The sequence below is a fragment of the Struthio camelus genome, chromosome 5, assembly GCF_040807025.1.
Source record: "Struthio camelus isolate bStrCam1 chromosome 5, bStrCam1.hap1, whole genome shotgun sequence".
Lineage (NCBI taxonomy): Eukaryota > Metazoa > Chordata > Aves > Struthioniformes > Struthionidae > Struthio > Struthio camelus.
The window spans coordinates 72,480,378-72,541,325 of NC_090946.1; the positions used below are offsets into that span (position 1 = coordinate 72,480,378).

Genomic DNA, 60,948 nt, shown 5'->3' on the forward strand with positions numbered 1-60,948 from the left:
TGTTTTGCGTTTGCCATGTTAAGCTTCCACTATCACTAAACAAGGATGGTCTCCAATCAGGTATAACCATACAGGGCAATCAGATTTAGTCTAAACAAAAACTTAATTTACATCCTGAACAGAGCCCAAGGGCTACTCTTTTGCGTAAAGACTGGGAGATTGAAATGCTTGCAGGAAGAAATAACATGTCTCTGGATCTGTAATAGGCATGAATAACATTTTCATATGAAAAATGATATCCACTGATTGCTGTTATCTGGACAGTAACCCCTTAAATGAATATTCAGCTTCATTCCTCAAAAAAATTTAATAACAGAAATACAAGTTATTTCCTTCATTAGTTTATCTCTTAAACAGAGTTTTAAGTACATGGAATGTAATGATATTGAAATGCAGTCATTAATATTCATTATTGTATAAATCACTTTTGTGTCTTAACTTTGCATTCATTAATGAGTTGTAACCTTTACTGATGTATTGTGAGACTTACATGATTGATATTTTCAAATAGCAGATGCTATGGAAGTGCAAAAGCAGTACTTTTGGCTAGAAATAGTAAAGGTTAAAATTGAAATGATTCCTTTTTAAGTATTATTTTATTCAAGAGAAATATTATTTTATACTATTACCCAGAGTCAAAAGCAGATAAAGAGTTGCAGAAGCCATGTAAACGCTCTGTAAGAAGTGGTTCCTGCTCCAGACAGCTTGTTATTTTGTCTTGCTGGTTCAAACAAGATAGCAGTTGCTTGCTCTCTGGTACATGCAGTTTCTCATTGTTAGGGCTGGCCTGGGTGTGTTCAGAACAGGGCCTGCTATGGGCAAGGTTTGCAAGAATGACTGTATGCGTTGTGTGGTTGCTCAGGCTGCCAAGAGGCAATTAGCGCTCAGTATAAACTGGACTGGCCTGAAGCTACTTAGATGGACCATGACTGGCAAGATTTTCAGACAGCCCCCACGCCAGTCAAGAACTGCTGGCAGTCAGTAGCGCTCTGTTCACACCACTGCCTCCAAAGAATCCACTCAGACAATTCAGCTGCAGAATTGGCTATGATAACTTTCATTAACTGAGCCAATGCACATTAACTGGCAAAATGCAAGTTTCAGAATCATGAGAAATTCAGATCACTGTTCATACCTCATTGTTAAAGAACTTCCTGTTGACAGATTCTAGCTTTGTCTTTGTAATAAATCCCTGCCCTGGAAAATTTTTCACATGAAGATCAATGTGTAGCATACACTGGCTGTTTTTAAAAGGCTTCCTAAAAGTTACAGATTTTCATTCCAGAATGAATTGAATAATTAGAAGTCTGGATTCTTCTTTTTGTTGGTTATGTTTTGCAAAACAGATTGTGTAGTTAAGGCTGTATTAGTAGGTAAAATCCATGAAGTGAATTGCAGATGTCCAAAGAGATTAATCTACTGCCTTGTTTGCTTTCCAACTGATTTATCATTATTCTGGAGTTTATATAGAAAATAGATGATAGGACGCTGCATAAATACTCTGTAACAAACCCAGTCAAGACAGTTCTGACTTCAGTAGCTGTAGATACTATAAATATTTAAGTAGGAAAAAACCCCTCCAAAAATGGTGAGACTGAAAGACAAAATAGAAAGCAAGTTTCAATGAATATGTAAGAAAATACCATTCGGCTGTCTCTTACATTTAGCAATATAATATTTCATTCTTAATATCATCACTGGAACACCTCCAATTTCCTCAGCCCTTATAAAAATTTTCACCAGAAAAAAAATAGAACAAATTACTAAGCTGACTATGATATGAGTAAACAGCCCCAGGCGCCAGTTTATGTCAGATGAGATGTCAGCTCACTTCACAGAAAAAACAGCTCGGCCATAGGAGATTTTAGAGCAGTTTTAACTGACCTGACTCAAAATTAATTCATTTGCTATGCTCCTCTCTGCTGCTTCCTTCCTGATGTTCTTTTTTCTATATTGGGAAAAGAGGGGAATATTCAGCATGGCACCTGGAGACTTGCTGAGCGTGCCTAACAGTTACCACAGTATCGCAGCCATAAATCTAATTGAACTATTCTATGTTCATAGGACTGGGTAAAACACAGGCTGATGCTGAGAGAATCTGGCTGTAGAGCAGCCACTGAAGAAAGCATATCTCCGTCCTAGGAAGATTTTCCTAAGGTTTTTGAGGCACAGAAGGTTCACATTGTTTCTCTAAAATTAGCAAGGCAGCTTATTATTTCCTGTCTTGAGTCTATAACGTTATAAGTACTATCTAATGCTCAATTTAACATGTAATTAATTAACAATGTCATTTCAATTTTTAGTTCTATTATACATTTGTATGGAAATTAGAAAAGCAGTCTCACTTATTTACAGTGTGAACTTTGTTATTATCAACTACTACTACCCATATAGTTCACAATCAAAAAGTTAAAAAGGTAAGTCAAATTAATGGGGATGCCTGTAACACAGCATTCCAGTCTTCTTTGGTTGCAAAACAAGTGGGATGGGAAATGAATGACAAATGTGTGAACCTTCCTTTAAAGAAATATAGAGTGCCTCCTGCACCAATGCATTATAAACATAGCATGTTTATACACATAGCAGTGTGCGTAAACACGCTGTTATGTAGGAAATTAAAAGGGTATAGGGGATGTTAAATTGCTCCCCACAATGGAATCCTTTTCTGGGTAGATTTCTGGTCAGCATTGTACGTTGATGAACGAGAGTACTATTGTTCATCAGCCTGTTCTGTGAGTCATGAGAGTTTTCAAACATACGGTCATGGTGTACTTTGTGGCCCTTCAGCACGTAATAACAAGTGTAGCTCTGTGTAGGCAGTCCATTTCACTTTCATGGCTAATTTATCTCTCTCATTTGTTTCCAGCTTTCTCCTAGGGTTTATTGAGGCATGTTGCTGTTTACAGTTACATTACTTTCAATACCTAGGTTTTGATAAACTATTTAAAACTGTGTTCTTTCTCTCTCTATATATATATCCCTCAAACATTTGCAATGTATTTCAGCTTTCATTTAAACGTAAGTATTTGAAATAGTAAGGCATCATTTTATGGTAGAATACACCAGAAATTCAAAATCTAAAATACTGCATCTGGCATGTTCCAGCAATTCCCCAGAACTTACCCAGGGCACTGTTTTTAACTGATGTGATTGAGTGAAATGATCTATGTAACCCAAATTCCTCAAGCACTCCAGGTGTTTTAGGGGATGCTGGTGTTTTAGGGGACCCTGGTGGCACAGACCTCTTCCTTGAAAGAAATTATTACAGCCGTACTTTCTGTGGAGTGTACCAATGCCTAGTGGACAACCAAAGTCAAAGGTCAGTTTTGCTAACAAAGGTCAACATTGCGATCCTTAATATTTTATTATCCCCTGAAGCCAAATTATAGCCTCAGAATATCTATAAAGACCTACATGCTGATGAGGTAACTGCCTTTTCTGTAGCCAGTTTCTACATAAATTACAACTTACCTAAATTGGTAAATTGGTCTAGCCTTTTTGGCTCAAGGAAAACTTTCAGGACATGGCCTGATGCAGCATCTGTCAAACTTGGCAAATGAGTATCATCCCCTCACTGGCTCTTTTATACTGGTCTCTAAAATGCCTATACACAGATGTATGAGAAATTCCTCTCTTCAGAGGCAGAAATAAACAGCTACAAGGCTGATTTCTAAGGCCTCCTTTCCTATGTTCTGATGTAAGGGGTATACTAAGAATGGACGAGTTAGGTTACACGTGGACCTTGTGGAGGTACTGGGCAGAGTTACAGCATGTGGAAGCCAGGTCTCTGGGGTTGTCTAAATCATGCAGGGAGCATGGAATAGTGTAGGACTGGGAAGGCGCAAGGATTTAAAAGCATTTTCTTCCCCTTTTCTGGAATATCAGATCCTGTGCTAGAACTTATAGAGATTGCCCACAGTTTGAGTTATTCAAGAATATTTGTTCTCAGGTAACTGCAATAGGCAAGCCCTTAGAAACAAAATACACAATCCATCCTGTAAAAGCCATGAATTATGCAATCATCTCACCAGTGTTTTAAGACTTAATGGCAGTCATGCACATATCCTGATTTCTTCTGTATCATTGTGAAGATACAGGAGAGAAGAGCGTGCACAAAACTTGTCTAGATGGGGCAGCAAATTCATGGGAGAGCTTCCTCCTCCCAGAAGCCTGACTATCTTTTCTTTCTCTGTGAGTATTCTCTCTTCCATGTAGGAAGATGCTAAGAGAGGGAAATGTGTTATCATGAGGTTTGGATGATCTTTTATGGAGCATTCTGAGGCCGTACTGCACACTACAATGCGTGAATCTTGTGTTCCTAAGCCTCATAGTTTTGTATGCCATAAAAAAGCTCAAAGTGTTACCAGCTGTTCCTCACAAGTTGTCCAAAAGCTGTCTATCGACATTGATTTCAGACACCTTTAGGTTCCCAAGGCCTAGCCGCTCCCAGATAGACATACTCTATGAAGCCAGCATGCCCTTCTGTTCAAGAAAGGAGCCAAAATCCTTCTCTAAGAGGAGTCGATAGCCTCAGAACTGAGAGAGTCATGAAATTCTGATCAGAGTCTCTAATTCTTTTTAGCTTCTGCATCTGAGACCTGTCATATCCTCAAATTGAGGCTGTTCTGCAGCCTGTAAATGTACTTTTTCATGTCAATTTTCACTGAGCTCTGCTGACTGTTTCACTCTACGTGCCCGAAAGTACAATGTGAACACTGGTCATGATGAGGCTTCAAGAAAGATAGTAGTGAAAATGGAAAACTTGAATAGGAGAAAGAGAAGGGAAGCAATGTGGGAAGGGAGGACAGAGAGAGGGACATGGAAATTTCAGAAAAGTAGAAGTACAAGAAAGGGGAAAAATACACTCTGTAGAGTGGAACCTGGCTTACCGTTGTCTCCAAAAACATCACAATGGCATAAGACTTTCCGTCCTCGCTTAAAACAGGAAGTAGGGAGAATCAGGAACTGCTACTAGGAAAACAAGAAAAAACTTTATTTACAATGCTTAAAGTAGTTGAGTTAGACTTTGTGAAGGAAGTTAAAGTGCCCAGTAAAAGATTACTTGACAGCACACAAGAAAAGGGGGAAGTGCTATGTTCTAACACTGAAGCAGAGGTTGAAGAAAACTAAAAATCCTTACTTCCTTCAGTTTTCCACAGAGATGATGATATAGATTGACCTGCAACTTTCAGCTGTTCCTGAACAGTTCAAATGCAGCTCTCATAATCTGGCTACATTGTATGGCTGGCAGTGGAGCTGTGGCCCAGGAGGATGCTGGATAACCCAAATTCTTGTTGTCAAAGGAGACAACACAGCAGGAGCAGCTGAGATTGCCTTGGAAGGCAGCTGAATGTTCAGCCCAATGCTACTCCACAGTGAAGTAGTGAGAGCTCCTGGAAGCTGCTGCCATCTCCTGCCCATGACTTTCTCTAAGAGTTCTGAAAGATGTGCCTGTTGGGACATGGCCACAGGAAGATTTTGGTCTGTAGCTTACAAAGTGAAGAAGGTCAGCCACCAAAGAACATAAGAATAGCTGCACTGAGTCAGACCGAAGATTCGTCACCCATATGTCTTTGGCAGTGACCAAAAGTAGAGGCCTACAGAAAAGAATGAGAATAGGCAACCCTATAGTGATACTTCTCTAAAGTACTTTCTCATCCTCTAGTGATTTGATTTTCAGCATAAGGAGTTCCTGAGCCAGAGGACATGTCTTTGAACTTAAGAGCCTTCAATGCATTTCTCCTGTGAACCGGCAAGAAAATGTTACAGTAAAGTAGATAAAAATATAGAAGTAGGAATTGCGACATCTGGAATAGAAGCAACATTCACAGAACTTAATCTCCTCAGCTCTGGCTAAGGATGAATGTCCATCCCAAAATATAGAGACAGATATAAGAGATTGTAAATACAGTAGCAAAGAGATCAGAAATCAGGAGTGATTTTGTGTGCCTTGAGAACAGTAAATACAGTGTGTGGATGGAGAGGAGTTTGGGAAGTAGTGTTCTAGGCAACTGCAGGATGATTAGCTAAATTTAAGGATTTTAGGAGGCTTCAGAGCATGTTTGGAAGGAAACCATTAAGAACACGGAAAGAACTGGAAAATGAGACAGTCGGCAACATAAGCTCACCAATGGTCACTCATGCCAGAGTAAACACATAATTCTCTCTGATAAAGTAACTCATTGTTTTAGACAAAGAAATACAGTTGATCTAATCCAAGGCTACTCAGATAGGAGACTAATTCAGATCTGGACCAAGAATAAATGTTGTCCAGAACTTAGAAAGGAAGAACAAAAGCTATCTTCCAGGATGATCTCTTCACACTACAAACTTGCTGTGAGAGGAGGGAGGCATGAAGGAGGGAGAATTCATACCCAAACCCTTGGGAATAAGGTAGTTTCTCCTGATCCTGCCCCTGCTCTTTTTCTCAGGAGACAGGATGAGGAACAAAATACCTAGCACATGCAGTGCTGTCTCCTATTGATTCTTAGAGTGACTCTGCCCTTCTCAGCCCCATGCAAGGTGTACCATCCATTTAGCCACAGCCATATACACAGAACATTTTTTCTGTAGAGGTATAATGGGCCATTGGCACAGACGCCAAAGAAACAGTTGTCAGCAGAAACATTTCCTTTTCTGAAGGGACAAACTGTATTACCACGAATTCCCCAATGCAGTGCAACTCAGTACTTACTTGGCTTGAATACCCTCTCAACCGAGGCAAACTCCAATAATGGAAGGTGGATGTCAAATGATCCTCCATAAGAACTGAGAAATTCTGTCTTCTCGCTCTGGGAGAGTGAAACTTCTGGGCAGAAAGGGCAAGAATCCTTAGTGTTTTTCAGTAGAGTGTGGTGATTTCATAAAAAAAGACCAAACGAGGGGGTTATCTGCAATGCCGTCTGTACTTAGTTCCCTCTTGTCAGTATGTGCAAATTTCTACTTAGACAAGGTCTCATACAGGCATCTTCTGGGATTAGCATTGTTTGTGATTAGCATATGCATGAGCTTTAATAAAAAGCAGCTTCTGGAAAGTCACATCTTCCTTCTTTTACAAATGTATTAAGGAATCTCAGTGAGAATCAAGTGAATAAATCTTCCATATCTCTGTGAGGAGGCATCAGTTACCCTCATGCTGAGACAAGTTTATGTCTCAGTCTGCGCCTCTGTCTGGTGTCAGTAGGGAAAAGGAATACCATTCTTACACTTTCAGAAATTAGCTTCTGAAAAAAAGAAAAATCTTATACTGGTCAATGAAATTACCCAAGTTTTACACTGCTGTGTAACTAAAATTAAAATCTAGCGTGGCATTTTTGAAAGACTAGGGGAAAGCAATTTTTGTAGTGAAACTCAGGAGAATTTCATCAGAACTGGCACCTAATATAAAGCCACCTTCCTCATGCAGAAATCCCTACAATTGCTACCAGTATTATCAAATAAGAGCCTTACCTGATCTTATTGCATGTAATCTGGCAGCCAAACCTGATGAGTTAGCAAACCTCCATAGAAGAATGCTGACAAGCCGTATAGGTAACAAACACCTGGTGTTCAGAGGAAGAGAAAGGAAGGGGAGAACATATGTAGTAATAATGCAGGCACTTAGAACTACTGTATCATACACTGAATGTTCTTACTCTAGTAGTGGCTAAGATTAACACGGTATTGCACCAATAGGGTGTTAACGTTGATTTCATCTAAAGGCTTTAATACAGTGTCTGCAATGGTTCAGTGACGGAGTAAGTGGAAAAGGGAGAGTACAGAGAAGGAACGGAGGAGAGTACACAGTGGTATGTTTCCGGATGTATAAGCACTAAAAGTCATACAGAATGAATGTGGAGAAGAGATCCTTTCCAAGATAGGAAGGTGTTGGTGGTTAATATAGTAAAAGTGGTACTGACTACAGACCATGGAAGCAGACAAGGAAGAAAGTTTCTTCATCTTTGAATGAAATGAAAGGTATGGCAGAAGCAAAAAAAGAACAGAAATTGCTAGTGGGGTGAAATAAGTATGAACAGGTGTGAGCGGTCCCTCAGAGGTGGGAACCTACTCCTTGGATGCAGGGAGTGAAGATACAAGTCAAGGGGTTTGTAGAGGAGAGCTTCTGACGATAACTAAACTGTTAGACGTTCTACCGTTTGAAGTATCTTGGGAAATACTGACAGTGTCTGTAAATTCATATAGCACAGAATATTATGGGTTGTCCAACGGCACAATTCTCAGGAAATCCTTGATCATTTAATACTTTGCACATCATAGAGGAAACGAGGATATAGAAACGTAGCTGTGTTGCTGAAATTGTCTACTATTTTTCTTTATGTTCATACAGTAATATTGACATGCAAGTTGTCTAACAGTTTCTAGCATTCATCTGGTTACTTTAACTGAATTAGTTGAGGATTTTTAGTCTGTTTTTTATGATAGAAATGTTTTAGAGCTAACTGAAAGGCTTTCCAAAACATTCCAGTGTCCTTTGAACTTTAATAATGCTGCTATGTAATAGCTATGAAATGAAGGGAATTTGGGGTAGCAAAATGTTAATGTCCACAGCAAGCATCCTGCTCTGCTTAAAAGAGTAACAGAAATTAACTAATGAAATGACCTTGTGAACTTTAATTACATTGCATGATCTTCTTGTTATTTAACAATAGGGCAGGGGAAATAGAAGAGAGGGTAGAAAAGGGCAGGGAGAAGCACACTACCTTTCATTTCTTGCAGCTTTTTAGACATCCTTGTGGCTAAGGAAAATTAACTTGCATGTAAATGAAGCATATTGTCTTGGGGAGTAGGATCGTGAGCAGTGTTTATTTTACTTAGTACTTTAATGCTATGTCCAACAGTGGGTTCCCTATGGTAAGTTCAGGCACCTGGAGTATAATAATGAATCATGTCAAAATACAGTCCTTTTACTCCAAAGTGCTCGAGCTCCATAATAACAAGGTAGTTCTGCGTGCATTAATTGCACATAAGCACAAAGGAGTTAGACTAAAACTGTGTGGAACCACGTACTTGACGCTTTTGACTCTTAAACAGTGATTTTTGTTTGCTGTTTTCCGTATGGGAAATTCTTTTATGAAATATGAATTCTTTGTAAAGAATATAAATTAGCTTATGCAACTGTCAAGTGATCATGATGAAAAACCAGACAGGTTCCTGAATCTGGCCTTTCGGTATTTATTGTTGCCAGGATGCTTTTACATAGCATTTTAGCAGTGGTTGAATTTATTCCAATTTAGTGCTTTATGGCAGCCCATATTTATAAAATGAAATCATGGATTTTATAGACGGTAGGATTAGATTTAAAAAAAAAAAAACTTTTGTCTCCTTCTTCTAGGAGGGAAGATGCTCTAAATCTAAAATTATTTTTTTGAATGACAATGGTAAAATAAAACATCGCATGCTTCCTAAATGAAGTGAACATGAATTTCTTTGTAGAAGCTTCCTCTGACTGGATGTCAGTCAAACTGAACTTGGGAGTTTGCTGTGTGTATTTCTCACATTGTTACGTTACCTCAAAACGTAAGAGTTTTGTGTTGTATTAGCTTTACTGCTTGCTTTTTTCCTCCCACTGTGAATTACAAACCTTCTTTTGGGAGAGGAGAGAAATGGGTATATTGAGGGAAAAAGAATCTGGCAGTGTAAATAACATGTTTTGGGGTTTTAATATCCACTGAGATGTCTGCAGAAAACCACAGTGACTTTGTGGCAGATAAAGACTATTCTAGAGACAGCAAGTCTAGATCACTTCATCCTAAAAGCAGGGCAAATAGGATAACTAACTCCTTAAGAGAAGATGCAAATGTGGGGCAATATTACAGTTTTACTGCTGGAAGAACTTAGATAATTCTTACGTAGATTGGACAGGAAAAACAAGATCCAACTGAAGAGAAACTCTTATGGTACTTGCAGTCAGGCAGAAGCTTGAGGAAGAAGCAGGCTGACGAAGTCTCTTTTGCCTCTGCTCTTCTACTGCGTGCCATAAACAGAGGGGAGTAATACCACGCTTTAGTTCCATTGAACTGATCAACCTTCCTGCACCGGGGAGCTTATAGCGTGTGCTACTTATGCAAGAAATTGCAAGCATACTTCATTAGCCTGCATATTATGAATCAGGGTCATCGCTGGAGTAGTTGCTTTGTTCAGAGATGCTCAGAGATCCCTGGGGTAAGCAACTAATTACAGAAAATCTTGTAAAGTATATGTGTGATAGGAAGAAAGTAATGAATATTGTTTATTTAAAAGATAGGCGTGGTTCCTTTGAATCAGTTCTCTTGCATAATTATGTAATTAGGACGTTCTATTTTTAATTAAATCTCTTGCATATTCATGAAAACGCTGAACTTGTGGACCCACAGGCATGATTCTTATTTTTAAAATGTAGTTTGTATAAAGGAATGCCTTTCAATTCCTTTTTTTTCCCCTTTTCACATTACTGTCCAAACACCTATTTCACAGTATTATACATAGTTAGGCTGGCCTATCCCCTGACTTTCCTGTCCAAGCTGCCCTGTGATGATAAACCACACAAAATTATCAGAGGAATGTTATTTTAAATGGAGATGAGAAACACAAAAAGCTGCTGCTCTGAAGTACATGTATCACAACTGTTTTTGCTAGAAAGCTCGATCTCTGTAAGATGTGAATCAGCAGTATTCTGGAAGTATACTTCAGTTCCCTCAGCTTTTCAGATCCAACAGTAATTCTCTGTCCTTGCAGTCTGTAGACAATCCACTTCCCCCCAAACTTTATGTTGTTCCTCATAGGCTTCTGTGAACTGTCTTTTCCTGTTCTACTTCTTTGACGACAGCATTAGCTTTGATTCCTTTTCCGTCTTCCTGCTTCTTCTTAGTCTTGCTTTCTCACCTCATTCTTGTTCTCACATCTGCCATCTTCTAGATGTGTTCAGTGTTACATGTGAAGGCAAATAACACGTAAGCAGAGCTTTCCTTTTATATTGTAAGGTATACCACTTAGATGACACATTTTGATTTAGCACTATACCTCCGCATGGTTCCATAAGTTAATGATTCATACCTGTATCTCCTGTAGGAGTTACATGTATGGTGCTCAGGCAGGCAATACGCCCCATAATAGTCTGTCTAGACTCTAATAACTCTTTCATAAAGTTGGGCTGTCACTGTTCCCTGATGATTCCTAATGTACATTTTACTGTTGTGTCATATCTTTAATCCCAAACCCCGGCTCCTTCCATCTTCCTTCATTTCTGGGATGGACTTCTACTGAACAGAATATAAAGCAATATGGAGAAAATCTTGTGACCAGTCTCTCCTCTTTTGAGAGAATGGGAGTGAAATGAGACACTGCAAGGAAATGCAGTTCTTGGTGTCACTAAAAGTTATGATGAAACTCTTGTTTTTCCTTTTATGAATAAACCTATAGAACAATAGGGATCTTTTATTATGTTCAATGCGCACCTAAGACAAGGGTGTGGAAACGTATTAGCAGCCCGTGAATCCTGGGAGGGGACCCAGCCTCCATAGCATTTGTACTTCAGCCTCGGCTGTCCTTTGTGTGACCTGTACATCGACTGCAAGCTGCCTGCGTGCTGCAGCTCCTTTAATGCGCCTTTGTTCCAGAGGTGCTTGAGAAGGGACCACGGGCTTTTTATGTCCTATTGTCAGCCTTATAGCAAAACAAAATTCCAGAACGTCTTTCCAGGGCATACAAAACCATAAACATGGGAAATACCCGCACCCTACCTAGGGACAACACCAAGGCTGGGTCACCTGAGCGTGCGCTTAGCAAACGTCGGGTTTTGCTCGTGACAGCAGCACCTTTCACGCACACGCGCCCTTCCCCCCCGTCCGGCGAGGGGGCACGGCCTAGGCCCGTCTGCCCCGACACGGCCTCGCACCTGAGCCCTTGAAGGCCTTGGCTCAGCATCTTCCCTGCGCGGCGCCGGGCAGGGAGGGGCGCCGGGCGCGGCTGCCCAAGGCGGCCGGGGCCGGGGCGGCCGTTGGACTCGCACTCGCCTCGCGGGCGGCCGTTACCCGCCGCGCGCGGGGGGGGGGGCGGGGGGGCGGATGACATCATAGACCGTGTCGGGGGGAGGTTCTAGAAAGAAGGGCGCGCGGGGGACTGTGGGAGAAGGAGTGGGGGCGCCGCCATGTTGCGCGGGGCGGGGCGACGGGCTGCGGAGGCGGCGGGGCGGGCAGAGGGGCGGCGGGGGCGGCGGCGGCGGGGGCTGCCTGCAGCTGTCAGCGCCCGCGCCTCGGAGGCAGGGCCCCGCGCCGACCTCCGCGGCCGTCGGGTCGGGCCGGGCCGGGCCTGTCAGTGCCTCTCAGGCCTTCGGAGCGGCCGCGGTGCCGACCCGCTTCCTTCGCTTCTCTCTCTCGTTCTCTCTCTTTTCTCCCGCCCCCCCCCCCAAAAAAAAAAAAAAAACACCCTTTTCCTTCCTCCCTTCCGCCCGCCCATCGCTGACATCCTCCTCCGGCCGCCTCTTCTCCGCCCCCGCGGGCTGCGCGGCCCCCGCCGCCTCTGCGAGCGCTGCGCACATCGCCCGAGCCTGCAGCACCGAGCGGTGAGTGAGGGGCGCGCCAGCCTCTGACAGCGAGCGGCGGGGCGGGGGGCAGCCGGGGGCTTCGGGGCTTTTTATCTGCGCCTTCCTGTCTGCCGTTAGGCAGAAACAACAAAAGGTTGGGCTGGCCGGCTGGTCGCCTGCAGCTCCGGCTGACAGCCGGCCCGTTTCGTGTGCGGTGGGTTGGGTTTTTTGGGTAGGTGGGTGGGGGGGAGGCGAAGGGGAGGATGTTTCCCCGTGTTTTATCTAAAGCTCTGTTAGTTGTAATCACCCGTGGGGAGCGCAGCGCTGGGGGGGAGGAGGAGGCGCCCCCACCCCCACGGCAGGGATGTGATCGGCTTCGCTTTGTCCCCTTGCTGGCGTCGGTCCGCGCTGCAGCCCGGGCCGGGCGCCGCCCAGGGAGGGGACCGCGGGCAGGGCGGGGCGGCGGGAGGGGGCGCCGCTTCGCCCGGCTTCCCGGCTGGCGGGCCAGCGGCCGCGCGCCGGTTTTACTTTATTGTGCCTAGTAAGCTAGTCGTTGCTAATTCTGAAATGGTGAAAGAGGAGTTCGGGAAGACAGCTTGGGTTTCGCAGTGACCAGATTTATAACGTTATAGGGCACCAACCCATGCTACGGTCTCAGACGATTCTCAGACTTTGATCTTGACCCAGGAGATATCTACAGTTCCAAAATAATGAAGGAAAACGTAGATTATGAATGCTTAATTTTAGCGAAATAACATTAATACATTACTGACTTTATTGATGTCTATCGTTTGCCTAGACGTTAATTAGAAAGACTTCTAAAAATCTTTCTCTTTTTGGCTTTTTGTTTTTAATATTGTTAGATAACAAAACGTCTGATCTGTAAATCTGCACAGCAGTTGTGTACAGTCACAAGAAAGGACTTCTTGATTCTTTAATGAATGCTTTGTTCTAAGGGTATTGGAGTATGTTTTAATGATCAAAGCAGCATCACCTAAATTAATGCTGCTAACTGGCTTTTTGAAGGCTAAGTCAATTATGATGCTTTTTTTTTTTTTTTCTTGTTAATCATTTCCTACAGTGTTTATTACTTAAATGTAACAATGGTAGTCAAATACTGAATATGGAACCAGAATACAGAATCAGAAAGTAAGGCCAACTAGCAAAAAGTGAAAGGTTGTTTTCATGGCTTACTTTGAACAGCAAAAATGTGAGCAAATGTCGCTCCTGATATTATTTTATATCACAGTTAAACATAAAATTGTATTAAATGAGAACTTATTTTAAAATATAATTTCGGAGTTCTTGCTGTTGGCCGAAGGCACAGTAACAATTACCCTAGGAAGTAATTGTCTCTTTCTCTTCCCCTTTTGTATTTGCACTGCACTTAAATAGGAAACTTATGCTCAGAGGGTGTGCATTGGAAAGCTAAAAAGGAACCTTCAAGATTTAGATGGTTAAGCATTTTAACTGAACAGATCTTTTTAAATTCAGCATTGAATTTTGATTTCTTTTGGAAAATAGCTTTATTTTAATTGATTATGAATTCCAAAGCTTCACTGAAACATAGTAGAGGATAATATAACCCTCGGATTATAGCTATAATTGAAAGTAACACATTCAGCATTTACTGGCAGCAGTGAGAAAACTGATCCATTTGGTGATTCTAAGCAAAAGGCCTTGTATTTTGTAAGCCAATTAAACAATTTTTTTTTTTTTTCGGTGAGCACATGGTTTAATAACGCATTTCTATGAAATCATTAAAAATGTGGAAATCTCTAGCTGTTCTCTTTGGATATGCTTTTTGTATTATGCAGAACCATGTGAGGAAATGCAGAGAATAGATATTGTCAGTTCTCAGAGTCACACAAGAATGCAGTATCACTTCTGCATCATGTTGCAGTTAAAGTTTGGCAACCTTTCTCCTTCCAAAGGATGATGATTGGGCTAAACAAATCCATTAATGAGAAATTTGAACAGCAGTTGGGTTTAAATTCCATTCATTTTATCATAAAAGTGCCATCGTATGTAATTAAAAAAGAGAATGAAAGAGTTATGTCTACCTCCCTAAAACTGTCTTGAAATTGTCTCATTTACTGTTCATCACGTTACTGTGAGATGGTAAAAGTGGCCTAATAATGGAAAATGATTTAAAAAAAAAAAAAGTAAGTCTTTTTTGGCAAAAGAGGAATTGCACACTAAACTGCAAATGGAGTTTGCAGGAGTCCAGAATAGGATCTACTGAATGCTTTCTGACATAAAAGAATCGAGAATAACGCTCAAGAATGCTGTATGTGATATAAGAGCAGTTGCTGCTTGCCCTGCTTATGAGGAACTTTCTTTGATGATACCGGAAAACCCTCACTTGTGTGCTATTTTTATGCCCTACACCTCTCTCTCTCTCTATATGTCTTTGTACGTGTATCTGTATACATATACACACATATTTATGTCTGTTATTTCGCTGGGAGTGTAGGGAAGTACTGTATCTCCATATTGAGTTCTGAGTCCATTTAATGCAGCTTCTGTTTCTCTTGAGACTTGTGGACTTGTGCAGTTACTCTTCCATCTCTTCCTCTGCTTGGCTTCTGTGGCAGACAAATGCAACTGAGTTTATTGTAGGGTTAACAGCATATCTGCAGATGCATAGTTTATGATTGTTTTAAAACTTAATTCGCTGTACAAATAATTACAAAAATAGTATTTCTTTAAGAGGAGTGGAAAGCAAGCAAGTTCAGGCAAATAAGCATAATATATTCTTTATTTTAAAGAGTCATGGTAGCAGACAGTGATGAGCACAAGCGTGCTAAGCCAATTTAAATAGACGCTTTATAGTCTGTCTGCCTCAAGGTAATGTTCAGTATGACGCATCTCAAAAAATGGGATGTGACCGATTCCATTGTCGCTGCAATAGAAGCAGCTAGTCACAGGCTTATCAGTAGCTTAGTACAACCTGAAGAATTATTTTTCATTGTTTGATGAGAGCGTTGTACTTATCTTGATCAGATTTTAGAAAGCTGTTTCTTTATAGTGTGTTATCTCTCATTTTACTTAATAAAAGAGTCTTGAGCATAAAATGTCCAAAAGATGGCTTTATGGTACTGAGTACCAGTCAAAGACAGATTTTTAATTTTCAGAACAAACTTTTTTGTCTTCAGCCTAGAACCTAGTAGTAGTCATATCCTGAGTCACACACAGCTTTAAGTATTTTTGAGGCAGTAAGGCTTTCCCAGTAACTTCTTGGGCGAGATATTGTTCCTTTCTGATAGCAGGCTGTAGAAATAAGTGTTGTTTCTTTGAAAAATTATTTATCAGCCACCAAAATCCATAAATGCCTGAGTAAAAAAAGGTGCACTTATGACAGCTTACATTTGCTGAGATGCTTTTATTGCCATCACTCATGGGGATTGGAGTGGGGCACTTTGTTAGAGGGTAAAACCAGAATTATGGATCCTCTTGGCGATGGATGAATTATTGCCACAAGGTCTTGTGTGAGGTACTTTTCGGACGTAAGATGATGTTGTACTTGTTTCGGATTTTTGTGGATGTGCTAGACAGTTAATAAAATTAATGATGATAGTTCATAGCAGATAGGCGAGCACGAGAACTGAGGATGTGTGCTTCCAGGAGCCAAAATATATCTGGGACTGTGAAAAAAACTCCCTTTTCAGAGGGCAAATGCTAAAGCATAGTTTACACTAGATATTTTAAAATTTTTTTTTGTAACTAATGAGGAAAATTAATGTCAGATACTTGATACAGTTTCTTTGGATTCAATCAACTGTGAAAATAGATGCAAGCAATAGTATCTGTGTGTTGTCTTAGTCATTATGTTGTTTCTTTGAATGCAGCTTGTCTCCCATGGACTCTGCTATTTAACTCTATCAGTGCAGCATGAAATAAGCTTTACCCTGGAAGCTGTGCTTTGACATGCAAGTGGAGTTGAATTGAATTGATTTTGTCGATTTTTATTGGCCTGCCTTCTTGCTCGAAGTTAGGAAGACCTAATAATGTGCATTGACCAATAATAGTGCTTGATCATCTGATCTTCTGTTCCAAATAGGCTTTCCCCCTGTTGTCCACTTAAACATACAGACTTTTTCTCGTGTTTCTCAATGCAGTGCCCCTTACTGGTAAAAGAGGTAAAACATATTTTGTAGGTAGACTTAACAGGTGAGCCGTTTCCTATTTTGGTTCCTTTGTAAATACCTGCTATAAAGCCCATTTGTTGTATTAAGATATTGTTCCTGAATTTACGTCAGAACTGTAACTGATTTAATACAATTGTAAAGTTAGTGTAGCGAAGGATGTAACCAGCCTAGTCATTAATACCAGCTTCTGTGCACGTTGCTTGGGTTAGGGTGATGGCAAACTACGCTCTGTGTGCTTTTTAACCTTATTTTCTGGGGTACATGCAAATATACATTTTAAAAGTTAATGCTGCACTAACTAGCACTTGGAAAGTAAAGATGTGTCCGATGTAAAGTTGAACTTTTTTCTAATGGTTTGTATCTGCTTTTTTCATACAAAGTGTTTTTTATATATATTTCAGAAAACCATTATAATTGTATCCAAAACTCAGTCATCTTAATCCAGAGAATGACAACTCACCTTTTTTGGAGTTCTGGAATAACTTGTGTTTTTGCATTATATACAGATACTGATTGTGTGTTTGTAAACTATTTCTTACATCCTGCGTAAGATGTACATCTCTTTAACAGTATTTTATTACTGCTATTTTAGAGGACTGTAATATTGTTCTTTGAGTGGAAACAGCACAAGTTGTTTAATGTTAGCAGAACGTTAAGGTTACTTACAGTCTACCGTTATCTATGTGTGTGCGCCATTCCACAGCATAGAGGGTGGTGGTTTTAAACATCTGAGGGCTTTCAGTACCTACATCTCTGCAATGTATCTTTAAGTTTGCTCCTTTGCAGCTGACAGTAGGTAGTAGTAGTAGACTGGCAAAGCATGTCGTACTAGTTTATGGACTAGCAGGAGAAAAGGTGGGATCTCTGTTGAGGGTGACTCTTTTTTTTTGTTTTATTTGTTCATTTGTTTTCCCCTGAATAGAGTATTGTACTTAAGATTGAGAGGATGTTTATGAATGTTCCTTTATCAAACAATATCAGGCTGAATGGTGTAGAAAAGTGAAAGCTATGTCTTTCTTTTCCAACTTGAGTAGCTTCCATTTCAGACAGACTGTAGTTACTCTGTCATCCCTCTTCTTTTCTTCACCATGAGTGGATTTTAGCATACTCTCAGCTGTACCGTTTTGTTCATGTGATTAAACGGAGCCCCTCCCCTCCCCCCAGTTTATATTTAGTGTGTGTTTTGAGGGAGAAGGAATTGCTTAAAAACATGAAGTCCCCCCCCCCCCCCCCAAAATCAGTGTAGAGAGTGGCCACGTATAGCCAGAGTAATGCAAGTAGTGGAATGGTAATATGTGAGGATATAGGGGAGATTAGTAGTTTGAGATAGGAGGAGGACAGCAACCTCCTAAATTGTTCCTGCTGGCAGAGTAGTAATATATACCCAATGTCTAAGCGTATTGTTTGAATGTTTCTTTAGTCTCGGTGCTGGTTTATGTAGTTCCTCACTCCTGCCACTTGTTCCATGTCCTCATTGTGTTAGCACAGGTGTCTGCCTGGCCACGTGGTGAAATAATATATTTTGACTGGGTTTGTACCTGGTCCTTTTCTCTTTCTGTGCCCTCACCTCTGACTGAAGAATAATCCAGTAAAAAGGGTCAGTTCTTTGATTTAATTTATTATAGGTATCGTCAGTGCTTGTGCTGCTATGATGGAGGATGTGACTGAAACTTAGGGCTGCATGAGGAGCGCTACCAGCTTCTCTCTAGCCATAGGCTGAGTGAGTGACTGTTTGTGGTTTTGTGTTTGCAGGAAGCCAGATCAGATGATCTGATGGCCATTTCTGGCTCTGAATTTCTCTGCCTATGTAAGACAATGTGTGGAAAATCCAAGAATGCGCTATTCTTTGTATTTAGCTTTTTTTTTTGGAGGTGCAAATTCAGTGCACATCCAGTGCAAAATCCAAATCCGTTTTTGGATTGCATTCAGTGTAATGGGTCTAGCTGTATTGAAACATGGAGGGGCACAGGAGTCGTGACATGTATAGCAATATTCTAGCGTACTGATGGTGACCTAAAGGTCTTGCTAGATGTGTGAATGAATGAATCATCAGGAAGATATGTTAATTTTGAGGAGTGGTGTGTATTGGGTAGGTTTGGTGTGCAGATCTGATTGCTTTGTCTACCGTAAGGCAAAATTAGGTTTAACAAAGAGAATGTGATAAAACTCTTCTGTAGTGTTCTGCTCTCAGAGCATTCAGGAGCACTGGATGCTGGTGCTTAGTAGAGGTTCCTGGTGACTTAAGAAATTATGCAGAGAAGACGGATAAGATTTTGTTGTGGTACTGATGCATGTTTTAGCCATACGTCCTCATTTTTTCAAAGATTTGTTATGTCCCCTGTCTTTTGAAAGGACAAGAGGCATCACAGGGTGACTTTGACTAAGTGTCCCAGTAACTTGCTGTTACTTAATTACGTCTCCTTCCTATTGTTCAGAAAAGAGATAAAGGTTGATTCATGATTAAATTACTCTGCTTTTTGGTCTGTCTTATTCAGTTATTACCAATTTCTCTGACAATATTTTAAGTTAAAATTATATGCTCCATGTAAATCTTAGAGCATGTATAAAATATCGCTGTTAGAATAAAATTAACTTTAAATTTTTGTCTGGAAAGAGTCCATGCAGAATGCAGACAGAGAGCAAAGATACACAACATATGTTTGAAAACAACAGTCAGTGGGGTTTGAATTACAGAGTCTGGTTGTACCTTGTGTGGCCATTGACTCAGTTTCTTGATCCTCACCCAGTTGTTGTGACAACAAATGGCCTGGAAATATGCAGACTGATTTGAGGCGGAAGGGGGGGATGTCCAGCTGCACATGCAGCAATACTAGAATGTGCATGATATGTTGCTTTTGGTAGCAAAGGTGTTTTAGGAAATAAGTTTATTCTGCCCTCCTCAGATGAACCACTAAAGAGATGCTTTAAAATCAGATTTATCCAAACAATATGGGTTAAAATACAGTAGTCAAACTGTTGCTGTTTACCTCTGTTTTGTCCATTATTCATTTTATAGTGTGTCCTTGTTCTTCTGTGCCAGTACACCAGAAAAGCAATGTACTGTGGCAGGATGGTGGGAACTGTTAAGCTAGTGCTGTTTCCAAAGCCAGTATTTCAGGAGTTGCAAAGGAGCCCACCCAATGCCCTGGTAGTAGCCTGAATTGTGAATGCGCAAGATCATTGTAGAGAGGGCTACAACTGTGACTTGAGCCTCAGGTGTGAGTACACAGAATGTTAAGGAGACTTCATAGGATGCTAGGCTAGGACCTGTTGCACTTCCTGGCCTGATAGACTTTTAAGACCATCTGTGTAAGTGTTGCAGGTTGCGGATTGCTTAACAAGGAAATGATTCTGAACCTTATGATAAAATGAGCTCTCTATTGTCATATATAAAATACACAGTGAATGATGCGAGGCTTTTTTAGATGATTGCCTCATTTGCTACGCTTCCTGTGAAAAGAAATCTGCAAGGTGTAAAAGGTATTCTGTTTGAAAAATGGTGACTTGTGTTGAAAGTATCAATTTTGGTGCAATATTTAATGGAGTAGAAATAATTAATGCTCAATATTAATGACAACATCTGAACTATTTAGTTGTGCAGCACTTTTCCTGTAGTCATCTTGGAAGGATTTGATTAGGGTTTTTGAATTTCCTTTTATTTTATTTTATTTTAATGAAAGGATGGGGGGAAAAGTCTATTTTCTCGAAAGCTTGAAGGATGAGGCACAGTTTTGTGCATCTTACTAAGGTAAACTGTTAGGTAGCTTCAAAGGCAGATTTAAGGATTTGTTAAACTTAAAGGTTGGTCTCTCTTGAAGCCCTATTAGTGGATGTTCCTCTTATGCTTGCAGAAGGAATTGCTGATTTTCTTATTTTGGTACAATGCTCCGAAGCGCCTAAGAGTAATATAATTTGTACTCACAGTAGATGGGGCCTATGTGGGAAGCTTTGCTGACAGTGATAGGAGGCAAGATATGTCCCTCTCCACCCTCCCTGTATGCATTCTTTTAATGGTTATAGGTATGCCATAAAAAGTAGATTTGGTTATGGTTTATAGGTCTGATGTTAGTAAGTGGAAGCTGATGTGGTTTTTAATGTGATATGGAAATCTGATTTGATGGGAACACTCCTGTGCTTTTACGTAAGCACTGTTTAGAATTAAGCTAAATAGATGACATAAATAGGTCCTTTGAATTGTCGATAAAGTAACTCACATCTCAAAAATAACAATAAAATGAAAAAAGAACTAGAGTCAAGCTGAAAAAAGCAGATGTTTTGTCTGCACTATTGACTACTTAAAATTGCACAGTATGTGTCTTTAAAAACACTTGGTCATAACTCTACCTCCCTATTCCAGTCCTGAAGAGAGTCTTTCACCAGCTAGAATTCCTCTACTGGAAAAGGTCTTATCGAGACTAAAGATTCACTAAAAGCATCTGTGCAGACGTGAAGTGCATGAAGAGCCAAGTCCACTTAAAGAAATAGATACCTAGAGCCATGAGAGTAAAAAGTGCGGGATTTGATAATGAAGATGGATTTGTAGCTCCAACTGTCTTGACTGTATTTATTTAAAGATGCAGTCCTTTCAATCCACCTAAAATAGATAACTTATGGAGCATGTCTTTATAACTACAAAATACTAAACGACAATACAAAACTTTTCTTAAAATAATTATCATTGATTTTTTTCTGATGTATCTTGATTCCTGTGACAGCTATTTCAATTTTTAATAACTAACTGTAAATATGATGACTTTTAAAATCATTCAGCTTCTGCTTTCTGATGCATTTAAGAATATTTACTCTACTTTTATGTAACTGTTCTTAAAACTGTCATGATCATTCCATTGAAATGTATTTTTTAATCTCCAGTTGTCACAGCGAGGTGGGCTTTGTGGCTATAAGCACAAGGCAAATTCTGTGTGGCCTAGCCTGGTATGTTGTGCCAGTTTTTTAGTGAACAGGCAAAATGCTCTGCTTTCTCAAGGGCAGCTTGTGGCTGCTTTAGACCTCTTACTAGTGCTCATAAGAAAGGAAAGAAGTACTAGTTTTGGAGAGGGGTGACAGCATTTACTGTTGACACATAGTAGTACAAAAAAAAAAAGAGGGCGCTCCCTTGCTCCAAGGGGTAGGAGACTGAACTTTGCAATCCTGAGAGTCTGCCTGTCTTTGGAAACCATGGACATAACTAAAACTAAAAAACAGGCATTGGAGCTCATTGCCCCACACTACCAAACAGTGGACGAGATTTGTGTTCTGTTTTGTTATTCTAGGATAAAGAATGGGGGTTTGATCCTGCCGCAGGCTTGCAGATACTAAATCTGAAACAAAAAATTTCTTAAGGATAAGGAAGGTGCATACCACTAGCCTGTAGCAGGCAGTAGTCATAGGGGCCTCAGTTAACAAAGAGTTGGTAAGCATGTACCTTCTGGAAAGAACTCCTTTTGGTGTAGGTCCTCTAGACTCCTGGTTCAGTCTCCTAAACCCCTTTGGAATGTGCACCTGTTCAGACAGCTCTGTCACCTGCTTCAGCTCTGGTAAAGAGTAATCTCAGATGTGATCACAAATGGATAGAAAGGTCATATTTTCATTCAGCTTCATTTGAAACCTGAGATGGTAGAAGGTCTTGGGAATGTATACAGAGAATACTTTTTTCCCCCTCCCTCTCCTTGCATGCTTGTGGTACATGTGAACCGATTGTACGATCCTAACAGATGCCACTTTTCAAAGGTCCTCTGTGATTTCACAATATGTTGCTACTCGATGTTCTAGTCACTATGTATTTTTAGTACTCCAGTAAGGTAAAACATAGTGGGTGAGATACCCTGGAAAGAGGATTCTTTCCTCTTACACCGTTCTTGCATAACTGATGGCAGAATTACTAGCGTTTAGGGGAATGACTGTATCATCCAAAGATCTTTTTGTCTGATGTAGTATGTAAGCAAGAATGACAAGACGGGATTTGGCCGCAGTCTGCATCTTTATAGAATCCCAGATATGGTTTAATCTAAAAGAGGTCTTGGAAATTCTTATGTTTGCAGGTCATCTGAATTGTCTGCAGGTCAAAGATACAGCTATAACTACATTAGGGCGGTGAAATGGTAGTTAAAAATGTGTCTGTTCAGTTGAGTATGAAGGGATTAACACCAGAATAAGTTCTCCTTTAAGAGGAGCGATCTTTATAGTCATATGGCACTTTTATGCCCCTCTAAATTCTTCTGTGTTAGGGGGTTTTACTGAATTAACTGTTTCAGCAGGAAATCGTAAATCTAATCAAAGTAGTTTACTTGCTACAGATGCTGAAGTACCGACTGAAATAACTCTTTGAAGTTTTGGGGTTTTTTTTTGTTCGTTACCATTAAAATGTGAAAGCATTTATTTCAAAATAGTGTTAAGGCTGTTACTTACTGGAAAACAAATATGATTGCTAAGAAATGGTGCATTTGTGGAGTTTGACATAGTGTTCTATAAAAATGGACTCCACAACAACGCAAATCTTCATAGCGTGTGATTTCTTGAAGAGAAATGTCAGTGTTGCCCCTGCTACAGGCTTGGTAGGAGTTATTTTTTGCTATCAACTCTTGTATTTGCAGATACATTTTACTAACCTACTTGTCTCTCTCTCTCTTTTTTTTTTTTTAAATGTAATATCTTCCTAAGAATCTGAAGAGTTCCCTGAAAAGTATTGTTTTTACAGCAGGCCAGGTGGTTAAAAGGTTCCAAACACGGATCAAACGAAATGTATGGCAATTGTGTTCTTCAGCTAAACTAGTACATATCCTCTTCACTTAAACTTAGTTTAATACAGCGGATAAGCTTAATAAAAGCCGTTGGGGTTTCCTAGAATACATGATAAGTGTTCTTCAGAGCTGGATGCTGTTGTGAGGCGGGTGCAGAACATGTAACAATGCAGTCTGTTTCCACTGATGGGATGTGGAGAGTGAGCTACGCTGGGCAGTGTTAATAGAAAAACAACAGCCGTGTTAGTCCAATTGAACAGTTCAAAACAAGTTGAAATCTCTGCCAGTATCCAAGTCGTCGGGTATTTTGCACCTTTTAATGACGTTGTCCTTTTGAGTGTTAGGTATACGTTGTACATCTGTTCAGAAATTAGTGTTTACCCTTGTAAAGGATGAACCTTTAAAAAATGTGAGTTTTTGTCCTGCTTGCTTACCAACACACATGTCTTGAAGTGGTAAAGTTGTAGGTCAGCTTAGGAACTTCATTCGGAGCTTTTCTTAGGATATGCACCATTGACGTTAAAGGATGACAAATACCTTTTCTGCACTATTTACCTTGCATACCTTTATTTTGCACCAGATTGTGGGGCAGACTTCTGTATTCAGGGTTAACTCCGAGTTGAAGGTAGGCAGAAGGAGCGCCATAGGGTTTTTTAATTCAGATGCATACTAGCAGGAAGTTGATCAAAGTAGTGAGTCCGGGGGTTAATTCTTTTTCAAATACTTTGTATTCTAAAGGACTTCTCTTTGCATAAAGTTGTTTGCTAGTCATATGCAACTCCATCATCTTTTTATCTACTTCTGATCAGTGATATGGGGCCTCTGATATGTGCTGCCATTTGTTCTCATTAACTGAGTTATTTTTAAGGTAGCTTGTGTGTATCTGTGCTACGTTGTGAAGACGTTTGGTAAGATGACATATTTGGAAATTTCAGACAGTGCAAAGATGCAGCAGTTTTCTGTTTATAGAAGTGGGTCAGCGAGAGTACCTTACATCTGACCGCCACTGGTACGCTTCTTCCAGATGCACTTCAGGATTTCTGTTCTGTAGGTGCTCACATGTGAATTCAAAAATCTTACGAGGAAGAGTGATTAAATAGCATGACAGTTCAGCTACAGTGCTGGATTTGCCAAGGAAGGACAGAGAATTGGCTCTTGAATACCTCTTTAATAGATATGTAGCCACTGTGTTCCAAGCGTGCTTTTATTGTGGTGTCAGAGATAACTATATTGGAATAAAATTCCTGAACCGTTAGAACTAAAACAAGGGCAAACCAAATTAAAAGACTGAGGTTATAAATTTTATTATGTGTGGGAATATGGTTTGTGGTGGTAGAAAAAGCCTAATAGTGAAGTGAATGTCTTAGAATTCTTACTTATATTTTTTTAATCTTATTTGGAACGTGGACGTTTCTGACTGTAAACCGTAACAGCAGTATGTTCAGACTGGAGTGTTTCTTATCGGAGTCCTTTTACAAATATCTTTATAATTATATGAAAGGAATCCTTGGGTGATTCATTCTCACCATTTCTGACTAGCATGTGTCATTGTGAACTGCTGTGTTAGGAAGAGGTGTGGTTTAGTGTTTGACATACTACTCATGTCCCTCAACAGTGTGGGAAATGTTAGTGTAGTAATAATTCTCCTAATGAACCTTTCTTTGTTGGCGATTCAGTTTTTGTGCCTGGAAGCTTGTGAAGTTTTCAGGATGGTCTGAGAAGGCAGTCTTCTACTTTATGAAGAATAGCAGTTGAAAGCCAATGGTAGTGTTTCAAGACTGTGCGTTCCATGATGTAATGAACGGTGTTTGGGTTTGAGCAGTGAATTAATGACTTGTAAGTTGCAACTAATACAAACTAAAACATGTACATGTAAGTTTTAGGGTGCTAAACATTCTCATTTAACTAAGGAGAAATGAAGAGTCAAATTAGAGTAAAAAGCCTTGGATAGACTGATCCCTGTTACAAAGCGGTGAACACTTATTGGAGATAGAAAAAGGTCTAGTCAATATATAATGTATTTGTGTGGAGTTTGCAAGTGCTTGTAGATGACAGGGCCGGAAGGTGTGGCTTGAACAAGTCTTTTAATAATTTTTACTGTTAGGAAAATGATTTACTTTTTCTTGTATGGTGACACTTTATTATTCTGTGGCATTCAGCTGCCCGGTCTGCTGTCTATGTGTTCAGAGAGAAAAGTTTGGCAATCATTTGATTTGACAGAGCACTTTACAGATTTTTTATTTTTAATTGTATTTTAAAACAGGAATGATCAGACCTTAAATATGTGAAAAAAATATCTTCCAAGTTTTTTTGTACTTGAAATGACTACTAAATAATTAAAATATAAATGGCATTTTTCAAGATATGTAGTAAAGACATAAAAACAACCTCTAAAAATTAGAACTGTTTTACTGTTTTCCATCTATGTCTAGGACCTGCGCAAATCTTGACTCAAGGAAAAAAAATTTATGGGTTTCTTAGTAAAGAGAAACGTTCTTTCTTGATAAGGAATTTTCCTACGCGAAGTAGCATTGATGTTGCATGCATATTTTAATTCTGAGAAATCAGTGTATTTTGAAGAATTTCTTATTCTTTTAATTTAAAAAAAAAGTTTACCCTAAGCGTGAATCCTCTTATTGTTGGAGGTGATCTGCAACAAAATGACATTTTTATTTTTTTAGAAAGTAGATAAATACAAAAAGATACTTATGCTTACCAGTTCTTTTAAAAATGACTTCAGGAACTTAAGTAGTTAGTTCAGTGTGTTGTGCGTATGTCCACAGAAAAACTTGGGAATAAATTGTAATGTCAGAAGTACTAGTGAAATTATTGTTGAAGTTTCACGAATAACAAAATACTTAAGTGGCTGTATCTTTAATCAGTTTTAGTTTGGGTGACGGGATTATTGCTGCAGTTACATGACTGAAAGATTGTAGGTTTGGCTCTGTTTTCTTTATGCTTCCTTTGATTCAGAGTTGTTTTACGCTCAGTCCATTTCTTTGTTTAGTAGTTGTCCCTGTAGAGCTTATTACCTTGACCTATCCAAGTTCATTATTTTGTGTATGTTTGAAGAAAATTGCTTTATTTTTAAATGTCAGAAAACTGTTAAGTGACTATACTTCATAATACTTTACACTGTAGTAAATACAACAGAGATGTCCTGCTTACAATCTACACAGGTACGTACCTAATACGATATGTAAACTGCTTAAGCCAGCTGGCTAGTCTGTTGTAACTTGGGTCATGTTGCATGTTTGTTAACCCGATCTCAGCTATTTTTCCTTACACTAAAACTTTGTGCATCTTGATTTTTTTTTTTTTAATTGTACTTTGAATTAAAAAATTAGCATTTAGATCTAGAATTCCTGCCTTATAGCAAGTAAAATTTGCAGTTGACGATAAGCTGATGTCAGGATAGAAGCAACAGGACTTGCCAAGCCTTTGACTGTATCTTGTTTTCTGTGGGGGTAAACAGAGGAAGAAAGAACTAACTTTGAAAAGTAACAACAGAAAAGCACAGTAGTGGGGGTTGTTTTTGTCTCCTTTCCTCTGTATAGATGCATCCCCACTTTCTGCATATAAACTTAACTTTTTTTTTTCCCTTCTTCCTCCTCCCCACCCCATAGGGTTTGCAGCCTCAGGCTACACAAAGTGAATCATATGATAATATATTCAAATGTGATCTTATTTGGTAAATTGGTATGCCTTTTTGTAAAACATTTTAAAAAATCATGGAAATGGCACCACGCCCTCATGCTACTCTTAAAAGATATTATAGACATTTATTAATCTTATTCCTGTAAAGAATCGGATCTGATAGCATAATGAATTAGTATGTACGTTTGTCTTCCATTCTATAAATTACTCCACCGGTCACAGTCTTAACAGAAGTCTGAACAAAATTGTTAAAATTTTCTGTAAGTATTTTAAGAGATCATTTGAACGGACATCCGAGGAAACCGATGTAGAAAGTTTATTCCTTTCCTGCCAATGGGAAGATTAGGATTCCTTGATTTTTCACTATAGGAGACTTGTATCTTTTCAAGTTATCTGTATCTCTTTATAACTTTTGAACTGACACCACCTCAAGTACAGTTCCTCGTATTGGTTATTCTGAGGCAATGGAAGCTCATGGTTACTCTCTTAATATTTGATTCAAAATGTGATGGCTTAAAAATGAAGCACACAGAACTGAGACAGAGAAGAATGTGTATGTAGAACACGTCTACAAGTTGTAATGGGTTTAAAGTCTGTTTCTGTCCTTTTTGGGTTTAAATTGAATTCTTAAACCTGCTTTTCCTTTTTTTAAAAGCTCATGTGATGTGCAGGTCTGGTTACAAGCTGCTCTGTTAGAACAGGCCCTTCTGCTGGGTTAGCCTTCCTTAGTTGCAACTTTTCACGTATTCAGCCAGAACCGCTAGAACTGCGTGCAAGATTCTGTCTGACCGCCCTTTTCCCCCACAGTAACAAAATTAGTGTCCGTTTCACACCTAAGATTTCATTGCGCACGCAGTTGTCTTCTGCTGGGTTTGTGTGTGGAATATCTACTTCACAGGCTACTTTGTCCCTCTTTTATGGAGAGATGACCATTGCAATGCCTGATGTAGTATTTTTCCTGTTACTCTTGGTTTGTGGGCTGTGGGTTATTTTTTTGGTTTTGTTTGGTTTTTGGTACCGGTGAATGGCTGTTAGTTTATTTGTGTTCATCATCTATAATTCATTTAATTTCTGCTTTGATAGATAAATTGTACTTTCTTTTTTCTTTTAATAAACATCCCCCTCCCCCCACACACCTGCCTACTCTGTTTTCCATCATTAATGATGTTCCAGAAAGACTATAAAACATTGAAACAAGCCAAAAAAAAGATCACCACCCCTGTTCGCATAAGACAGAAACAAATGATCACCTACTTTGGAAAGCTTCAGAAATGCAGAAAAATTCTGGGTATTTAAAAGTCAGATTTCATATTAGAGAAGTTCTGAGAAATGAAAGCATCTATTCATTAGATGTCCTCTGCTGTTTTAATTTTCTTTTGATCAAAGGTTCAGTGCTTTGCATTCAGAATGGAAATTGTTAATTTAATGACATGAAAGCACGCCAGATTATAATTAGGGGTGAGCTATATGCTGAAGTTAGCATAGCCCATAGCAATTTCCTCTATGACTGTGCTTGTCAGAAGCATTTATATACAAATTTGGTTTATCTACAAATTTGATTTATATTAAATTGGCACAGTTGTTTTTTTTTAAGAACAGCTTTAGAGAGTACATTTAAAAAAAAAAGTATTTAAAACACTCTAGATAATATTTCTCAGATTATAAATGGGCAATGTGTAATTACCATGTTTTGCTAATCAGCGTTTGAGTTGTTTTCTTATGCCGTGCTAGATTAGGTGGCTTGTTCACTCCAGGAGTTATTCCAGATTAACCGTGGATCTGAGTATGAATTGCTTGTATTAAAATGTGGTAAGACCAAATTTATTATTTACCCAGGTTTCCTATGCTTTCAGACAATAGGTTATTGCAAGATAAACTAATGTAGTATACAGCTCCTCTGTGGCAAATGGGTATGCCTTTTTCACTTAACAGAAGATAATTTGAGTGTATATAAAGCGAGTGAGCTGCCTCTTCTTATAGATGGATAGATGTGTGTGTGTGTGTGTGTGTGTGTGTATATATTTCACACTAGAGTAAGAGTGCATCCTTAGGCTGTTGTCATGAAGTAGTGCATGTGTGGATGCTTGTCTGTGTGACAAAATCCCAAAGCGCTCTTATTCAGGATTTAAGTGGTTAAAATCCCTTTTGGTTGTCGTCAAAAATTAGACTTGTTTCTGTGCAAAGGTCTAATACAGTTTAGCTAATTCATTTTAAATGTTAGTTTATCAAAGCTTCCCCAAGTGTCTTCCTCTAGATAAGTTGTAGCTTACGGCTTTTGAAAAATCTTGGCTACTTCATAGTCTCTTCATTCTAATTTATAATTCCTGGTACACTTCAAGATATAAATATCTTAAGTATAAAGGAGTAATTCCTCAATTCTTTATTCTTGTTATAGAGCTTTTTTTTTGGTAACGTTTTAAGAAGAAGCAAGCGATTTCTGTGTCTTATGCCTGTGTTTCCTCATTGTTAGACTTGTTTGTCACTTCAGTAACAGGACATGTAATGATAATTGCCTGAGGTCTTAAACATTTTTGGTCTTTATTTGTATTTTGTAGAGGTGTTTACAAACATTCAGAAATTTATTAGCCTTGACATAGTGCATGACCTACTGACAAAATAGCACAGTGAAATGTTTCTTGCAAGTATTATGTCAGATGCTGGGAAAAATTACTTGTGTAACAGTTCTTGCAACTTCATTAAAACAGCCACATCTAGACCTGTAGACAATTGAACATCGTATGTAACTTGATTTACATACTAGGGGGTAGTTGTTATTTTTAAAATATATATGTATAATACCTTTTCTAGCTCCTGGAAAAAGGTGAAGATGGTGTTTTCTTCTTACTGTATAAAGGACTAAGGTTTTTCTTGTTGTTGATGGATCTATCTTTACCCTTTTCAGAGGGTTGGATAATATTTCTTCAAGTTGGGCTCCTATTTGGTGGATGTTTGTGAAGATAGCTGTAAATCAGTGGCATCTGCAAATAGTTTCTTACATACACCCACTACTATATTAGCTTCGGCAGCGAGCCAGAATCCTGAAGATGCAGCACTTAATTTGCCTGATTCTTCAATTCTCCTTAGAAATTCTTCTGTCGTTTTGTAATGCACATTTTTATTTTCATTTGTGGTTTGGCTTATGAATGAATATTTATATTAATCTTGGAAATAGAAACTGAAAAACTTGAAACGTTGTCAAAGCCAGGACTTAAAATATTGCAGAAGTCGTGCAAAAATGCCATTATGTTCTCAGTTTAAATTTCAAAATCACATGACATCTTAAAGAAAAGTTTTATTACGCTATTGAAAATTGTTTATTTTATTTTTACTTTTGAATTAACTAGTCTAATCTTTCATTTCAGAATGTATGAAAACATGTCCACAATGGTGTATCTAAAGGAAGAAAAGTTGGAGAAGCTTACTCAAGATGAAATCATTGCCAAAACTAAGCAAGTTATTAATGGACTAGAGGCACTGAAGAATGAGCACAATTCAATTTTACAGAGCTTACTTGAAACACTGAAGTGTTTGAAGAAAGATGATGAATCTAATCTGGTTGAAGAAAAATCAAACATGATTCGAAAGTCACTGGAGATGTTGGAACTTGGACTTAGTGAAGCACAGGTAAAACTGGAGTAGAAATAGCGCGTTTCAGGCTTTGACTGCTCTTTTGATATAAAAAATAAATTGAAGTTCATTATTTGGCCTCTAATTGGAACCTTTAAGCAGAGATCAGTGTTTAAGGACTTGCACTTATATTACTAAATAGTAGAAGTGAGGAGAGACATTTAAATTATTACCATGTGTTAAGGAAGAAGACTGCTGTAGCTAAACAGAAGTAGATACTAGCTGTCTTACTATGTTACAAAACTAATTATGCGTTCCGTATTAAAGCATTGCAGTCCATAGTAGAGCTCCTCTTGACTTCAGTGGGACAATTACTGCTTTCTGGCTAGACTTTTCCGTGGCGTAGTCAGGTAACGCTTGAGCAGTTCAAGAATTAGGCATTATCAGCGTTCTAACTGTAGGTCACACGCAAATACAAGAATTTGCTCAAGGTTAGGAGGTACAGTATAAAACGGCAGGGTGTTTGCAACTGAGTTAAAAATGCCAGTGGATTAACTTTGTATTAATAGGCTTTATATTGTCTATAGAGCAATTTGTGCTCGGTCTTCTCATCTGGATCGAGCTAGCATCATGCGGTGATCTGGAAATTGAGTGCATTGAATCTTGATGAGTTATGACCCGAGAGAAAGAATTAATATGTTCTACCTGTCATGGAAATGTGAAATTAAAACAACCCATTCTCTGGTCATCAGGGTATGGGCTGTCAGACTTCAGTGTATACAAGCCTTGATCCCTTGTGTAGGAAGGAAAAACTTAAAAGATAAATGGAATAAAATTGGAACAGTTGGATTTTCTTTTATTTGTAGAAGATCTACGAGTGAATGAGCATCTTTTCTCTCCTAACTCTGACATGGTATTGGGACTCTGAAAAGCTAGTTTTGATTCCTGGCTCTATCAGACCGAGTAGCCTCAGTTTCAAATGTTACTGCCTTGTCTGCCCATCAGGGGTCTTGTGAACTGTGGTGGCTGAGGATTTAAAAAATCTGCATGTATTGCCTTTGTTAGAAGAGAAATTACACTTCAGACGACTGTTGTCAGACCTGATAAGCCCCCAGTGCTCCTGTGTGCTTTGGGATGTCGCAATGTGATCTCTCATTTCATTTGCTGTATTTAAATTAGCATATGGAAATATTTTTCATGGATATTTGTACGGTATATAGATCTGATGAAGTAAGTGTTACTACCATGAAGATGAAAGTGACTTTGCTGAACAAGTGATTGAACTTTGCTTTCAGTTAACTAGAGAGTAAGTTTACAAAAGATTTTAGTCCGCTGTTGTAGTTTATACATTGATATTTGAGTATATTGACCTATATACGATCACATCTTTCCTGAACATATTTTCTGATGTTAAAAATGTAAATGTTTGGATAGGCCAAGTAATTTAATTTTTTAAGTTTTGCCTATGTAAAAAGATAGATGTTGAAATCTGGAAATTTGGACTGATATTACAAAACTATCCCTGGAGTTTTATCTTACCTTTATAGAAAAAGTAGTTTATAAAGACCATATGTACTTTTTGGAAATATGAAATTTCAGTTAAAAATGAAATGCTTTATATAAAATATTCAGTTTTAAAAAGGTAATTATGTTTAAAAGAAACATGAAATTGAGGGATGACATTCTAGTAACTCAGGGATGTCAAACTCTTTTTCTAGATATTATCTTTGGTGATTTTTATTGTCTCCAGTGACCCACGCTTACAGGGTGTGCTTTCTGGGTTTGCTATCAGATGTTCTGCAGGTATCAGTGGGAGATTAACTTCAACAGTGAAAGCAGAATATCTTCTGTGTGTAGTATTTGGTTTTCACTTAATAAGCTCCTCTTTCATGTAACATTATTTAACATTAAAAAAAAAAAAAATCCAAGGCGATTGCTTTTATGGCCATTCTATTTTTGTCCTTAATATGGCTGCTGTCCAGACGCATCAGCTGTCTGCACACTTGAAATCATGGTATGTATATGTAAAGTGCTTATATAAATTGAGTTCAGTTCCACATTTAGACTTAAGTAGTATAACTGTCTCTTTAAAGTATTATTGTTATGCTGAGGAGTTGATCCTTATGAGCTGCAAACGCGCGTGTGAATCCTTCTCTGTCTGAAAACTGCTGAACTAGGACTGGGGTTTAGTTCTTACAGGGAAGGTTATCTTTGTAATCTTCTGAGTTATAAGTATGATTATTTAGTTTTATATTAATAGGACAAAAGGTTTCCACTTCAGTAGTCTGAATTCTAGTTCAACTTTTTAATACAACTTAACGTGGCATGTAACATTTGAGGCATTCTAAAACAATTTGACTTCAAAAAGTAGTTGCATCACGAGAAGCAGTTATTAATGAAGAATTCTTCCAGGCTAGTTTGGACTGAACAAATGATCAAAATTTTTGAGTAGAGGGAAAGTGAGCACCAAATAGATATATATAAAAAGGCAGACTGTAAACCTACTAGATTTCACAGCTGACATAGGTTCTAAGTATAAAAGGCCTTTTGTGTTTAGTACAGGACTGCATTTAGAGGACAAGTCATGTGATATCTTCCACTTTTTAGGTAATGATGGCATTGTCAAATCACTTAAATGCAGTGGAGTCAGAGAAGCAGAAATTGCGTGCTCAGGTTCGCCGGTTATGCCAGGAAAATCAGTGGCTGCGGGATGAACTAGCCAACACGCAACAGAAACTACAGAAAAGCGAGCAATCTGTGGCTCAACTGGAAGAAGAAAAAAAACATCTAGAATTCATGAATCAGTTAAAAAAATACGATGATGATATTTCACCATCAGTAAGTAGCTGTACAGTAAAAAGCAGCTTGTATTTAAATACTTGTGTTGTTGTAAGATTCCTAGTTACCAAGAAATGGGAAGCGCAAGTTTTTTATTTGTATGTGTATATGCATACAGAAATTTCTCCGACATAAAATAACTGTGTTGTTAAAATGCTTACCTTGTAACAGTGTCACATAGTTCACAGAAAGAACCTGACAGATTAGTTTCTATTTATTTGTTTACATTTTACTGCATGTATATTGTGAACTAAAATCGCTAAATATTTATTTAGCGTCATATTAGCTTAAAAATGTGAAGAACTGAACTTGAAGCCGAAAATTTCCTTTTATACACACAACTGTTCAGTGGCAGCGTAAACTATAACAGCTTGTAAGTGTATACAGGACCTGGCTTATTTTGACTCCAGGAAAAATATTTAATTTTGGTCTAGTGAAAGCAGTGTCTAGCCTCGGTATCTGTTGAGAATGTGTACTAGGGTAAGAAGTCTCTGAATCCACTTTCTTGACCCTGTGCCAAACATTGTGCATGTTTTTTGTCCCTACTTACCATTGTGTTAATAACACATTCTTAACTCACTACTAAAAAGTACTTCTAACTTGTTTACTTTTCACGTTATCTTTTTATTTTGTTTTCTTAAATTAGATGGTATTGCAGAGAAAGATCTCATTTGGTATGTTCTGACCTTCTCAGTCATGTCTTGGAAAGGACAGTTTTTCGTAACCAATTATCTCAGTAACCTAATGAGGGAAAACACATGCGTTTTAGTCATGCTTAACCAACTACCGGACCAAATCCTTTCTAACATAGCGTGAGTTTTTTTAGTCAGCTGCATGCAGAACTTTTCAGTGTTGTTTCGCGAGTTGGTACTTGAAGCTGAAAACTTTTCCAGCATAGAGCATGAGTGCCAGCAGCAGCGGCTGCCTTTCTTTCATCTGTGGAAAAAGGTGTTGGATGGACATAATAGGAATGAAAAGGATACGTTCTGGTCTTGAGTTTTCTACTTAACTGAGATTAACATTTCTGACAGCTTTAACTGTTTATATTGTATAGGCTCCGACTATAGGAAACAGGACTGACATTTCCTTTGTTTCTTTACTTCACGTGATTGTGGAATTTGGAATGATCTTGGAATGTTTAAAATTTATATATATTAATGAATTGTCCTGAGATTAATATGATGTGAGAAGGTGAATATTGGAGATGATCTTCCTTCCAAGTGTTTTTACTTTTATAACCTTATGAATCACAATTGCAAAATTTATTTTTTGTGCAGAAATTGAGTACTCAGAAATTGAAATGAAGGAATTAAAGTTGCTGGTGCAACTTTATTCTCCGTTGGGAGATGAATCTCCTTATTCCTTTCCCCCTTGCATCAGTAACTGCATATATGACCTCCGAAGTACTGTGGACAATTGTGTGTTCAGTAGAGCTCACTCTTCACTGGGTACGTTCTGTAGGTATAACGTCTTTGTAAGAATAGTAAGCGTGTTAAACTGAGACTGAAATCTAGGAGACCTGATTTCTATTCTTGGCTCTGCTGAAGGTGTCCTGTATTTTGTTGGGACAGAATATGTAAATATACATTTGAACGTGAGACCCTCATTAAACTTCTATGAGAGGTGTTGCTCTTGGCACTTCCTACGTTCTGACTGTGGGGTTTTCCTTTAACATTGCCAGCTGAAGAAACTGTCCCTTGTCTATGTCACTGATGTAGAACTCTATTGAAATATTGTTTAAGCCTCAGATTTAATAGTGTAACAATTTGCTTGGGTTTGGGGGTGTTTTATAGGAAGATAAAGATACAGATTCCACCAAAGAGCCTTTGGATGATTTGTTTCCCAATGAAGAAGATGACCAAGGACAAGGAAGTAAGCACACTTTGAATTATATTGTTAATGTATTTCTGCAACACAGAAGCTAAAAATGCTCTTTAGAAAAATGAATAATCCATGTGTAATGTGCTGTGGACTAGAGCAGCGTGGTGATTGTCTCTCGGCCTGCTGGAAGAGGGAAATGGGAAAACCAGTCATGATGGTTGATACAGGACTTGGGACCAGATTTTTGAAGAAAGATTTCTAGCTCTTGCAAAGTTCTTGGAACTCTTTTCAGTGCAAAACTTGTTCCATGGTCTTTCCTGTGGGTCCCAGAATGGGAAAGGCTTATTTCAAGTGACTGAGGCAGGTTCTGAAACGCTGAAGCTGCTTGATGGTCTGCCCAGATGGTGTATTCTATTAAAGACCTTTCTGACTTAACGTTTTTGGGCAGGTTTCAATGGAAGTCTTTCTCATATAATCCTTTGCCTTGCGAAGATTGTCTTCCTTAGTTTGCTACTTATTCTAGAAGCGTTGTCTTCAAATCAGAAGGATTGATGAGTATGGATACAGTAAAGTTTGAGCTAGCGATCTTGTAGCATGGTTGAAGGAGGCCTTGTTTAATGCGCTTTTCTTAAGAGTGCAAAGCTGATACTGTACAGTGTATTGATGTTGTAGCGTATATGCAATATGCTGGGAGTATAATGGTTCTTAGTTGATAAATGGCTAAGCAAAAATGTCTGAAGGGCCCCTCCTTGGTCATCAGCAGTCTTGAATTTCCTTTTTGGGCACATATAAGATATAGCCTTGATAGGTTGGTAGTGAAGGCCGAAAATGGAAGGAAGGCTTAAAGGGGTTAGAATAGGTTAATGTTGATCATGAACTCCATCCTGAGCTCATCCTGGCTTGCACAGTATTTTGCGGTGGGAAATGAGAAGGGCAGAGCTGTCTCTAGGGCTACACAGTCTATATACCTAACTTTGCTCCACAAAAGAGAAGCGTGTCACTTCAGTAATTTCTTCAATCTCCAGGAAGAATGCTCAAATACTTAAGTGCTTTGGGAGGCAGAGATTGTGGACATAGGTTTGGAATTGTATGATTCCACTGACATAGGGCTCCCACTTGCTGTGAGAGTGTTTTTTGCTTAGTAGAGAGGAGAGAAGAAAGTCAGGCTCACCACTGGAGCTCTTGTCCTGTATGTTGGCTGGAATTTAATGAAAGTGAACAGTTTAGGTGCTGCAGGAAAAAAAGTGTGGCTAACCCTGAGGATGAGGAAGTACAATCAACAGGTTGACACTGGCTTTGACTCGCTGCCTCTTCTCTTCTAACTGTTGCTCATGGCGCCAAAGTGTTTTAATCCTTTATGTGACAACCCAGAGCATTTCTTGGAAGGTATGGCAAACAAAAGAATACAAAAAAAATTTTGTACTTTTAGAGAAGGAGAATAAAGGAAAAAGAGCAGATCATTTCAACTTTTCTGCAGGTGTTTGGTTTCTCTGTCTCAGTATTCCTTTCCATAGGCAATCTTGAATATTTCCGAATGTAGAGTTAGGAGATTTGTTAATAGCTTTGCCGAGCTGGAATAGATTCCTACTTTCTTCATTTGTTTTTTACATTTGGCCCTGTAAGCTAATAGAAGTGTGAAATATTAATAGTACCTTTATTATTTCAGCAAGGATAGAGTATGAAGAATAAAACTGTCATCTTCTCACTGTTACTGTTCAAGAAAGCGTAAATGCTGTGAAGTGTATTCTGATATTAATGCCTGGTATTGAGGAAATCTAGCGATTCTCTTTCTGTGTCATTGAGCAGTAACGTTAGATGTTTTACAATTATGGTAATCTTTTTAAACAACTTTAAAATCTCATGGATTTCTTCCAGTTCAGCAACAGCATAGCAGTGCAGCTGCTGCTGCCCAGCAAGGTGGCTATGAAATTCCAGCAAGATTAAGGACCCTCCATAATCTTGTTATCCAGTATGCTTCCCAAGGTAGATACGAGGTTGCTGTACCGCTTTGTAAGCAAGCTCTTGAAGATCTGGAGAAGACTTCAGGTCATGATCATCCTGATGTTGCCACCATGTTAAACATACTTGCTTTGGTGTACAGGTTTGTATTCTGACGTAGGTGTATACCAGTTAAATAAACAGTTAATATTTGACTGTAACCTGTTAATGTTCAGGCTAATATTTTTTGACTGTTTTATTATTTTGTCACATTTTTTTTTAAAGCCTTGAGAGGATCCAGTGATACTTGAATTTTAGTGTAAGGAGACATACAAATAAGTTGTTGAATTTTTGCCTATGCTTTTGTTTTGAGAATGACACTGCTTTTGAAACTGCTTCTCTACTTTGTGTCTACTGAGGGGGCAAGCAGGTTATCCGCTTGCAGATAATCTAGAGCTATGAACTGGAGAGCAGTGTAGAAGTAGAACAGTTCCAGTCTTCCAGCAAACTGCTTTCCATGTTCATGAACCAGAAAGAGAAAAGCTGAAGCCCGTAACTGTATTCTGAGGGATCTTTTTCCTATGTAATGGAATGTTCAGGCCAGTACTGAAGCCAACCCTTATTTTTATTACTTTCTGAATCCCCATTATTAATTATAACTTTTCAAAATTTAGGGACCAGAACAAATACAAAGATGCCGCAAATCTCCTGAATGATGCCTTGGCTATCCGCGAGAAGACTTTGGGCAAAGATCATCCAGCGGTTTGTATACATGCAATGTCATATTTTTAGTAATTTTCTGCTGAAATTTTTTCAACTCATTCTAATATTAAACTCAACAGGGAAGTTTTTAAGACCTGGCTATAATCTCTAAACAGTACAGGTAGGAGGCCACAATATAACATATTTTATTTTCTCTTAAATATTTAACATACTTTTTGAGCATTGTATTCGATTCTGTTTCACCACAAATGACTCGCACTTGATTTTGGATCAGATTGCATGGATTTTCTATGGGAAATTAATATATGAAGAAATATTTTAATTTGCTCGCTCAAATCAGTTTATTAAACGCAGATTAAAGGTGTATTTCTGATTTGTTTCACTCTTGCTTTTAAACGAAGCGTAATTCAAATCAAGCTTTTGTACTCAATGTTTGAAATTAATGTGATGTCTCACTTCGTGTGGGTTGAAGTGGGACAACACTGGGTATAGATTTGAGAAGTAACTTGGAGAGAAGAAAGTAAAAAGAACATGTATGCGCTTTATGACATTTGAACAAATGAGGTAAAAGTATTTCATGCCTTTTTCATGCTTTGTTTACATATATGCATTCAGTAACTTTTTTTTTTTTTCCCTTCACTTGCTTTCTCCAAGAGATCTGTCCTGCGCATGGAAGATTTAAAAACATGAGTGCATTCTAGATGTATTAATTTGTCAGGTTTCTGTATCAGCAAATTTCAGTGTAATTAGTATTTCTCTACTGTTGGCAGGTGGCAGCAACTCTAAACAATCTTGCAGTGCTTTATGGTAAACGCGGAAAGTACAAGGAAGCTGAACCTTTGTGTAAGCGAGCTCTGGAAATCAGAGAAAAGGTATAAGCTAAAATGCAGCACCTCTGGATAATTTTCTTTTTTTGGTGAAGGGAGGACATTGTGTGTGGTGGGTGGGTGGGTGTGGTGAGTTTTGGTAGGGTAGATCTACCAGAGCAACCGCAGAGTTAGCAATGCCGTAGTAGTTAGTAATGTCTGAAGTGCGAAGTAATATTAAATGCCCATACTCCTACAGAGATTTTTGAGAACTCTGGGTATATTCTAAATTCTGAAACTTGTAATAAATCTACTTCTCTGCCTTTTTTTTTTTTTTTTTTCCTTCTTCATTGACAGTTAAGTAATCTTTGTTTTGGCAAGATCATTGGAATAAAAAAGAAACATCTTTAAACATTTTGAAGTTGATTAGCTATGTGGGTATTTGTTCTAGTCTATGTGATTGAATGTTTGTATCTTTGAGCTTTTTTAAAAATCTTCTTTATAATTATATTGCTTAAATTATTCTTGTTATGAATTGCTCTGCAATATTGTCAGTTTATAATTGATCTGAATAATTTGCATAATTCTTATATGCAGGTTTTGCTTTCATCGTCCTCATGTTGAAATTGAAGAGAAATAAAAACTTGAAGGGTATAACGTGATGCATTTTTAAACCCTGATATGATGACTGGAGGATCTTTTAATATGAGGTATTTCATTTTCAGGTCTTGGGGAAAGATCACCCTGATGTTGCCAAACAGTTAAATAACCTGGCTTTACTGTGCCAGAACCAGGGTAAATATGAAGAGGTAGAATACTACTATCAGAGGGCACTGGAGATTTACCAAACTAAGCTGGGACCAGATGATCCGAATGTTGCGAAAACAAAGAATAACCTGGTAAAGTATTTTTAAAGTAAATCTAAGAAAAAGTAAACTCTTTTTCTGATGGATTGAAACGTATGTACCTTTATTCAGCATTTATTGTATTGATTGCTTATCAAGCTAAGTAAAACAGTGTGCTGATATGTTTTTTGGGGGGGGGTATCTTGTTTTTAGGCATCCTGCTATCTAAAACAGGGCAAATTTAAGCAAGCAGAAACTTTATACAAAGAGATTCTTACTCGTGCTCACGAACGGGAATTTGGCTCTGTAGATGGTAAGAAACTTAGTCGCTAGCATGAATATATGTTTCATTTTTTTTTAATAATTCTGAAAATCTGTAGGATATTAATTGTTTCCTGATTAAAATTGTCTGTTTGAGGCAGATCTAAAAGGTGAAATTACAGAATTGAAGTGCTGCAAAGCTTACCATAGGAAAGCATTTAGATACAGCAATAACTTTTAAATCAAAATGAGGAATTTTCTTACATGTAGGACACTTAGTAAGTTTGTTTTATGGATTGCGTTTCTGGCTCATTTATTTTTATACCTAAGAGAAATTTTGTAGAGGCAGAAAAACGTTCATCTTTTTTCCAGTCACAGGAATAAATCAGTACAGGATTCTTGGTGACAGAATAACTACACTGTTGAAATGATCAAGTGAGTCGTCCATTAATACAACTAAAGAATGGGGAAAAGCCCTTAAACTGTAAATTACAAAGTATATTGAAGTCAAATGCATTTCATCAACTGTGAATCACAGTGAAGAATTTTCAGTGAACTGTATGACAGTAGTGTGTGCACCATTTAGTAAATGTCGAAACAGTTTGTTTTGATAAAAGAAATAAACGTATGCTTTCTAGCAAATAACTAGGGACGTGGCAAACTGATGGCAGTATATACTGCCATCAAAGCTTCTTGGAAGTAACTCTATTTCTAACGTCAGATAAGAAAAGACAGTATTGTAAAACTACAAGGGATGAAGTGTATGTTTTATTTATCTGCTGCTTCTTTCTGTCGTATGAACTGTAACTTTTTTTGGTGGTAGTAGCTTTATAAGTCTGTGGTTCTCAGCTGTATTTTAGAAGGGTGAAAATTAAAAGTGACTATTCTGCAGTTTTATACTATAAAAAAAATTTTCTTCTGTGTTTCATCAGATGAAAATAAACCTATTTGGATGCATGCTGAAGAGAGGGAAGAGTGCAAAGTAAGGCCATTGTAGTAAAACTTTGGGGGGGGGCTTTTACTATTTAGGTCACAGATTAGTTATTTTTCTTCATTACTTTTGTTTTAGGGAAAGCAAAAAGATGGCACATCTTTTGGAGAGTATGGTGGCTGGTACAAAGCTTGCAAAGTTGATAGGTGGGTATTTTCTTTACAGTATCTTATCCACGTGGCAACCACAATATCCAGAAATGCCAGGTTAAAGCATATTTAAAAGTTAAACCAAACCATCAAGGGGCTTATGGCTACAAAAACTACAGTATTAGAAGTTCAGGCTCAAGCTGGCTTTCAGGAAGCCAATAGCAGTTTCTAAGCCCTAAGGCTGCTTTTAGTTTAGGCCAGTTAGATCTAGTGGGTGACGTAAGAATTCACTACATCTTTCCTGTTTTTGGCAATTCTTCACGTGGAGGCGTAGGTCGCTCCTTTTTTTTTTTTTTTTTAATATATGTATATATATATATATATATATATACATATATATATATATATTGTTGGTTGGCATATGCCCTCTTCCCCACCCTGCTCTAGCAAAACCTCTAGATAAGGCCCGAAGCTGAAAGAAGTTGAAAGGAGACTGTGCAAATAGCTTAGCCTCGAGTTTCTATTTGGCACGAGAAAACAAAGTTAAACTGGCACGCTTCTGCGTTATTAGAGTTTTGAGAGCTCAAAGAATGTGATTTTGTTTGAGTGAAAATGCGTACCTTGAAATGAGCGCTTCAGTTTGCATCATGCTTGGTGAAACATCTTTTGTATATTTTAATTTTGTTCCTTAACTGCCTTTCTTTGTGCACATGGTGCGATGTTAGAAAAAACCCTGCACCTAGTACTGACCCTGTTTAATGAGTTGTTTTTCTTTAGTGTTTGTATTCTTGTTTAACAAGCAACAGAAGCTTTGTATTTTTGAAACCTGCCCCCCCCCCCCCCCCCCCCCATTCCTGAGCTCTGGGTACTGTACCTTCTTTTGGTTTGCTTCTTATGTTACCAGATCATTCTATCGCATGAGGAAATCTTTTCTCTGTTGTTGCTGGAGAAAGACTTCAAGCAACAATATTGTGACTAAGCTAATTCTCAGTGTGTCATTGAATCAAAAACATCTTGTTGGACTGTGAGACTTGTTAATGAAATGTGCCATTTTTTTCCTTTATTTCCTTGTTCAAATCTGTTTCGAATGCATAGAAACTGAGAATAGTTGCTAAGTGAAAGCTGCTGAAAGGAATTGTTAATCTGTTTTGTGACTAACGCTACAGTAACAGCCACTGTTTGAACTGATAGGCTTGTTTTCTGGAAGCTTCACAATTATGCGGCTTGACACAGTCAGATTGAGCTAAATTTTCACCTCTGGAGATTGTGGTTTTCAGATGCAAGGATATAGCACTCCACTTTTCTGTTGAATGGCTCTAGAGGCTAGTTACTAACATTTCATTTCCAGGCTGAAGGCTAATCATAGTGTGAGCTGTTAATGCGCTTCAGAAAAGGTTAACGGGTTTTTCATGTATCTTGTGCTACTACAGTGGACTTCAGAAGAGAGTTACATAAATGAATATAATATTCATCATCATCTTTATTATTAAGTTGTTATTAGTTTATAAGTTGAAAATAATTTAACGTATCAGTATATATACGTTATATATATTTGTATATATTTTTTTGATAGTCCAACAGTAACAACTACCTTAAAGAACCTCGGGGCACTTTATAGACGGCAAGGCAAATTTGAAGCTGCGGAAACGTTAGAAGAGGCAGCAATGCGATCTCGTAAACAGGCAAGTATGAAAATTCCCCTTAATGATATTTCTGCTTGTGGTCATTCAGATTTTCAACTTAATTTTGTATATTTTGCTTGCATGATGCTCTTAGCTGTACAGTATCGGGTACTTTTTTTTTTAAGTGTGTGTTCTGAGTTACACAGAACCAGGTTATTACCTTTGTTACCAAAAAACACCCTTAAATTTCAGTCTGAATTGTTCATAAAGTGGTACCGTCCTTACCCTTGCAAACTGGTTAATTGCTAGGGCAATGGCACCAGTTGCTAGGGCACGATTCAAAGCGGGAGTGAAATTATGTGCAAAATAGAAGAGCAGAAAATGCTGTCTCGGCCGCAAGTCCTCGTTTGAGTAAGTGTCCTGGGAGAGCTACTGTAGCTAAGGGAAAATGGAGAGCTTCTGTTGATTAAACCCCTTTTGCCAGTAATGCTGCCGGTAGTGTCTGAGACGTAAGACTGACGGCTCCTTATTAATAGTACAAATGTTCTGGTTTTGCATGCGACAGATTGGGACTGCTTGCTTCTAACCCTCAGAAGAACATGAGAAATTTATCAGTTGCTGTTTGTGTTTTGCAAACTGATGTGATACATGTTACTATTTGAGGGGCTTTTTAATGTGGCCAAGTCCTGTGCTGTGTCTGCGCTCTCAAATCTATTTTTTCAGGTAACCCTCCCTCACTGTCTCAGAAGGTGGGAAACAGATTTCAGTCCTTCCCTTTTGGACGATTTAAAAGTACATGAAATTGGACAGCAAACGAAGCTGATCAGTCAGTTTAAAATGGAAGGCAAAAAAAATGTAAATAAACAAACAACAGAACTTGCAAAGTTGAATTTCTAGTTTCATTTTTCTGTGGTGGGGGGAAGTGAGCGTATGAAGATTTGGGGGTTTTTTGTTTGTTGGTTTTTAAGAAGTGGCTTCTTAATGTTGCCATGGAAAATTCTAATTGTAAATTGAAGTAAGCTGATCTAGAACAGGCCCACAGAAAATGATGGACCGTTATCTTTATAGATCGTGATTATTTTATTGGTTTTGCTGATACGGAGTTGTATTTTAATGAACGATTCTGCAGCATTTCATTTTATTAAGCATACCTCAGATTTGGCATAATACACTACCAATACTACTATGCCATCGTATGTCACGTCTCACGAAGAGCTAGATTGGGACGTCAGGATCAATGCTGTCTTGTTAGCAGCATTTGACACTACCTTTCTGTTCTAGGTGATTAAAAGACAATCAGGGTTAATACACTTCCCCTTTTGAGCTAAAAGCAAAGAGGTACTGCTGTTTGTTCCCAGACATGGAAGAGCATCAGTCCTCTACAGTTCTGTTCTCCTTTGCGCATGTATGGTTTGCTTTAGCTACTGAGTTATGTACACTAAATTTTTACAAACGAGTGGAGTTCTTTCGTGGTTTGCTTGATTGTCTCCTGAAAGATGAGGGCAAAGTGCTTTTCCCTCATCCCTTTGACTTTTTAACACGTGAGGTAAATGAGAGATGATAGCTTTGGAGCAGAGCCTGGAGTCCGTATGTGGCATTTCTGCTCTTAAGTGTTGATTTGAAATACCTGTTAGGCTTTTCATGTTCTGTACTGTTAAAGGGACTGATGCAGATTAAAGCCGTTCTGAGTTTATGCTTCTTTACTATCTGAATTCTAGCTGCTTTTCTGCCCTGAGCACCCCTGAGGAAGTGAGCTGCGTGTGTTAGTTTCATGCTTCCTTGTGTACAGAATTCCATTAGGGAAGGCTCTTCAGTTAGTAGCTCTCCGGGATCTAAGAACTTGATTTCTCCATGTCGCTGCAGAAACAGCCTTCGTTCTTATTCATGTAGTTGCTTTACATTTAGGGGTGTGTGTGTGTGTGTGTGTGTGTGTGTGTGTGTGTGTGTGTGTGTGAAATGTGTATTCTAGCTCTGCTTTTAGAACTGCCAGCAGTTTGCTTCCAAATCAGAAGCAATGCTCTAGTTATTCCCAGTACCCTATGGCATGTAGTGTTCATGTAAGCTAACAAAGTGCATTTCATCCTTTTTTACTGGTTGATCACTGTGAAGAATAATGGTCTGTTCATATTAACAAGTTCCTTCTTGCCAAGGTGGGTCATTCTGAGCAGGTGATTCTAAGTCTTATTTACTGACCAGGGCAAGTCTTAACGTTAGTTCCATTTGATGGAATTTGGGTTTTCTTTCTGCTTGTATTTTCTTAACTATACAATTACACATGCAAACTGTTTGAGAAAAAATAATGTAGGAAGTACTAGTGTTAAAGTAGTTGCATGAGCTTTATTTTCTGTAATCTTTTTACACTGTGGTAGACTTTATGTATTTACGCTACAGATGAACTATTGCATTTGTTGCTGAAGCTGGACAGTAAAAGATGCAGTATTTCTTTTTATCCTTGAAGAAATGATCTGGGATCTCTTCCTCTCAGCAAATATAATTTACGATGTGGAGAAGGTTTATTATTAAATTGTGCACGAGGAAACTGAGCCAAGTATAAACACGATTTGAGCTTTGTTCTTTTCTAGCTTCTGTGTTAATGACTTTACCTTTATTTTTAATGCAAGGTTTTCCTTTAAGGTGTTTTAGCAGATATTACACTGCTAAAGATAGGTGTGAGGTGGAAAGCTGAGAATTGCATTGCCACTTGGTGATCTAAAAATTGCTTAAATATACAGCTGGTGGCCAAAGAGCTTCAGGTGAGTGACATGTACATGATGAGGCTTTGGCAAGTGACAGAGCTGGCAAAAGAAAACCAAGATGTTGAGTTCAGAAACTTCTGAACTGTCCCTCCCTTCAGGCTGTATTGATGCCTGTGGTGTATAAAAGGCAATTCGCTTTGCCTGTGCTTTGAAAGTAGAATCAGGGTGATGGGGTTAAGTGTTTGATCGACTGTGCCGATAAGAGTTATTGTGTATAAATTGTAGATCAGTATTCGGCTTGTAATAAAATAAAACCTTTTCCCGTTTTATCTGATTCTCAGGGTCTTGACAATGTTCATAAACAGAGAGTTGCTGAAGTGCTGAATGACCCTGAGAGCATAGAGAAAAGGCGCAGTCGAGAAAGCCTCAATGTTGATGTGGTAAAATACGAGAGTGGTCCTGATGGAGGCGAGGAAGTGAGTATGAGCGTAGAATGGAATGGGGTAAGTACAGTACACAGTTGAAGAAAACAGTGTAGATAAATTATCGCCATAACAAATGCAGTTGTCCATTCACCATCTTATTGCTTGCTCAGTAGTTTCTTGTTTGATCTACTTTGTATTTTGTAATTTTATGGAACAACTAAGAAATAAAGAACATTATCGTGCTTTTTCATAAGATCTTATAAAAATTTATATTTTTAAATTTTAAAACATCCTTTCTGTTGTTGTCCTAAATGGTAAAATTTCTTGAAGAATTCCAAGCAGTGGTATTTAACTCTGATATGTTTAATGCTGATTGAGTGTCCTGGTTATGGTCTGGTGTATAATTGCTTATCAGTGGTTTCTTTTTACTGGTAGAAATATCTGGCAATTAACTAACTTTTGCTTTTGTCCTTTTGACGTCACGTTTGCCCACAGTTTAAATGTTTCTTCAAAAATGCTGCCACTGCATCTGTTGGAATAGAAAAGAATACTTGCTATGGAGATGCATTAGTGTGTTGGTGGTTTTAAAGTAAATCAAATCCATTAGTCTAAAATAATTCCAATCTCCTCCTTACCCAACTTGCTAGAGGAAACAACCTATCTTTTCAAGCTGATCTACGGTCTATTTTAGTATGCAGTGCCATTACATAACAACACGATAGTAGATTCACGTTTTTAAAGTGAAATGTTACTATCACTCTCCTGCAGTAAAACTTGACTGAAGGCTTACTCCCATTTGTGATCTCTGGCTTCAATGTATAAAGAGTGTCATAAAGTGAAAACACATATTTGACATGATTAAATCTGCATTTTTCTGCCCGTTATTTTACTTTATTTGAAAGGCAGCGCAAGCTTTCAGTTATTGATCTGGTTTATTTAGTAGTTTGCTTCTGTCACCAGCTTTTCCATGCCTTATCCCATTGCTGGCAATGGGATATACATTGCACTGGAAGCCAACTCCCAGCTGTAGTTCTGCTTAAAATATTCTGCTAGATTTCCAAAGTGGTATATTTACCCACTTTTGCTTTTTGGGAGGGGAAGTAGCCTACTTTGCAGTACAGAGTATTCTGAAGTTTCATTTCTGATACAGTAGCTGTTACGATTTTAGCCACTTGTGATGAAGTTTTGAATTCCAAAGAAATCCTTGACTAAAACTTACACTGGTCTGTTTTAATGGAGAATGTTCTTTCCATCTCTGCTTTTGTCTCCTTATAACTGTTCTCTTGGCATTGCTGTTCTCAGTGCCAAGACAGTCAATCAGCATCTATTGTGAATAATACTGCATCATTAATAAACCCAAAGTAAGGTTGGATAACTCCTTTTTATTCTAATTTTGCCCATTCAGCGTTAGAACTGTGTACTGTACTCCTCCTTTTATTTCTGCTGTACTTTGCATGACTGTGTGTTCTAAATTGATAAAACTTTTTGTTATTGACATTAATTAAGCAAGCATGCAGGTTTTGGATTGAAAAGGCCTTCTGGAAAAACAATAGACAGTATTTCTAGGTCCATATTTGAATGAAACTCTGATAAAATTGGTCTGAAAAACTAAATTTTGACCTGTTAAGGCAATCTAACTCATAATTTTTTACTTTATTCTGGTCTTCAGGATTTACAGTTTTTTTTTTTTCTCCCTCCTGTTTAGAGAAGTTATTGCATGTTTTTGCATTAAGTGGGCCACTCTCTCTCCCTCCACCCTGCTAGCGTTTCTATCTTGGCGCTGTTCTTCCCTGTACTTACATGGTGCAGATTGTGTTTCCTCTTGTGTTTCCTCCAGACAAAATATTCTGATTCACAAAGTATAGTAGAATTTTTATCAGGCAGTTTCTTCTGTCTGCGAAGCCTGAAGGAAAACCTGCCTTTTCCATTTAAATTCTGAGGTGCTGAAGCTGCCTTATGATCCTGTCTGTCAGAGAGAATAGGTAGAGCGTGTAGAGCAACAAACCTCACTGAAAAACTTTTGCTGAAGGAGGATATTGTAATTAAGTAACTTCCCTAGGTGCTATAATTCCTGTAAGCATGGTACACTTTGTAATGTCTTACAAAAAGAACTAAAATACTTGTTGAAGGAAATCTGTCATTAAGTAGTAAAATGGGCATTCTAATTGAGGTTGTGTAGTGTCTGTTTACATGTTTCTTATGAAGTCCATCCCTTAAAGTTCACATATTTCAGAATGCAAAAAATACTTTGTCGTAAAAATTGAAATTATAAATTTGGAAAATTGCCCTTGTAAATATTTTACATCGTTTTTCACCTTGAGTTTTTTATCCCCTTTCATCTTTTATATAAAAAAGAATGAAAATGGAGATATGCAACTTGTGATTTTTTGCAGCCTGTTTGAGGACAGTTAAACGACTTGATATGAACAGATTTACTTCAATGTAGTGTGAGGAAATATCTTTGATTATTCTAACCTATATACTTCAAACAGACAAGGTTTTGGGTACACAAGTCTATTTTTAGGTGTGAATTTTTAGGTTTTAGTTTTAGGTGTGAACAAATGTCAGTACCATATAATAGCTGAGAAGAGTTGCTCTTTGTTTAATTGAAAGTGTCAGACAGTCGGAGAGGCAATATAGTTGATAGCTACAGAGTAAAGGAGGTGGTGATGGTGGGGAGGGACTGGGCAAGGCAGCAAGGTTATTTTTATTCCCTGAGTGAAATAAAAATTGACAATTATAATTTGCCATTAAAATGCATATCATGTTTTTTGGGGGGTGTACACTAGTTTTTTGGGGGGGTTTTTTGTTTGTTTTTTAAGTCTATCCTAAGCTCATGCTTTGAAGGTGTTTTGTAAATCATGCAGTCAGTGTTTAACTTGGAAGTCTGGTACTTTTATTTCAGATTTGAAGACAAAGTGCCCAAAAGGTTGTCTGCTTTATCTGAATGTGCTAGTTAGCATAGTAAAAGTCATAATCAGTACCTGTCTTGCCATATTCGTTGGACCATTATGATTATAACAGTACCACTGCTTTAAGACCATAAGGAATCATTGGACTTTTTATCGATACAATAATTCTACAATTTAGACTTCAATTTAATACAATTCCTTATTTCAAAATGTAAACAATGTATGCCGTTTAGTTTGAAACACAAATACCCTTTGATTAGATTTTAATCTTCAAATCACTAGTAGCAAGGCATTTTGCCACTTCAAAGAACAAATTTAATTCCAGTTCATTCTAGTTGCTGTAGGTAAAGGCTCTAAAAACAGAACTCTTAAGAATATCCGTAATGATCTCTGTACCTGCACTGAGAATGGAAAGTTTGTGCATTGAACCGCAACTGATTTGTACAGGTGGCTGCTTTTGGCTGCCTGACTACACTAGGGAAAGTCGAAAAGCTTCTGTATGGATTTTATTTTATATAAATATATAAATATATATATATACACATACACAGACACACACCGTGTGTGTAAATATATATATCCACGCGTGTGTATGTGTGTATTTGTGTTTTAACAAATATTAATGAGACTAAATTTGACAGTTCCATGGATATTATTTCCTTAAAGGAATGAACAGAATTTTGTCTGGAGGTTAGGTGGAGACCTCTTTCCTTTTACAGGTTTTGTTGGAGAAAAATTCCTGACAGAAGTTAAAGCTGAAATGAGTGCACCTTGCTCTGTTCCTTTCTTCTTTCTTTTTCCCCCTTTATTTTTACTTTTATGTTAGGGTAGACCAGAAAAAAAAATAATTTCTCCATACGCAAAATGTATTTATAGTAGTAAAGCTCTCCCTTGTTAAAAATAGTTTTTATTTTGTAGAAATTCTAATTTAAAGAATATACAGCACCTTTCATGCCATTTTGGATGTTACATGTTAGTGAAGTAGGCTAAACTCTACAAACATATACCTTATGGTAATTGCAATAGCCTGGACTTTGTGTTTAAGTGAAGTCCAAATACTTGCTCTGTAAAAATTGGTTTTGAACACGACCTAGAAATACTGTAAACGTAACTGTTCAAAGTTGAAAACTGTTGAATTTTTCCCAACAGTTTCATTCAGTTTTTCTCTCTCCATTTCTGTCTGACAGGCCTAGATGCCTTTTGTGATTCTTATACTGTCTCCTGCATGACGGGCGTGCACCATCTTCAAGCTTTAACTTCTCTCTTCAGTACTGACTGCTGTGTTTTAGCAAATCCCTTAAGATCCTTGTCAGAGCTACACTTCCTTGTAAACTGGCCATTCCTTCAGTGCTGGTGTCTTTTTGGTTTTCTCTTTCTGTACATGTGTAGCTTTGCCAGATATGTATTTAGTCATACAAAATGTTACTACAACCACTTGCTGTGTAATGCATAGGTAAAAAGTAACAATGAACTTTATAAGTAGCTGTTCACTATGGAAAAAAAAAGGTAGTTAAAAGTATCACACAAGGTATTGTTGAAATGGCATGACGGTGATCTTTACAGGAGGAAAAAAAAGCAAAACAAAAAACATAAACGTAAGGCATGTACTTCAAGTGCTTTAAAATGTATTTAGAGAGCTATTACATGGTTAACATCAATATGGAACTCTGGATGTCTTCACTTATGATTATCCTAAAGTAGCATTGCTGTTTAGTCTTTGTGTGAAATTTTGGCAATTATGCTTTTCTCTACTAATCTTGGTGTTCAGTGATTTGTGTATTTGTCTTTCTAACTTCTAATAAACTCACTCCAACTCAGGTGTCTGTCTCTGTCTGCTTAGTAGTACTTTACTTTCTCCTTTTACAGTTCTTCCTTTCATAATCACCTAGGATTTCTTAAAGTAGCAGGTGGTCACTTCTAATCTTACTAAACTGTTTAAGAGTTTAAAAAAAAAAAAAAATTAATGGAATTGTGCTCAGCTGGAAATTTCTGTGATCAGTACAGCAGCATAAACATGAACGCAATGTACCAAAAATTGTCGTTTCATCATCTTTTACCTTTTCTTTCAGTGGTGAAAGTTAAAATGATGAAAAGGAATTTAAGCATATTTGTTTCTGATCAGAACTGTTTGGTTTAAAAATTTTAGGATTAAACAAACGTTTTCAAATAATGCAGATGTGTAGCCAAAATAAAACAATTTTGTCCTTAGACTCACTCGATGGAATGCTTTTGCTTGGGGCTCGTACTCTGTTAAGCTTGGTGCACCCATGTGAAAGGTAACGCGGTGATGGTGAACTGTGTAATACGCTGCGGGCTTTTTCTCCTATGAATCATGGCTTGAGCATGCCCTCACATTTCTGAAATAGTTGTAACAGTTTCACAGAAGCAGTGATTTTGTTAAAATAGCAGCAATCATCTTGGTAAAGTTGCATCTATATGGTATTTTTGTGTTTGGGTAATTGTACCAAACCTGTATTAATAGCAGTAACAAATATTGTGATCAGTTGAATGTTTTTCACCCAGGCTTGGGGGAGGGCAACAAACTCTTGCAGTTTCACATTTCTTCAATTTTTTTCAGGATGGCACTGGATCTCTAAAACGCAGTGGTTCCTTTAGCAAACTCCGTGCTTCCATTAGACGCAGCAGTGAGAAGCTGGTTAGAAAGCTGAAGGGAGGAAGTTCACGAGACAGTGAACCAAAGAACCCGGGGTAATTATCTGTTCTTAGCTGTGCTGGTTTGCCCTTTCTGGTTTGGTCTTTGCGCCCTGCCGTAGCCTAGCGTGCTACCTGGGGCAGTGTGCCCTTCTCTGCTGAGCTGTCTGCGTGCGTCGTATAGAATTCTATTGGACGAGGAACTTCACGTCTTAAAGAAAAATAGAAAATAATTTCTTAAGCATATGATGGAAGTTCTTTAACATCTGAGGAATTATATTTGCTTTTAAGAATTAACTCAGTTTTTTTTTCTTCTTACCGCTCTAGCCGTTTTAAGAATAAAAAAGTAGTACCGATAAATATCGTAGTACTGATAAATGTTAATGAATGGCAAAATTCTCCTTTTCACGCAGGAGTGAAACATGGTAAATGTTACTTATATTTACAATAAAAGTTTGAATTTAGTAAATCCAGTAAATCACTAACCTTCTTGATGTAGCTGAGTGATTTGCATGTTGCTGTGAGCAACAGGCAGATGTGAGCAAAAGAGGTTTACTGACTTGAGCCCTTCTTATTTTGTAATACCGAAAAACCCAGATTTTGTAGAGCAGAGGCAAACATTGAAAAGCTTCAAACTGGTTGTGCACATTTAGTAATGTTTTGGCCTTTAAAGTCAGTGGCAAAAATTCTATTTTTAGTGAGTCAGGCTTCTCACCCTGTCCCTATTCACCATGCGATTATGGCTCTGAGTGCATGCCATGTTTCCAATAAGTGCAAAACGAAACTCATCATTTATTGATTGCTTTAGACAAGTTGAAATATTAAACTGTGGTATTCTTTCAAAATTTCACTTGATTATACTGCTTCCCCCTCCCCCCCCCCCCAAAAAAAAAAAACTGCTATCATTTTTACCTTTCTTTGGTGCTCGCTGTGGAAAACTGGAACTCGTTTAGTTGACGGGATGCTGTTTGACAATGTGAATTATGTTTTAAAGCAATTAAATTTGAGAACTTGGATTAACTTCTACGGAGTGAATGAATCTGTATGTCATACAGTAAAAGATGGTGATGCTAACACCTGAGACAGTGTTATGGAGGCAGGTTCTCTGTGTATTTTGTTAGCACTCCAATGAAGTTTTACCTTAGTGTTTTTTATGTGGTTGTAAAACATCATGTACAGCTGCAATATGTATACATGTGTGATTACTCTTCAGACTTTCCAACTCTTCCTCAAATACCCGTTGCAACTTTAGCATGATCTGATTTTTTTTTTTTCAATTTTTAAGTAAGTAATTTTTAAGTAAGTTTTCGCTCTTTTCTGCCAGAGACATTATGTTGAAGGGACTGAATCAAATTCAAGGTCAAAACTCACTTTGCATTTATTGATAAATAATTAAAAGCTGCCTCTGAGATGATAGATTGGGATTAAGTGGCAAAGAAAATATAATCGGAACTAAGAAGTGTGAAAATGTAGAATGATCTAGGGAAAGCAAGCAAATGCAAGCCAAATTGGAAAAAAAAAAAAAAAAAGAAATTTCCTTCTTCTAGTTTTAAGTATTAGAATTTTATACTTTGTTTTTCTGATTTACTCGGTTTTGTCTAGAGGTCATACATACATCAAAGTGCAGGTGTATATTCTTGCATAAACATATGTGTATACTGATAGCTGATTTTTGCTTTCCTCCACCTTTTTGTGAGATGTAGAAAGGCTTTTGGTTTCCTAAAAGCCAGGACTGTTTTATAGGGCTATCTTTTCTGCAGGTAAAGTAACTACATGATTATAGATGTAGAAAACCATGCGTATGTATAATTGAAGACGTTTGGCTTTGCAGAGTCTTGTAAAATGCCTCTGCTTGTTTATTGTTTGTACTTCTGTAGCGTTACTTGAATAGCGTAAATGTAATCTACCCACGTTAACGTTAATTATATTGTGGCGTCTGCATCACCAGATAATGATACTTCTTCAAATGAAGACATAACTGTGAAACAAATGTGAAAAGATACCTATATTATTCTTGTTTCCCTTGTTGAGAAAAAGTTATTTTGGGTTTTTTGAGTGACTAATCAGAGGAAATTCAGTAGTTACTTTGATTAAAAAAAAATTTTTTTAACTCATTAGCATCTTTTCAGAAACAGTTATTTTAGATGTCATTGTAGTTCTCAAAGAAATGAATCTTAAAATTTGCGATAAGAGGGTTGTGTTGATAGGCTTTTATGTAGATATGTATGTTGAGTGTACAAGACAATAAATATTACATTCTGTTTGTAAGATGTAGAAACTTTATTAATTCTCAATTCTACTTGCGTAGCCATTAATTAAAAACAACAGTACGCCGGGTATTAAAGACTGACTTTGCAACTCATGAAGGAGTAGTTCATAGTTTGCACATAATGATATTTTGTACCTAATGATATTTTGACAAGTCATTTTGATTTTCTGAAGAAACTTGCTAAATGAATTAGTATTTTATCTGCTTCTGAGTTGAATAAAAAAGGGGGGAGTATCCAGTTTTTATTATGCATACCTTTGATTTTAGTGTGTTTAATAAGCTGAATACTGCAGGACTGCCACAGCATACATAGAAATCATTTTTTGTATCAAGTCATCTGCTCTAGCAGAAGACTTATGTGCCTCCCCTCTTATCAGTATGTCTCTACGTTCCCTGCCTGTATCTCTGAAGGTTGCTTTATTTTGAAATGTGTTTATGTCCGTTGCTTATTCTACACTTCTATAGATAGCGTTTGACAACGCTGGTATGATTCTAAATGAGACATACTCACATAGAAATACATTAATATCACAGTGTGAACAAAAGAGTTTTCATATTGCTGTTTGAGATAGAAGGTTGAAGAGAACAAAAAGGAACACTCATCAGTGAAATTTTCTTTAAAAAAATGCAGAAGCCTTTTAACAAAATCGGAATAGATCTCTTTAAGAACTGTTATTTGAACGTACAGTACCTGAAGCTTGATATCAATTCTTTGATTATTCATCTTATTTCAGAATTTCAGTTCAGTAATCAGTTAGCTTTGCCTGGTGGTTGTTAAAGATTTGACTTCCTAGTTCTAAAAATTTGATCACAGAACAGTACAAATTTGTAATAAAAATTAAAAAGTTGTTATTACTGTTATTATGCACTTGGAAAGACAATGCATGTGTTCTTGCTTTTTCTGCAATCAAGTTTCTAACATGGAGGGAAGTAAATTTGCCAGATCAAACTTCTTACGTTGACTTCAAAAAAAAAAAAAAAAAAAAAAAAAGGCTAGTATCATGCATGATAACATATAACATTTTTTTAAATTTTTTTTGTTAGCATTTCAAGGGTCTAAAAATTTTATGTAAATTTGTATCTATGGATTTTCTGTTTCCCTGGAGTTTTTTCCATAAGCCTTTATGCTCTTTTTGAGGAGAGTTGGGTTTTTTGTGATGTTTTGTACGTGTTTTGCAGATTAACTTACTTTGACTGTCATATATCACCTCTGTTGTATACGTTCCTTGAAAAAATGAGAGGCATATACCGTGCATGATTCATTGCTTCTGTGTTTCTAACACTTACGTCAAATATTTTGAACTGTGTGCATTCTGTCTTTTGAAACATTCAGACTAAATGCTAGGAAAAAATAGTAAGCTTATGTTTTGTAGCCGCATATATGCGTAGTATGCATTGCCTGCATTCGGTAGTGCTGAGGTTCGTTATTCTGCTAAGCCTTTGTTCTATGAAAGCGTTTAAAAGACGTGCTTGACTCTGACTATTAGTAGTCTTGCTTCAGTGGAAGTAAAGACAGGTTAATATCTAATGTGATCTGTACGGATAAACCGTTCCGCATAACTGGAAGGCACAGGAGACTTTACATAGGCCAGTTGTCTGTACAACTGTAGGGGACAATGCAGGATTAGGGCCTCATGTTGTGAGTGGTTCATCAAATGTATATTCAAAGTCCTCATTTAGAAGCTTATAAGTCATTAAAGAGCTAGTGAAAAATGACAGGCAAAAACTATCACTGTGTTCTGGGCAGTGTCTGATGTCCTCTACTCTAATGTAGCTGTACGTTCATACTGTATTCACTGAAGTGAAAGGATGCTTAAGACTAATCTTGAATTTCATTATACACACTTTAAAATATTTTAAACATTGTGTATGTTTGAGTAAATGTAGATGAAATAGCCATTATTAATCCTCATCTCAAACACTTAATAGGTATTACTGTTAATGCAGTGATATTTTGATTATCAACAGTTCCTGTCCAGAGGATTACATTGATTTTTTTTTCCCCCCCCTCCCCATCTGTTGCTTTGAAAACAGTATTTTAGGGTTGCTGTTGCCACTGCCTGAAGCATAGTACAGCCACGTGCTTGACCAAAGTTAAGAGCAGTAACCATCTTGTAGCCCTTTACTTTGAAATGCTTAAAATAAAAGATTTCAAAATGCTTTTTGAAAAGATTTTGGAGATTACATAGATGGATCAGGCAGAAAGTACTAAACTAATGTTTGTTATAGATCTTGCATGTTAAATGCTGCCTACATGACAAATGTATTCATGTCTCACAAATTTCTCCTAACCTGTCTGAATATTTTGGTGCTTTGTATAAGAAGTTGCATAAACCAATAATGAGAATTAGCTAATTATAAATTAATACAAGTCACTATATTAATTTGATGTGCTGTAAAAATTGGAATTATATTTTCAATTGAAATTAAATCAATTGCATGAAGTGCTTAAACTCTGAGGAGCTTGTTATTAGTTTTATATGTAAGTTAGAACCGAGTGAAGAATGTGCACATTTTTATAATTATCTTAACAGGTATCCCTTGATCAGTTTTGGGGCACTGTTAAAACTCCCTTAAATATGCATTGATCGTTGTTATACTTGTGTTTTTGAGATGTTAGTTTTCAGCTATTCTGATTGGTTTATCCTTGCATGTTCACTGTCCTGGTTGCAGCATGAAGCGTGCCAGTTCTCTGAATGTTCTTAACATGGGTGGCAAGGCTACTGAAGATCATTTTCAAGTAAGAAGCCCTACAATATTCTTGCACAAATAAATATCCTCAGTAGGATTTGGGATAAAAAGAGCATAATAAATAGTAAAACAACAAGCTCCTAGTGATTAAGATCCCGGTTCAGTAAGGTGTTTTAAGCATATGCTTAAGACGTTCAGTGATGATTTCATGCATTATGCTTATTTTTAAGCAAGTGCTTAAGTCCAGTCAATAAGCAGCAGGTGGCTTTTATGATATCAAGCAGACTCTGGCCTGGGACCCTCTAACTATTACAATGGATATGAAACTTCTGGAATCTTACGGTCTTGTCAACACCATAATTAAAAAAAAAAAAACAAAAAAAACCCCAAAACCCAAGAACTTTTAAAGCTCATTTATTAAGTATTTTTGACTTGAGCAGCTTTATTGCAAAGGGCCCAGTCATCTCAACTGCTGTATGTTCCCAAATTCCCTTTAAATGCAAGTGCCCTTTTTTTCTGAGGTTGCTCAGGAATAGGCTCTAGAAGTTCACCTGATCTGTTATGCTTCTGCTAAAATACAAACGTTTTATTTTGCCTAACTGTACGTGGTGTGCCCATCTTGCTACTTCTTGTTTTTTTACCTAACAAGTCACTCTTTTGTATATTGTCAAGATAAGCTAGTAATGTTTTGTGTTCTAAACAGTGTTGTGCATTTTACTAACACGCTAACTGCAACTAATTTTAGGGAGATTTAACCGCTTCAGTATTAACAAAACTGTACATGAGGATCTTCATCGCTATTTGCCATAAAGTAGTAAGAAATCCCAAACTGTGTGACTCTTGTTTTACTGTTGAGCAGCATAAAGGTGTCTTAACTCTATTATCTCTACTGAGCATATTGCAGAATCTTCAGCGGTATGAAATGGATGCAAAATTTTGCTTAGAGTGAACCTCACCCAAAAAAATCCACCAGGGTAAAGCATAATTCTTTATAGCAACAGTGCTAAGATTTTTGAATTGTCGTGCCCTGGGTGCCATTAAATTGGATTCTCAGTATATAATTGAAGTTACTTCCAGGAGAGGTATTTATGATGTGCATAAACTGATATTAAAATTAGTAATCATTTTTTTGTAAACTTCATAGTTCACCCACTATGGACAGTCCTTCAGTTCCCATAGGTCAGCAGTTGTACTTCTGGTAAGATTTGGGTTAGGATTGTAATGGGTGTATATATTGAGATCTGTTTAGCATTGTTAGTTAAAAGTGGGGAAATTTTTAGTTAAATTTTTATCAAACTATGGAAAAACGTCCCTCACCCAATATGAACAAACAAGGCTGGTTTTCTGTATTTCCTCAGATTTGTTTCTTCCTAACTTTTTAAAGTTAATATATTTTTTTTTGCTTGAACTATTTGGATAACTGCATAATTTTTTTTTCCTTCACACAGGAACGAAATAATTGTCTGACAGACTCGAGAGCTCTGAGTGTCAGTCATACTGATTTGGCGCATTGAGATTCTTGGACAGAAGCTAGCTAAAATTCCTTTGTGAATAAAGAAGCACTGAGACCTTCAAAGCTTTGGTTCCTCATCATTATGTATAGGAACATCTAGTTTGTAGATTTTGGGGGGGGGGGGGGCAATGGACTGCTGTTTTTACTTTTCTAATCAGTGACAATTTTAAATAGAGCATTAGTGAGTATTTTCCTCTAAAGAGAAACTATATAAATATTGCTCATTGCACTGCTCCCATCCATGCTACTTATGTTGGTTTGATAGATCCGACTATTATTACAACAGCCAAAAACTTGTAAAAATACAAATGCATTTAAAGCATACCAAAATGGAGAGATGTTTGAAAATGCAGACGAAATGTGTAACAGTAAATATATACAGTGCTGGAATCAGAAAAGGATAAATTATGTGCATTACTGTATAAATTCAGATTCAGCATACTGTAGTGGTGGGGCTTTTCTTTGCACCACTGATTATTTAATGTTAAGAGACCATATCTGGCAAAACAGCACTTGGTTATTGGCTTACTTAACCACTAGATTGAGCTGTTAAATTTATTTTTAAAAAAAAAAAAAAGATGATGATGGTTGGGGTTACCTTATGTTTAAACGGCATGGATAGCAATACCTGTGACCATAAATTTGGTATTTGTTGCTATAAGTTTTTAGGGCACAATAATCAATGGAAATAGGACAGTTATTGTTGATCAGGACAAATGGAAAATGTTTTGACCTTTGTCTTCTATGGTTGAAGAACACTGAAGCGTCGGACTGCAACTGTCCTAGATCCGCTGCTCTTGCTGTTAGGGAAACCTCAAGCCTCAGGTTGATTCTTTCCTTCCTTGTCCACTGGAATTTACAGTCCCATCCTCTGCATGCAGAGAGTTGCTCCAGCATTTACGCTGATCCCAAATCCTGCCTTTCTTCATAATAGCTGATGACAGCAGAAGCAAGTGAAGCAGGTGACTGCAAGCTCAGCTGTTATACTGTGGAGTAGCTGCAGTGCAGAGGACCACTCAGATCTTAAGGGCCCCAGTGGAAGCACTAGATGGCGGTATGTGGCAAGCAACACGTTTGACCACACATCCATGTTAAATCTTCTTACAGCTAATATATATGCTGTCTGTATACAGGACTGCTGCTGGAACTAAGTATGTATTTTTAAATGTTTTATAGACACTAGTATTTCCTTTTGTTTTTCTGTAAAGCTTGTATTTTTTTTCATCTTCTGTAAAAACTCCATGTGAAGTTGGATGAGAAAGTAAAAAAAAAAAAAAAAAAAAAAGAAAGAAAAAAGTGTGTGTAGAAATATATTTGTGGTCATAGTTGTGTAGTTGGAAAATGCAAAACAAAATTGACTTTGGGAAGAGCTGGAATATTCATCCAAGGTTAGCACCAACGGAAGGAGGAAAAACAAAAGAACACAAACAAGTTTTAGTATTTGAATAGGCTGTGAAGAAGTCCTTAGAACTAGTACTTCTTAGAAGTATATGACTGGTTTTGCATCTGGTTTTAAACTGTTACAGTAACTGATGCAAAAAGTTGTATCTGTAATGCACTTGACTATGTTTACTAGGAGGTACCTTATTAGCATCTCTTTAAAGAAAGTTGCGTATGGTATACCTGCTATAAAGAACGTTTGGAAATGGTGAGATATGATGCTGCTAATATGTAGGAGTTTTAGCACAGAGTAGTGCAATTCATTAATGAATTTGAGCAAGAACAAATTGTTGCTCTGTTATCTTAACGATATATGCTCATATAATGTAAACTCTTGAATTTTAATCTTTTATTAAAGAGCTTATATATATATATATAAATATATTAAATATATATTTCTGTTTTTTTTAATTTGGGTTGTTTTTTTCCAGCAAAACATATTATATGCACCCACTGGTTCTCTGCATAAAGCCTGACTGAAGTAACTTTATACAGAGAACTATTCGTGTAGTTGCCAAGCCAGGAGGGTATCTGTCCCTAATCGACAGGCAGGACTGCAGGAGGACTCTACCACAATTGTTGCGTCGAAGTCTTCCTTCCTAGACAGGAAAGCTATTTTGGACACAGAGCTCACTTTGGTAGTAGAGAATTAGTTATATTGAAGAACTTGTTTTCCATCTTTCCAATTCTAAGGAAAATGTTTTTGCAGCCTCTCAAAAAAACCTGGAACTTGTATAAATAGAAATAAAATATTTAACCTTGTCAGACTAGCATAAACATTTTTAAAATACAAGAGTATGGTATGTTGATTGTGATAGTTAGCATGTTTTCTCATTTAGGGTTTAAAATAGCTTCTATAGTTGGTGCATTACTAGTACTGTGCTTTTCAAGACCTGAAGCCCTTATACAGTGTTTCAAAGTGTATTGGAAGATGAATCTTAAGTTGTTGGCCTACTGCTTGTTAAACAATTCCTATATTTAAAAGATATTAAATTTTTCAGAGAAGAAATACAAAATTCAAGACTGTTCTCTAATATATGGATCCTCAAGGGTGGTGGCCAAATAACTTATAATCAATCTTACGGTTATGACCCAGTGTGCTATTTGCAGTCTGAGAGAAACTTTGTAAAGTATGAAAACAAATTTAAGGTTAAGCTTCCTTGTGTTCAAATCGTGAATTAATTACTGTATGGTTGTGGTTTGTATATATTTAAATTACAGGTAGGCTTCTCAGTGGGCTTTTATTTAAGATTTTCTTCCGGAATTCCCTCTGTTCCACTTGCAGCTAACAGTTTGCATAGAGTGTAAAACTGAAATGGCTAACTGACTTTAATTCTTAGATGTCTTCTGTAACAAACAAAAAAGTCATGGTTCTGATAAAACAAAAGACTGGTAAAGACCTTCAGAATTGACAGATCTTGTTAGGGAAGCTGCAAGCCTCAGTAGCAATATCTTGTTGTTAATCTACCATGTTTTTCTCTGTTCAGAACAGTAGGCATCAACTTTATTAAAAAGGTAATGACATCTTCATATTAAGCCAGTTCCTGTAGAGTCTCCCTCTGTTAATAGTGATGAGTCTTTTCTGGAGTGTACAGTCAGCGAGACTCGCGTGTAGGAAGAATCATACGTGAATTGTTACTGATAGAGAAGTAGGTGCCTGTTTTCCCTTTTATCCGTCTGGTTGTGCACTAGTTTTTAGCAATATTGTCAATATTTGTTTTTGAGTTTAGAGCTTAATAAATAGACAAGTGTTTCATCTTACAATAACAATTTGCTCCTCTTCTAGAGGAATAACTGAGCTA

At 37.6% G+C, this 60,948-nt stretch overlaps 1 protein-coding gene across 5 annotated transcripts; it reads left to right on the forward strand.

Moving 5' to 3' along the window:
- The first annotated feature begins 12,182 nt into the window (after window positions 1–12,182).
- Window positions 12,183–59,007, forward strand: KLC1 (kinesin light chain 1). Of its 5 annotated transcripts, none has more exons than XM_068947200.1 (16): window positions 12,183–12,538; window positions 30,410–30,671; window positions 33,222–33,452; window positions 35,246–35,324; window positions 37,149–37,374; window positions 37,886–37,973; window positions 38,705–38,806; window positions 39,466–39,639; window positions 39,799–39,898; window positions 40,779–40,828; window positions 40,916–40,983; window positions 42,500–42,608; window positions 45,586–45,747; window positions 51,160–51,290; window positions 56,176–56,242; window positions 57,642–59,007. In XM_068947200.1, exons 2-16 carry the CDS (start codon window positions 30,411–30,413, stop codon window positions 57,705–57,707), a joined length of 1,914 nt encoding a protein of 637 aa, XP_068803301.1. In that variant the 5' UTR covers window positions 12,183–12,538; window position 30,410; the 3' UTR covers window positions 57,708–59,007. The 5 variants fall into 5 exon arrangements, with proteins under 5 accessions (XP_068803301.1, XP_068803303.1, XP_068803302.1 ...); XM_068947201.1 differs by having other exon boundaries at window positions 12,195–12,538; window positions 45,586–45,720; XM_068947202.1 differs by lacking the exon at window positions 56,176–56,242 and having other exon boundaries at window positions 12,190–12,538.
- The last annotated feature ends 1,941 nt before the right edge of the window (window positions 59,008–60,948 follow it).

Bases quoted from the DNA above. Each gene is read 5' to 3' on its own strand.
- KLC1 (XM_068947200.1), top strand. From the start codon at position 30,411: ATGTATGAAAACATGTCCACAATGGTGTATCTAAAGGAAGAAAAGTTG. The intron at 37,974-38,704 runs GTTTGTATACAT...TACTGTTGGCAG, and splicing joins TGGGCAAAGATCATCCAGCG to GTGGCAGCAACTCTAAACAA. The intron at 38,807-39,465 runs GTATAAGCTAAA...TTTCATTTTCAG, and splicing joins CTCTGGAAATCAGAGAAAAG to GTCTTGGGGAAAGATCACCC.